General features: G+C 46.6%; 1 protein-coding gene across 2 annotated transcripts; it reads right to left on the reverse strand.

The window, feature by feature from the left end:
* Positions 1-9,442: 9,442 nt before the first annotated feature.
* Positions 9,443-28,928, reverse strand: ELOVL3 (ELOVL fatty acid elongase 3). Of its 2 annotated transcripts, XM_043518947.1 has the most exons (5): positions 28,641-28,904; positions 24,835-24,918; positions 17,993-18,124; positions 14,049-14,200; positions 9,443-13,491 (listed from the first exon to the last, which is right to left on the reverse strand). In XM_043518947.1, exons 1-5 carry the CDS (start codon positions 28,745-28,747, stop codon positions 13,070-13,072), a joined length of 897 nt encoding a protein of 298 aa, XP_043374882.1. In that variant the 5' UTR covers positions 28,748-28,904; the 3' UTR covers positions 9,443-13,069. The 2 variants fall into 2 exon arrangements, with proteins under 2 accessions (XP_043374882.1, XP_038267568.1); XM_038411640.2 differs by lacking the exon at positions 24,835-24,918 and having other exon boundaries at positions 28,641-28,928.
* Positions 28,929-72,089: the final 43,161 nt, after the last annotated feature.

The raw sequence follows: 72,089 nt of genomic DNA on the forward strand, positions 1-72,089 counted from the left end.
CCAGAGATGACATGGGTAAAAAGGCTTAGGAGATCTGGCCCTCGCCAGGCAGTAGGGAATGGCTCAGTTGTAAAACCTAGTGCAATGGTGCCACCTAGTGGTTTCTTCTATTCCGGGTAAGGTCATTACTTCCCCAGCCTTCTAAAGTTCACCAGACTTTGAAAGGTTTTCCCCAAGGACCAGCCTCCACATAAGCCAGAGCTCCAAGGCCACTAATACTCCAGAGGGTTGTCGAAGCAGGCCTTGCTTTCCAGTGTCTTCGCCCATCAGACCCAAGCTCCCTCACCCCTGCGTTCTCTGCCTTGTAGGCTGAGTCAGCACCTTGCAGTGTCCAAAGGGGCCAAATGAGGCAAAGGACATGGAAACCACGGACACAGCATGGACCAACAGTATAAAGCCCCCAAAGCCCCCAGTGACAGGGAGACTCCGCAGTTCAGAGACACACCCTACAGCCTGGGTGGGGGCCTCCCACCTCTCCCAGCCCACCCCACACTAGGCGCCTTCCACCTGCTCCTGTCTTCTTGAAGGGAGACCTCTCCAGTGATGAGGGGGCTCTGTGGCTGGTACTCCCCTCTGGGTAAGCCTTTCTCCCCCACCTCACCATCTTCTATGGTCATCAGCCCCTGCTCCCCACAAAAGTTCACTCCCTGCAACAGCAACCCCCCATTGCGCACCCCTTCCGTCCTCCCCTTGGGGTTTTGCGCCCAGGTGTGTCCTCCACTTCCTCTCCCCACTGCTCTCTTCCCCCCACCCTCTGGCCTCTCCCACATACCCCCTCTCCTCTGAGTCTCTGCCACCACTTCCTCTTGTTCTCTCTCCCAGGGGGTGAGTTGCTGGCTCTCACCTGTGCTCCCCATGGTGGGCACCCTTGAGCAGTGAATGGAAAGGCAGCCTCTGGCTGCACAAGCACCAGCGCCCTCTAGGGGCAAAATATTAGAACTGCAGCCAACTTTTGTTCCTGTCTCTGGCTGTCCAGAGAAAAAAGGCAAAAACCCAGAACTGCCCCCTCCACAATCAGGACTGCTGGCAACTTTTGGATCACCTCTAAAAGAGACCCTTCTCCTCCCCACAGTCACTGGCCTAAGCCTATTTCCAGGAGCCTGCAGGGAAAGGAAGAGGACTGTGGAGTGTGGATTATTTGTTATAGCATAATGCTCAAGAAAGTGAGCAAGGACTTTCTCAGCAGCGTTGCTGGTGTCTCAGTAGGGGCAGCCCTTGGACTGGCACTTCATCAGGCTGCTCCTCTTGCTGAAAAGCAGGAAAAGACCCAGAAGCTGCAGATCAGTGGGAGAAAGCAGGAGAAATCAGACACTTTGAAAGCTGCTGAAAGCTAAAGTCTTGGGCTGAATTATTGTTTAACATTTAGTTAGTTGTTGTAGAAAATTATAGGGCAGGGGAGTGTTTAGTAGAAAGTGAGATTGAAAGTGTGAAATCCAATAAGGTTTTTATTTAGACAAAACAGCCATGCTGTTCCAGAAATAGTTGCAGCAGTAGTCTCTGACCCCAGTTGTTTCTCTCTCTCTCTCTGTCTCACACACACACACGCTCACTCACTCTCTTCCCGCTTCCTGTTAGATTTTCTAAACTCAACCAACACCACATTTCCCTGTCTCAAGAACCCTGATCTTACATCAGTAATCATAATAATGCAGTAACTTGCTACTGTATTAACAAACATCAATTAAAGTAATTAGCAAATAAATAATAACTAAGAAGAAACAGTTATGTAACTATAATTAAATTTCTAGTTATAACTGAGGACTAATCCCCCTTTTGTTAATAATTATATGACATAGTCTCTAGTTCATATCGATGACCATCTGACTCTGATAGTACATCTGTCAGGTCCAATATCCTGTCTGTTCTCCTGCCTTGTCAGTGGCAAAGTAAAATCACTGGGACCAGTTAGATGGTCGGAAACATCTCTGCTTCACTCTTGGTAAGCAGGTGCAAGTTGAGTGGAGTTCCATATTGGACCATCTCACAGCTTGTAAGTGCCAGGTTCTTTTTTTGCAACAATTTTCAGTGGAGATGTGCATCTGGGGTCTCCTTTTCATAAGATGTTGTACTCTTACAAACGAACCACATTTGACTTTGGGTTCCTGGGCCCCATGATGTTTAGTTTGTCTTACATTTGTGCTGTTCCTGTTGAACGGTTTGTCTTATATCCAGCTGCAGGGATATATCAGATGTAGGTCCGTGTAATTGAGCAACATTTTATTTAATATACATCTCTCTAACCATGCAGTAATTCAGCGACTGAGTTTTGGACTGTGGCACCATAGGTTTGAAAGTCATCTGCAGTGAAGGTCATCTATGCTTTTCTTTCCAACGTAGATGTCTGCAGACTGCATTCCAAACTTCTACTGAATCATTCAGTTTCTCCGTTAGCTTGAGGGTAATTCACAGATCTGCTACGTCTAATATTCCTGTCTGCCAGGAAAGTTTCAAATTCCACTGAGGTGAGTTGGTTCTGTTGCTGGTACACAGTTACAGGTAAGCAACCAAGCACAGGAATACGGTTCAGCAAGTAGTGTGCTAGATGTAAGCTTGGTTCAGTAAGTGGCACACGTCCAAAGTATTGCAAGTGAATTGATTCAGGTAGTATAGAAACTTCTGAGCCAGTGTCCAACATTAATTCCACCACCTAGGGCTCCCCTCCTGCTGCAGAACGGTTTGAACAGTAGACGTTATTTTATCCACAATGCATGTGGGGCAGCTTCTGCCCCTATGGGCAGTGGGGGGAACCCCACAGCTCTCAGCCTCCGTGAGTGGCAGCAGTGGTGGGTGCTGGACCCCACTTCCTATTTTGGATGGAGGAGGGGGTGTTGGGGTTTGTCATGGTTATTTTTAGTAAAAGTCACGGACAGGTCACTGGCAATAAACAAAAAATCATGGCCAATGAAGTTTCCTGACCGATCAGGTTTCCTAAGCCTTTTCTCACTCTTGCTGCTCACCTCTGGACTCTCCTCAATTTGTCCACATCTTTCTTGTGTGTGGCACCCAAACCTGGACACACTACTCCACCTGAGGCCTCACCAGTGCCTAGTAGAGTGGGACAATTCACAGATTCCAAAGGCAGAAGAGTCCATTATGACCATCTAGTCCAGTGGTGCCTAAACTTTTTCTCTCGCACCCCCCCTTACTAGTAATGGAATCTGTCTGCCCCCTTCTCCATTACAGCACAGTGGGCTCAGCAAAGGAACTTAGGCTGAAGGCGGAACTGGGGGAAGAACTGGGGATGGGAGAGGAGCTAGGGCTAGAGGCAGAGTTAGCTGAGGGCAGAGTGGAGCTGCAGCTACGTCTGTAGTGGGGCTGGGTGGTGCTCCCTCCTTGCCCCTTGTGGGGGGCTGGTCAGGGCTGCACCATGTGCCCCTTCAAATGTTCCTTCAAGCCCCACATAGGGGGTCACACCCCATAGTTTGGAGACCACTGATCCAGTCTGACTTCCTATATAACACAGGCAATAGAACATCCCCAAATAATTCCTAGAGCAGATCTTTTAGAAAAATATTCAGTCTTGATTTAAAATATTGTCAGTGACGGAGAATCCGCCATGACTCTTGGTAAATTGTTCCAATGGTTAATTACACTCACAACTAAAAATGTATACTTTGTTTCTGTTCTCAATTTGTCTAGATTCAACTACCAGCCTTGGATCATGTTAGACCCCTCTCTGCTAGACTGAATATCTGTTTCCCATGTATACACTTATAGACTGTAATCATGTCATCCCTTAACTTTCCTCTTCATTAAGCTAAATAGACTGAATTCTTTGAGTACCACTATCAGGCATGTTTTCTAATCCTTTAATCATTCTTGTGGCTCTTCTCTGAACCCACTCCAATATATCAACATCCTTCTTGAATTGTGGGCACCAGAACTGGGCACAGGGTTCCAGCAGCAGTTGCACCAGTGCAAAACATAGAAGTAAAACAAACCTCTCTGCTCCTACTCGAGATTCCCCTGTTCACATATCTGAGGATCACATTAGCTCTTTTGGCCCCAGCATCACACGGGGAGCTCATGTTCAGCTACTTCTCCAGCCTGACCCCAATGCCTTTTCAGTCATTACTGCTCAGGGTAGAATCCCCTAACCTGTAAATATGGCCTACATTCTTTGTTCCTAGCTGTGTACATTTACATTTAACTGTATTAAAATACACAAAGCTTGGACTCAATTTACCAAGTGTGATTAAGTGGGGGATTTTCGTAATGGTTTGCACGAGTGCACCGTCTCTCAGTTTTCTCTTTGTACTGCGTGTTTAATAAGGTGGGGGAGAGGGTGTTTTTTGTTGCAGAGGGCCAGATGAGAAGGGCTACTAGGATGATCCGAGGAATGGAAAACTTGTCTTATGAAAGGAGACTTAAGGAGCTTGGCTTGTTTAGCCTAACTAAAAGAAGGTTGAGGGGAGATATGATTGCTCTCTATAAATATATCAGAGGGATAAATATAGGAGAGGGAGAGGAATTATTTAAGCTCAGCACCAATGTGGACACAAGAACAAATGGGTATAAACTGGCCACCAGGAAGTTTAGACTTGAAATCAGACGAAGGTTTTTAACCATCAGAGGAGTGAAGTTTTGGAATAACCTTCCAAGGGAAGCAGTGGGGGCAAAAGATCTATCTGGTTTTAAGATTCTACTCAATAAGTTTATGGAGGAGATGGTATGATGGGATAATGGGATTTTGGTAAGTAATTGATCTTTAAATATTCAGGGTAAATAGGCCAAATCCCCTGAGATGGGATATTAGATGGATGGGATCTGAGTTACTATAGAAAATTCTTTCCTGGGTATCTGGCTGGTGAATCTTGCCCATATGCTCAGGGTTTAGCTGATCGCCATATTTGGGGTCGGGAAGGAATTTTCCTCCAGGGCAGATTGGAGAGGCCCTGGAGGTTTTTCGCCTTCTTCTGTAGCATGGGGCATGGTTGACTTGAGGGAGGCTTCTCTGCTCCTTGAAGTCTTTGAACCATGATTTAAGGACTTCAATAGCTGAGACATGGGTGAGGTTTTTCATAGGAGTGGGTGGGTGAGATTCTGTGGCCTGTGCTGTGCAGGAGGTCGGACTAGATGATCAGAATGGTCCCTTCTGACCTTAGTATCTATGAATCTATGTGACCCCACCTAGCAGTCTGGACAACAGCCTGGAACTGTGTAACTTAGCAACTGGTGGCCCAGAGATCCACCTCATCTTGGGAGCCAGCCAGTTTCAGCCAGGGGGAGAACAATGGGCTGATGAGAGAGGGCCAGGTGCTCTGGAAAGCAGTGGGTTCTGGCCAGTGGGAAGACAAAGGCCTGAGGAGAGAGGGCTCCGATTAGCTGGAAGGCAGCAGGTTCTGGCCTGAGGGAAAACAAAGGGTGTAAGAGAGAGGGTCCAGATGATCTGTTTGCCCAGGAAAGATGACAAACGATGGAGGAGGGGGTGTTGGGAAGGTGATACAGGGTGGGGGGCTGGAAGGAGGTTGCTTTTGAAATGGGGACTGTCAGGGTTCCTTCCCCACTCTGAACGCTAGGGTACAGATGTGGGGACCTGCATGAAAGACCCCCTAAGCTTATTCTACCAGTTTAGGTTAAAACTTTTCCAAGGCACAAAGTCTTTGCCCTTGGATTAGGTTAAACACTGCCACCACCAAGTGATTTAACAAACAATCAGGGAAAGGACCACTTGGAGTTCCTATTTCCCCAAAATATCCCCCCAAGCCCTTACACACCCTTTCCTAGGGAGGCTTGAGAATAAACAAGATGAGCACAGACCAGCCTTGGATTCTTAACACCCAAAAACCCCAATCAGATTCTTAAAAAACAGAACTTTATTAGAAGAACAAAAAAAGATAAGAGAACAACTCTGTAAGATCAGAATGGAAGATAATCTTACAGGCAGTCAGATTCAAAACATAGAGAATCCCTCTAGGCAAAACCTTAAGTTACAAAAAGACACAAAAACAGGAATACACATTTCCTCCAGCACAGCGAATTTCACAAGCCAAAACAAAGAAAACCCAACACATTTTCTAGCTAGAATACTAACTTTACAGGAGTTGGAGGGATGGCATCCTTGATCTGTTCCCGGCAAAGGTATCACACAGACAACAAAAGCCTTTCCGCCCCACTCCAGATTTGAAAGTATCTTGTCCCCTCATTGGTCATTTCAGGTCAGGTGCCAGCCAGGTTACCTGAGCTACTTAACCCTTTACAGGTAGAAGGACTTTGCCTCTGGCCAGGAGGGATTTTATAGCACTGTATACAGAAAGGTGGTTACCCTTCCCTTTATATTTATGACAGGGACAAAGAGCAACCTGATCCCACCTCGATGTTGGACAGGCCCAGATGGACTGTGCTGACTTTCTAGGCCCGAGGACCCTGAGCACTTCCTGTGCTGTGTTCAGATGTTCAATAAACCCTTCTCTAACTCAGAGTCACTGCAGTCTAGAAATCATGGTTGCATTGTTCTCTCTGGCTGTGGAGGCCCCAGAGGGTCCAGAGCAAGTGGACTCCCAGAGGGGGCTCAGAGAGAGACAGGTGTGAAGACTCAGAGGTGCAGTTCCAGAAGGCGGTGAAGTCCAGGGCTTAACCCCAAGAGAGAGTGTGAATCCTGAGGAGAGCTGTCACGCTGAAGGGGGTTCCCTCCCAGGGACAATACGGAGCAGAGGGCACTAGGTCTGCGAGTCTGTGACATCAAACAATCCTGATTGCTCTGAATCAGTGACCTGTCCTCTTCATTATTTATCAGTTCCCCAATTTTTCCATCATCTGCAAACTTTATCAGCGATGATTGTGTGTTTTCTTCCAAGTCACGGATAAAAATGTTAAATAGCACAGGGCTAAGAACTGATCCTGGGGGATCCTGCTGGAAACACACCCACTCAATAATGATTCTGTATTTACAATTACATTTTGAGAGCTATCAGTTAGTATACATTAAAGGGATTAAAAACTGGCTATGTTAAATTTATATTGTTTTAATTTTTAATCAAAATGTCATGCAGTACCCAGTCAAACACCTAAGGGAATGATTTCCATTACATACATTATTCTCCTTTAATTCTTTATTAAATCAAGTTCTATATGAGCTGCTCCATTATGTTGCCCAGGATCGATGTCAGGCAGACAGATCGATAATTAGCTTTTTAAAGTACTGGCATAACGATAGCTTTCTTTCAGTCTTTCGCAACTTCCTCAGTACTCCAAGACTTAGGGCTTGTCTACACTACCAAGTTTTGTTGACAAAACTTATGTTGACACCCAAAAGTTGACAAAACAAAAATCAAAGGGTGTTCACACTTGCTCCCTCTGTCGACATATCATGTCCACCTTGGGGACACCATCATCGTCAGGGTGAGCAATGCACCATGGGCAGGGCCAGCTCCATGCACCAGTGTTCCAAGCAGGTGCCTGGGGTGGCAATCTTAAAGGGGCGGCAGTCAGTGTGCTGTCAGGGCGGCATGGGTTTTTTCGCTGGGGCAGCAGTTCGGCGGCAGCTTGTATCTTCACAGTCCTGCAAGGGCAATTCGGCAGCAGCTCCATTCTTCAGGTGGCAATTTGGCACACTGCTTGGGATGGCAAAAAGCGCAGAGCCGGCCCTGACCATGGGTATGTATCCCACAGTGCAGCGTTGTGGGAAGGAAGAGCTGATCACTGCGCACCTTGGGATTCCTCTCCGAATTCTCCCACAGCCCACTCGGCTGCCGAGGGCAGCATCATGAGTAGCTTTGTGAGCTCTCCATGCTGAGGAATAGCAAAGCAGTGCAACAATCAGTCTGCTGCCCTGTTCCCAGTGCCAGGCAGAATAGGAGATTCCAATGATTTGCTCTTTGTTGGTTCCCCAAATGGAGCAGCACACTCAGCTGTCTGATACTTCCTGGAGCATTGAAAGAGGATGGGCGCATGCCTGCAGGGCAGCAGAGATCAAAACACTGAGCAGAGCAATCAGGGCAGGCATTGTGGGATACTGGCAGAAGCCAGTTCTGTCGAGGAAACAATCAGCAGTGTCGACACTAGCTCTTTGTCGACAATAAAGGGAGGGGAAAAGACAAAAAGTCTCTCATAGGGTGGAATTTTTTTGTCACCAAAACTGGGTGTTTTTCATGACAAAAGTCCCATTGTAGAGCATACGCTCTTGCTGTTTTGTCGCCAAAAGACAGTTTTTGGCAACAAAACTTGGTAACGTACACAAGGCCTTAGAGTAGCTGCTGTTTAACATCCTCCAGAGATAGTAATGGAATGGAAAGTGTTATCACCATATAATGAGATCATATAATCCTCCCCTGCATACTTCTGCCTTTTCTGCATTATTTAAAATTCTACCATTCGCATCTAGTAATGGATCAATACCATTGTCAGGATTCCTTTTGTTCCTAACAGAGTTAAATTCTTTATTGTCCTTAACTTTGCTAGCCCCAGACTTCCCCTTGTGTCTCCTTTGCTTCCCTTACCAATTTTCTACCATTCCTAATTTCTGATTTATCTTCATTACTACCAACTTCCCCCTTCTTCCATTTTTTTTAAAATAAAATCTGCCTTCGCTTCCCTTCTAAACCAGCTCACACATTTATCCAAATACAGATTTTCCCCTCAATTGTGACTTTTGGGGCATCTACTAGTGTTCTTAGAGGATTTCCAATGATCATTCAGTTTTCTGCTTAAATTCATCCTCCCAGTTGATTTGACTCATAATTACCTCTCAGGTCTTGCATACAATACTTTTGTTAAATATACCCCAGAATTATATTAGCCTTTTTCACAACTACATAACATTGATGACTCTCATTTAGTTTTGATCCACTATAACCCCCAGCTCCTTCAGAGCAATACATGAATTATTTCCCATTGTGTAGTTGTGCATTTGATTTTTCCTTCTCCTTAAGTGCAGTACTTTGCACTTGTCTTTATTGAATTCTTGTTGATTTTACGAGCCTTATGCCCTGGCTGGTGGGGAAGGAAGAGATTCAAGAACAGCGCTAGGCAAATAAAAACAGTAGGGCATTAAAAAAAATCAGTTTAATAAGCAGGATGAAGAAGACTCAACTCTTGGGGCAAATGGGTGCATTACAGCTCAGTGATTTGTGGCCTTTCACAAGGTGGGAGTAAGCTCTTAGTTGCTTAACTGAGCTTTGAAATAATTATGGTTTAACTGTCTTTTGTTTATTCCACAGCTACCAAACTGTTTTCTCCTTCTCCTCAAACCTACTTTATGAAGTAAGATGACCCTTAGTTAGATAGCGTGCAAAGTACAAGAGCAGGACCAGATGCTTTACAAGAGTTCAGTGAAAAAGTTGCTGGATAAAAATATAAATAAGCACATGAAGTTGCAGTTGCCTCTGCTCAATAGCTAGCCCACGTCCAGGCGAGTTCTTCCTCATGAGGAGTCAGGGTTGTAAGGGGGAAGTCATTCTTAGCTTTTTTTGCTAAATTCAAAACATAGGCCAGATACAAAGGAGAGTGATAAAAACCACACACTTTATTAACCAAATTCACATGTCACACAGTAACTAGTTCAGATGCAGTTGGAGTGGATTTGTAGATCTGGTTCAGAGACATTTCCATGTCTTTGCTGGTAGCTGCTTTGCAAGTCTTGTAACAATCAGGACAAACACCCAGACAGCTTCTTCCCACCTTTCTACAGCTTGCCCTGGTCTTGGGGGATGGGTATACCTGCAAAACTCACTGAAACTGAGGGGAGTCATAGGTCCTCAGCACTTTTACAAGGCCCTATGCAACACTGCAGTAAGCTAGAGATGGATTCTGCAGAACTCCAGGGGCAGGAAGGCAGAGGCAGCATCTGGTGAATTAACTGAGGTTATTTAATATAAATATGAATACATTCTACACTGCCACCCAGCTTGCCCTGTGCTGCAGAGCTCCGGAATGAAGATGTAGCAATTGTCAAGAGGAAACTGACACTTTAGGAAGCTGGGTAGGATGAAACTGGAGGGAAGGTAGTTTGGGATTGCAGAACAAGCAGTTTAGCTGGAAGTTTTTTCCAGATTACCTTTCACATCACTGACCAATGACATTTAAACTGCTGTCATTAGATTTCAGAGTGTACATCCATCTGAGCTAAATAAGGTGTTAACTCAGAGCTATTGCTTTGGCTGTCTGTAGACTGAGGCAGACAGTACCGCACTACTTTACATTCAATTCAGAGTAATGTTTTCTTCATAACTAACACCCAGAAACTTAAAAATGAAAGCTCTGATTTGGCTGCATAATTCTGCACTTGGAAAGACTGCAGCAAGTTTTGATGCTGTAGAACAGGGGTCGGCAACCTATGGCATGCGTGACAAAAGGTGGCATGTGAGCTGATTTACAGTGGCACTCTGCTGCCGGGCCTGCTTAGCCCGCTGCCGACCTGGATGGACGGAACCCCGGGCTGGCAGCAGGCTGAGCGAGGCCAGCAGCTGGGACCCCACCTGGCAGGGGCCTGTGGACGGAACCCCAGACCGGCAGTGGGCTGAGCCGCTCAGCCCGCTGGTGGTCTGGGGTTCCGTCTGCCGCCCCCACTGCCGGTCTGGGGTTCCATCTGCCGGCCCCTGCCAGCCAGTGTCCCTTTCAGCCCACTGCCAGTCTGTGGTTCCGTCTACCAGCCCCTGTAAATACAAAATGTATTAGTGGCACATAAAACCTTAAATTACAGTGCATAAATGAAGACTTGGCACACCATTTCTGAAAGGCTGCTGACCCCTGCTGTAGAGTAAGCTGGGCCCTGCTAGTTACTTATAATAAATGTATTGCTATTAAAGCTAGCATCACCAAAGCCCTTTTGCAGTGTCAGAATGCAAGTCCCAAGGGGAGGGGTTTCTGGAGTGAGCTTTCCCCAGGCAGAGATCAGTGCAGTGGGAGCCGCTCAGCACCCTCCAGTAAGGGGTGAATTCTCTTCCAGCATTGCCATCCAGACAGGGAATCTGAAAGAGGTCACATGCTGAGGTGCAGTGGACATCAGCAGCAGAACAGCTGAGGAATGAGGAAGCGTAAATTGATTCCATTGAAATAGAAAGAACAGCTTAAATCCTGAAAATCCATACTTCTGATTCAACACGGTACTAGAGTCAGTGCCTTAGCAAGGGAACCTGGACTCCAAAGATTCCTGGCTTCATTAACACTCATTGCTGTTTCTCCAGGGACTCTTACCCTTTATTTTCCCGTTCAAGGAAGAGGACACTGGTTGCCTTCAGTCACAAGTCACAGCATGCACGAAGGGATGGGCTTCACCCATCTTGATTTTAGGAGGAAAAACTCTTGCCTCCAACTGTTTACAACATAAAGCAGCTTTTGTCTTGGTGTCCCCTGGGAGTTAGTGATCAGGGCTTCAGCCTCCTCCAGTGGCACAGCTGCCTGAAACAGACAGGTGCTTTGACTAGAAGAGGCAATTCCTGCGATGGAAGTTGGGGGCTAGGAGGAGGGGCTGCATTACACAGTGACAAGTCTTTGCACAATGTTAGTCTTCAGAACACTTTACAAACAGTAAGCCTCAAACCCCATGGGAGGTAGGTCAGTATCATTCCCCATTTTACAGGTGGGGAAACCGAGGCACAACATGGTGAAATGATTTGCCAAAGGCCACAGAGAGAATCTGTTAGAATTGGGGCTGGTACCCAGGCCTGCACACAGACCTCAATTAATAAAGCATCAGAAGCTTTAAATTGGCCCACTGAGATTAGCAGCTATGCCAGTATTCCAATCGGAGCGGTTCCCTGTACTCACAACGCGGAAAGCAGGTTTTTAAAAGTGCAGCTGTGTACATTAACTCCAAGGTCCAGCTTGGGGACAACCCTTCCAGTCTCATGAGGGGCATTGGTATTTCGGCTCCAAGATCACAAAGCCAGATTTAAACACCATCTTCGCCCATCCGCTATTAAAAGTTGAGGTAATCACAAGTGGCAGGATGTCGGAGGGGGAACATCTCGGCAAGCAGCCCAGACACACATGTTCATACCAAAATGAGCATCATGACGAGTTAATGAGACCATCACTGGGGTGAGATCAATTTCTGAGCTAGTTACTTGGAGCTTGGCCTCTGGCTTTTAGCAGCAGGTCCCAGGGCTTTTCATTTCCTGCAATTAGCACATGGGAGAGTCGGGAGGATCTTCATTCTGTCCTAGCTAGGCAGTCTAGATATGTCCTGGGGACTGTCCCTTTCCCTTCTTGCCCAGTTGGGGTTCACAGTTCTAACCCAGGAAAGAGGAGAATTCTTGTCATCCAAGAGAAAAATGAAATGCCAAGTCAAGCCAGCTAGCTTGGGGGGGCAGGAGAACCCTTAATACAAGGTCAGTACCTGTGAGCTTTCAACCCCTTAGTTCAAGCCCCCTGGACTCTAAGCCAATCAGGACAACCAAGGCTTCCCAGTTGTTACTGGAACCTCTCTCCCATATCCCCTGGCCAGTTCCTTGCAGGAGAAAGATTCAGGTACTTGGGAAAACTAGGGTGTTTTCCCATTCAATGCAGCCACCATTGCCATGTCCTGCCCCAGCAAGTTGTTGAATTCAAGGGTCTCCCTCTAGCTGGCAATAGCACCCGATCTTGGGCTCCCAACCCTTTCCTGCAGAGCTGGTATGGCCAGATATTGTGCAACAGGCATGCAACCACCCCTTGTGTGTGAAGCTCATGCCAGGGAGCAGACACTCCTTACCCTTAAGAAAGTTTGGCCTTGGAGAACAGAAGGGAAGATTAGCTCTGTGCAAGAGACGCACAACACAACCTCGGAGGTGGGGGGGGGGGGGGGGAGGATGGATTGGCAGGACAGAAGAGGGAGAACCTGAAATTCAGTGATGGGTTCTTGACACTCCAACCCTTTCTCTCTGGTATTCACAGCCTCTCCAGTTCTTTTCCCCCATTCCCTCTAAAGTCTGCAGAGCAAAGAGCACTCAGGCTTTGGCTGGAAGGCCCAGGGAGCAGCCCCCTCTGAGGCAGATACCGATGCCTCTTCATAGGTTCAACAGCAGAAGTACTGGTAGCAAGCTATTTCTTCCCCCCCAGCGTCATCACACCAGGCCTGTAATGAGCCCGAGTGCCAACAGCCTAGGGAGTAGGAGTCCCAGAATTCCCAGCTGCACTCCTCCCACTGGTGTTAGTCCCCTTTTGTTTTGCCCCTCCCCTTAAAGTATGCCTTGCAAAAGAAGTGACAGAAGAGCACCAGGTAGCTGAGATACATTATGGACGACCAGAATATTTGTTCCCAGGAGGTTGAGCAGATGCCATCCTGCATCCAGGAGTATGCCATGATGCTCACTGCTGTGCCCATCACCATCTGCAGGATCTGGGTAACGGTGATCACCATGGCAAATGGGCGTGGCACCCTCAAGCCCGCTGCCCGTACTGTGTAGTAGGAGTACATGAAGGCGTGGACACCGTAATTCATGGTCATGAACCAGCCACCACCGGCTACCATGTCCTTATAGGCATACCAGGTGTAGAGCAGCACTGTGACATGGTGGTACCAGTGGAGGAAGATGAGCCGTTGCTTCCGGAGAATGATGAACACCGTGTCACCTTGGGAGACAGACATCACTGGTCAGATAAGGCAAAGCAGCTGATGTGTTTTCAGGGTGCAGCGAAGAAATAAATCCATCACCTCACTCAACACCTCACTCAACCCAACCAGAACTTTTATTCAGCCCAGATTATTTCCATGCTCCAAGAGGACAGACAGCCCCTCCCCCCGCCAAACATGCAATGCTGCACTGAGAGAAGTAACACCATACACCTCATGGTACTGATGTTTACCCATCCCTTCTCCCTCCAGACAAAAAGTTAGTGGCAGGGTCTGGATTTGAATCCTAATTGACAGTCCTGTGTTTTATCCTGAAGTCCTCCTTCCTGTGTAAGTGACCATGCTGGGGGGACTAAGCTAGATTGAGGTTACCTGGGAGGTCACAGGATGGTGCTACACTGTCTGCACTGAACTACAGTGGGTAGAACAAGGGAGACAACTTAGATTGGCTGAATCAGCCCCTCCTGTGAAGGATTGAGCCCTTTAGAGAGTCTGCCAGTAACAAGGGAAGAGTTTATAACCACATCAGATAAAGCAAAGGAGGTTTTACACTCACCCAATTCTGGTACTTTGCTTAGGACAAACATATATGCCCAGAACTTGCTGACGGGGCCATTATAGAAGCCTGGATCACACACAGATCGCTTAAATCCACTGGTGGAGAGGACAAATCCCATGTACCCCCATGTCCTCAGGGTGCCGATGATACTGCAAGAGAGCCATATGAGCATCATGGGACATGATGAAATCACACAAGGAAGGCTGACTTCTCCCCCCCACAGAAACTCTGCCAACTCCATCCCCTCCACAGGAGAAGTAGGAAGCCTAAGTAATCAGCCTCCTGCCCTGCTGGGTGACGGATACTGTATTTACTCCAGTTACTGATCCTCCTCGTCTTGGGAAGCATAGATTTGAATACCCTGTCTCGCTAGCAGAACTACTGGACCCTACTCAGACAGGGGCAACCATCCATCCAGCCACAGGTCCCCAGGCAGCTCTGCCAACCCATTTCACTCCTGAGCCTGCAGCACCCCCTGCCCAAGTCCTACTCCAAGTTCTTCCAGGGCATCTCAACAGTGAACTACCACACGCTCTGATATTCCAGTCTCTTCTCCCAGTTCTACCGATACCTCTGAGCAGGAGTTTCAGCATGTCAGGCCAGGCGTGGGCCTCAAATGAGCAAAAGATACAAAAACCACTACACATCTGAATCATAACTGGAAGTCTGAATTAGGCAAAGAGCCACCAACTCAACTTGCTTATCTCAGCCCCTACAATCAACATGCACAAATGCCATTCTAAAGATTCACTGCCTAACCCAGTTCCTAGTGTCCGTAAGGCACATTGCAGAACTCCATGCACACATGGCACAGAGAGCTACATGATGTGATCTGACTGGAACTCGGTATCACCAGTGCTAGATGGCTGGCTCAGTTTACAGACCAAGAAGTGATCTAAGAGCTTGTACTGCAGGGCAAACCCCAGCTGGGATCTCAAAAATCCATTTCTTAACAGCTGCATGGGCTCTGCACTGCGGGCAGGAATCAACACTTGTTTGGGTCTGGAAAGTGATCAGCACAGACTTCGAGGTCTGCTATATGCTAGAAATACTAACCAGGTAAGACAATAAGGAGCCATGTTTTAACCCTGGTAGATACCTAGACTAAGCCATGGTTCCCCTCTCCTTCTCCACACAGCAAGAAATCGAGAGGTTGACAAACGTATTTCAACAGCAGTTTTTTCCACTTCACACAGAGCTGGTCTAAGCTACAAAAGTTGACAGGGACAGCTAAGCAAGTCTTGAACACAGTTTAGCTGCAAGTGCAGACTAATTGCATTCAGCACCATTTTAGAAACTGAAGCTTAGAGGAGGCCTTTGCTAGAGCTGAGTTAATAATGGATTTTTTCGGTTCAGTGGCAGAGACAAAAAGCAACCCGCCTCCCCCCAAATTGTTTTAGAATGAACCAAAACTGACACTTTTGTTCTTCCTTGCAAAACGAAAATGAAAAAAATCGTTTCCAGTCAAATGAAACATTTTATTTAACCTGGAAATTTTCATTTCTTTATTTAGGGTGTTTTTTTTACTCATCTAAAAAGTTTCGAAACAAATCTAGTGACATTTCAAAATGAAATGAAGTCAAAGCCTTTCATTTCAAAAGTGTTAGAGCAAACCATTTTGACTTAGAAATTTCTTTTTATTCATTCAGTGCTATTTGCTGAATTTGATCCAAATTCACAAATAGTTTCAGTTGCCCCCACACTGCATTTATCAGCGAATAAACTATTCAGCCAAAAAGTACCAGGTAGCTCCTGTCTTGCCAGCATCCACCCCAACTGTGGCTATCCTCCCGAGAGCTGAGCCACTTGTAGTGAGTATTTCAGGAAAAGGCTAATGTACACAAAGCATTGGAGCCATAACCGCATGGCTGAGTAGGAAAGCTTCCGAATATCCCTGGTGTGATGACCAACATCAGACTGAAAGCAGGCTGAGTTGATGTAAGCAGTTGTGGTTTTTCCACCTAGAACTGCCTTGTCAGAATGACGCCACCAATAAAATGTCAAACAAGAGATAAGAAGCTGAGGACTGTATCACAGCAACCTTGTGTATACAAATGCAAGGCTTTCTGCATACCTGATGCCAAGCAATGGCTCCTGGGAAACCAAGACAACAAGTGAAGAATATGTGCTCCCTGCCCCACCTTCGGCTTCAAGTATTTGAAAGAGATGCTCAGGCAGGCCAAAAAGTACCCCTTAATATTGTGGGCTGGCTCCCCAAAGCTGTCAGTCATTAAAGTGGGGATATGGCTTCACAATGATTGTGCATGCACTATCAGTGCCAGAGCTTGCATGTGCCAGGTCACTGCATAGCAAGGTATCATTCTAGCTTCCCACATCTTTCCCTACCTCCTCCACCCTTACGTGGACCACACAGGCCAGTCAGAATCCAGCATCACTCCCAGCCAGCTCCATCCCCCTCATGTTTCAGCATCTTAACCTCATGAGGATGATGGTCTCACTCTGCCAAACCAGCCAGAGCTGCAGTAAACAGGTGCTGAGAGGAGGGTGAGAAAACTGAAGGATCTTGGCTTGGAGACCTAAATTACAGAGCAAAGCTATGGTTGAATCATTCTCAGCAGGCTCCTATCAGAGTTCCCACAGGAAGCAAGAGTTGCCAGCACAGTTTATAGACTACTTAAAGACAAAGAACTGAATCTTTTACACAGAGACCTTAGATGGAAGATCCTTATCTCGCTTTTATGATGCGTGTTGCTGAAACTCCAAAAATAATACCCCGTTCACAAAAGAAATGTGTTTAACAAACCATCTTATCCTTGCTGTTTTGCTATTCAGCTTTTATCCTCACTGCTGCAAAAAAGTATTAAGTTTTCCCACACAGGAAAATTTCCCTGAGCACCTCACAAGTGCAGTAAATATAACACAAAGAATGGTGAAGCCTATATATACACTGACACATTCAGCCAGCTTGTGCCGATGGCTAGAGAAGAGCTGGCAATCCTTTCATGTTCTTCTCTGGATTCAGAGGGTCTCAGCTCAAAGAGCGAGGTAGGGATCATACACTTCTCTATTCACCCCTCAGTTTTCAGGATTATGTACCTCAAGACCAGGCTAGCTGGGCCCTGCACAGCAGGGGCAGATCTTTGCCTCTACTCAGGGTCACGGTCAACCAGCCAACCTGGAGTAGGGATAGGCCTGCTAGTCTGCCCACCCAAGCTCTAAAAGAACTGTTCAGGGAGTGGATTTAGCAGTCAAGTTCAAGGTCTTGGTCCTTATCTTCAAGCAGCTCCAGCACCTGGGCCCAGGGTACCTAGAAGAGCCAATGCTCTCAGATGAAGACAACAGTCAACAGCTCCAAAAGGTTTCAGATTCTGTGGCGATGAGGGGAGTGTAAGAACGCGTACAGAAGAGCACAGAAGCCTTCAGCCCCAGCATGGCTCATCTCATCTTCAGATCCCCATGCTTCCACTCTCTAGTTCAGGCGGAGTTTTGCCGAGTGTCAGTGCCCTCAGTTTTGCCCAAAGGCGGCCACAACGGAGCACAGTGCCTTCTCCCCCCGACACTGCTGCCTGCCTGCCACAGACCAAGGCAGCGATCTCCCATGGGCACGGCCTGCAGCTGTTGGTGGGGAAGGCAGAGAGAAGCCTTGCAGGGATGGGCTCAAGACCAGAGGGCTCAGGGCGGGGGGAGAGGGGGGGAAAGAGAGGGAAAAAAAAAAAAAAGAAGACTTCACAGGACCCTTCCCCCCCATTTTGGGATCACTTCTACAGGGTTAAGAAATGGGGGAGGGGAGAGGAAGATGTTAAAATAAGGACTAAAATTAAAGCCCCATGGCCAGGCTGTGGTTCAGCAGTTTATCAAAAACCTACTGCCCCTTCGGAGTTAGCATCCATGTCTCTCTCCAGGGTCAGCTGGCACGGTGGGACTCTATGGCTGCCCAGTAATCACCAGCAGCAGAATAAAGCGAGAGATACCATTCTTACCTGAACAGGGCCAGGCTGAGTGACCACAGGACCAGTGGCTTGCGCAGGTCGTACCCTCTCCGCTGCTTCATGACATGCTGGCCTCCAAAGATCAGCAGCACGTAAGCCAAGGCGAAGGAGAAAGATTTACGCCTGTGAGCGGAGAAGAAGAGTTCTCAGACGGGCTGGCACGTGGTATAGCACAGACGTGCCCCCTGCTCCTGATGGGGGCTTTGCTAGCCCGGACTAGGAGGAATCTAATGGAGCCCTGCACTCCCATGGGTATCTGCTGTTCCCCTAGCTGTAGTTGCGAGGAGCAGGCCTTGACCATAAGTGGAGCTGGTAGAAATACCCTTGGTGAGGGAAGGAAAAGAAAGGGGATCTCTTACATTACGGAGACTTCCACAATGCTGCCCTGCCCCTTCAGATGCCAAGTGAGGGCTCAGCTGGCAAGGATTTTAAGCTGAGAGAAAAGGGCAGTTTTATTCATTTACAGACTAGTTCCTTCACTGTAATTTCTGAGGAGGCCAGAGTTTCTTGTTTTGTACCAAGAAGCTCTTAGTGCATGGAGGAAAGGGACAGTGTTCTACACAGGCAGCGCTGGGGGCTGAACCTCAGAACAGACGTGGCTGAAAAACATTATTCTGTTGTACTATGATGTGTTCTGGCCTTAGCTTCCCAGATTTGGACCCCCATTTTTGATATTCCATTCATATAATGCAGTCCTATTAAAAAAAAAAAAAAAAAAAAAAAAAAAAAAGCACAGCCTGACAATTCACCAATCTGGACAAAATCCAGTCCCCTATACTGGCCATCAGAATACATTTCTGAAGAGTTAAATTATCTTTAAAAAAAACTAAAGAATTATCTCCGTGGGTAGCTAGAGTTTCACAAGCCTTTCATCTCAGAGTCCTTTACAAAGCCTATACCAGCTCACACAGCCCCACTGAAATGCAGCCCCAGCAGCACACAGTAATGTAACAGGACAGGAAGCTCCTCTTTGGAACCCCCTCTTCAGGTAGTTGAAAGCAGCTATCAAATCCCCCCCTCACTTTTCTCTTCTGCAGACTAAATAAGCCAAGTTCCCTGAGTTTCTCCTCACAAGTCATGTGCTCCAGTCCCCTAATCACTTTTGTTGCCCTCTGCTGGACTCTTTAGAAGAAGGATGTGGAAAAACTGGAGTGTGGGGCCCAAAACTGGACACAGTACTCCAGATGAGGCCTCACCAATGCCGAAAAGAGGGGAATGATCACTTCCCTCAATCTGCTGGCAATGCCCCTACTTATACAGCCCAAAATGCCACTGGCCTTCTTGGCAACAAGGGTACACAGTTGACTCATATCCAGCTTCTCGTCCACTGTAACCCTAGGTCCTTTTCTGCAGAACTGCTGCCTAGCTACTCGGTCCCTAGTCTGTAGCTGTGCATGGGATTCTTCTGTCCTAAGTGCAGGACCCTGTCCTTGTCGAACCTCATCAGATTTCTTTTGGCCCAATCCTCTAATTTGTCTAGGTCCCTTTGTATCCTATCCCTACCCTCCAGGGTATTTACCACTCCTCCAAGTTTAGTGTCATCCGCAAACTTGCTGAGGGTGCAATCCATGCCATCCTTCAGATCGTTAACGATAATCATTTGAGAACCACCACCAGAATGTGCATGCTCTGCACAGACCACAAACTTCAACTCCAGCCATCATAAGTCATATCCCCATCCAGGGTAAGAACCAAAGCAACCAGGTCCCTCTTCAACCATGCAGGAGGAAGGTCTACATTCCTTTCTCTGATCCTAGGCCAATTCAGCCTAGATCTAACGTTCTTTAGATTAGCTAGCTTCCAGGACCCACTGCAATGGGCTTACCAGATACCTGGGCAAAAGTGACATTGCCGTGAGAGAATCCCTGCTCTTTGCCCCAGTATTGTTCGAATTCACACTGCAGTCATAGGGACGCCTGGTCTACGTGGACTGAAAATGCCAGATGTTTTACAGAGATGTTCGATGGATGGAGAGAGGCATTCAGAACAAGTCTCCGGGGATACAGCAGAATTATAGTTTGAAATGTGATCCACAGTATACTATAGAGAAGACTGTACTCCTAGGTCAGGAATCTGTATGAAAGGTACTTATGCCCTAGGAGAATCTGTACTTCAATTGAAATTCAGGCTACCACACAAGACTTGCAACCCTAGAGACTTGAGTCCAAGTTAAATTCTACTTAGTTTAACAGCAAAGAGGTTGCAGGTCTCAAGCTGTGGCCTGGTGGGCAGTATACCCCTGGACTGGAGTAGCCAGGAGACTTAGATGCATGAGCAGAGCTGGCTGGCTGGGAAAAAAGCAGGATATGTTACAGGTCAGGGTTGTGGTATATTGGCAGAGATGTGCTGCCTTCTCCCCAAACAAAACAAGATTAATAGATTAAGGCTAGAAGAGACTGTCATGACCTGACCTCCTGCATACAACAGGCCACAGAACTTCACTGAGAGAGATGTAGCTCAGCAGGTACCGCTAATGAACACCACTTGCCTGCACTAGGCTTTGCTCTAGCCAGCACCTCCCTTTAAGCACTACATGCTGAAGTTAAAACCAAAACAACATGGCAAAAAATGAAGTTCCCAGCCCACACTAGAGCAACTCTGCATCACAAAGTCACCCCTGCCCCCCAACTGTATCCAAATCACTGCAAAGGTAGGCTTCGGGCAGTAGTATCCCCACACCAGGAAGTGCCAAGGCATCCCGAGAAGTAGTAGTGAACCCAGCTCAGCCAGAGTTAAGCTTCCATGATATCCAGTGTTTGCTAAAGAGGCGGCAGCAGGTTGTTTGTACTAATCAAGAACTGGATTAATCCTTCCTTCCCGCTGAGCCTGCACAGGGGTGTGTACCCAGCAAGCACTGGCACTGACAGCTGGTGCCAGAGGCATTGCAAGGGTGGAGTCGACATTTCACTGATCTGCAGTGCTGCCAACGGCTCTGTGATTCACAGCTTGCGAGCGGAAGAGAAGGGGCTGAATGGCTGCATTTGGTCATCACCCCAAGGGTTCTCTGACAAGACCCTCTGCTCTCATGAGCTCTGTATCCAAAATGCCAGAGATCCAGCCTATAATTCAGGAGCACAGGTCTCCACACTCCAGCCATGACTCACCCCTCAGCACTATAAACCACACTGGAATTGGGACCCTGGTTTAACAGAGAAATTCCCCAAATTGTGATACAGGGCCCACTGAGCATTTGCTAGTGAAAAGAGAGCCAGTCACATGGCTCTCACACCTCTCCTACAACTGCTAAGTTTCATTAGAAGGCGTTGAGAAAAATACACTCAATACTTCTATGTGACTTTTCCGCCTAAGCAATCGCAGTTGTCAGAGGCATGCTACATGATGCCAAATGGAAGAGGAAGGTATGCAATATGCTCTGGACCCTGCTACGTGAAAGTATGAAAGACTCCTAATTTAGTGAGTTTCAGAACAAACAAGAAATCTCACTGCTCCACTCTCTCAGGCAAGCTACTCAACTTTTCATCTGTCCTGTAGAGGTGGGAGAAGGTGGGTGACAACTCCAGCCACCTCCGCAGAATTCGGAGGCAAGAAAAATGGCAGGTTGTCCCAGCTCTTCCTCAACAGGCCTATCACCCCAGTAAGAAAGGAACTTAAAAATCGCTCACTAACAGGAAAGTATCAAAGAGTACGGGGACACTGCAAAAATACCCAGCAGCGAGTTTTAGAGCTTGGGTCAGCTGACTCTGGCTCATGCTACAGGGCTAAAAATGTGTAGACATCAGTGTAGACATCCCCCCTGGGCTGGAGCTGTGCTCTGTGATCCACTCACTTGCCAGGATCAAGCCCTATCAGGAGCATCTACACTGCTATGTTTAGCCCTGTAGCATGAGCCCCAGTTCAGTTGACCAGGCTCAGACTTACTGCCAGATTTTTTTCCTTTTGCAGTGCAATTGTACCTAGAGGGCAGCTGACTCAGTGAAGAAAATCCAAGTGGGACTAAGGTCATATCTCAGCCACTTTCTATGGAACAGTCCAGAAAACACCCCTCTCCACAAGACACCCCTAGAGTAAACAGCTACTCCCAGCACTGACTAGTTGTGCATGACGCATGCTGACCTTTGCACCCATCCGTTTCCATTCCCGCCTACTTACTGAACTCCTGCCAAGTGCTGCCAACATGAAGCTGCAGAGCACAGATGGGGTTGAACACCGGACCCATATCAGCCTGAGCAGCCCCAGGGGAACGCTCTGGTGGCGGTTTGTGTGCAGCTTCATCTTCAATATCAAGGAGGACTGCTGTACGCAGCAGGCGATCTGGTAACCTCACAGACATGTATGCTGAGGAGTCAACATAATCCCCTCTCAAGGGGCTGTGCTCATTTGCTAGAAGACTTCACACACTCCTCACCCTACTGGAGGGAGACAGGTCTGAGAAACAGTTCAAGCACTACTGTTGCCCACACCGGCTCTAAGGCCCAAGATTCAGCTGGCAATTCTCCTGCCTCTCACCCCAAACCCAGCCTCCCAGGCTATTCCAGGTGGGCGTTCAGTCCCATGAGAGCAGTGAAATCCATGGGGTCTGGGTTCCACCAAGGATGAACAGGGCCCTATCTGTGGAGGGTAAGAGTGGACAGAAGTTTCCTGTTAAACAGAAAGACCCTTGTGCCACGGCCAAAAGAGAAGGAAGATGCTCCAGTTCCTCAGGAAGCTCAAGTTACATCCACAGAGTCGCAGCTAATATGAAGCTCACACTAACACACGGTAGTAGCCATCACCAAGCAGTATTTTAAGCAGCCTGGTGATACTGAAGCCCCCTGTGGCTGTACATAAATATAATACCAAGTGAGCTCAGGGATGCATTGTACTAGGCTCTCTACATACCAAGGAAATAGCCCTTGTCCTGGTGAGACAAGAGTGACCAAGGGCAGGCTGGAAGTACTACTAGATACATTTAAGAGATGGGAAACTGAGTCAGATTAAGCAATGTACTTGGTCACGCTAAATCTGAGGCAAAGCTGGCTTCCCAATTCCTAATCCAGTGCTTTGACCACAAAACCATCTTTCCTGGCTTGGCAGCATTGCCTGGTACTGAGCAGAACCATCAGCCAATCCCAACACACAGTCAGCCACCAGGAAAGGGGCCTCCTTCACAAGAATACTTATCAGGCACTTTCATTTTATAAATCTGAATTTAGACTCTAATCCAGCTCTCAGTGCTGACAGTATATGGGTGTGAAGCAGATCTCGGACACCAGGGGGTGTACGTGGCACAGCACACTTGGGCCAAACAGCATCTTACCAGTTAAGACAATGCCACATGTTGGAAAGCCATGACCAGGAGAGAGTTAGATTGATTTCTCTCCTACAAGCCACTGCTTCATTTTGAGGAAGTGAGGTCTCAAAAGCAGGATGGTAGATAGCTCAAGAAGAGAGGCGTGTGTTAATTTCACAGGGCAAAGATGCTCTCTCTACTCCAAATGAGCCACTGCCAATGCAAACAACATTGGCCTGACTGGGGTAGTATTGGTGGCTTGGTTAGGACATAGTAGGCCTAGCTGCCATTTGAGCTGTAATTGATAAGTGGATGAAAGCTTACAAAAAAATCACAGTAACATAAAGAAAGGTGATCGAGAAGAGATTGAATATGTATTAACAAAAGAGGGCTGCTGCTCTGACCCAAGGACCCTGCTGAGGTCACAACTTGCAAACAAGAGGAGCCTGAAACCAGAAGTTAAACAAACTTGGTGGATTGGAAGTCAGGCTGAACTGGGACTCTAGAGAATGACAAAGATCATTGGCTCCTGAGGTGTTTGCTTAGGAAATATCAAAAGTCCTCTACTTTGTTCCAGAATCCTCCAGGTTCACAGGGGAAAGATGTCAACATGTCAGTAAGGACATTGGACCATCACTGCCGAATCAGTGAGGACTCCAATTTGATTAACGGAATCTTCCACTATTTCTCACCTGGTGTGGAGATCAGCTGTACTGCATGGCATCAGCACAATGGCATGAAGCAGTCTAGCTTGCCCGAGAGAAACCAAAGAAAGAGGCACCTGCCAAAACCTGCCAGGTGAGGGAAGCATGCTAGGGCTCAGAGGTGTTACACACATTGGCCGCAACAGGTGCATGAGCCATCTGTGACTGACTTGTGAATGTCAACAGACAGCCATTTTTCTCCATCCTGCTCTTTTGGGTCTGTTAAAGGCAAGAGTAACTTTAATAGCAAACAGCGAGTTCAAGGTCCAGCAACAGAATTAACATTTTCCCTACCCCCCACAAGGAGGGCTCTAAGGTCTGGTCTACAGTGGGGGTGGGGAGAATCAATCTAAGTTATGCAACTTCAGCTACTTAAATAATGTAGCTGAAGTTGACGTACTTAGATCTACTCACAGTGTCTTCACGGCGGTAAGTTGACTGCTGACACTCTCCTGTCGACTCCACCTGCGCCTCTCACCCCAGTGGAGTACCGGGGTCAACAGGAGAGAGCTCGGTGGTTGATTTATCACATCTAGACTGGATGTGATAAATTTACCCCCGCTGGATCGATCACTGCCCGTCGATCAAATGGGTAATGTAGACAAGCCTTAAGGCAGTGGTTTTCAAACTTTTTCCTGGTGACCAAGTTGAAGAAAATTGTTGATGCCCATGACCCAGTGGAGCCGGGGATGAGGGGTTTGGGAGGGGCTCAGGGCTGGGGCAGAGGGTTGGAGTGCAGGGTCAGGGCTGTGGTCAGGAATGAGGGGTTCAGGGTGTGGGAGGGGGCTCTGGGGTGGGGCCAGGGATGAGGGCTTTGGGGTGCAGGAGGGGGCTCTGGGTTTGGGGAGGGCTCAGGGCTGGGGTACGTGAATGGGCACAGGGGTGGTGCACAGGCTTACCTGCGGCGGCTCCTGGTCAGCAGCGCAGCAGAGGTGCTAAGGCAGGCTTCCTGCCTGTCTTGGCACTGCAGACTGCACTGCACCCTGCAAGTGGCCAGCAGCAGGTTCAGTTCTTAGGTGGAGGTGCACAAGTGGCTCCACGCAGCTCTTGCCCACAGGCACTGCCCTCCAGCTGTGTGGAGCCTGGGCTCGGGGTGGGGTCAGTGCATGGAGCCCCATGGCTCCCCCACCTAGGAGCCAGACCTGCTGCTGACTGCTTTCGGGGCACAGCGCAGTGTCAGAACAGGTAGGGACAAAGGTGGGGTAGCTGGGCAGCACCACTGATGGTATTTTTAATGGCCTGGTTGGCAGTGCTGACCAGAGCTGCTGTGACCCAGTGCCTTATATTCTGCGACCCAGCACTGGGTCGCAACTGCAGTTTGAAAACCACTGATCTAAGGGACTTTGGTAAGAAACTCTAAGATAAGGGATGAACAGACACTCTCTGAAAGAGGATTTTGGTGAGTTTTGCATAAGATTTGTTTTGTGAATAACTGTTTAATTTTGATTTCAAAATGCTTGGTTTCATTTTGAATTCTTCCATCTATTCCATTAATAAAAACTTAGATTTGGGATGAATCTCTCCTCTCCCATAGCATTTTTGCCACGGGACTAAGCAAGCGAAAGTTTCTCCTCCAAATCTAAACCATACTTTCATAATTTAACATTGTGTTAATGACGCTGTCACTGCATCCATGACAGCCAGCCCATTCATTCCATCAAATGCTTACAACAGTTCACCACAAAGTAATCAAATGCTCTGGCATTTTGAGGAGACACCCCTCTCCAAGGAAGTTTCACTCTGAGCCTCTCCCACTCATGGCTTAAATCCTTCTAAACTGCACTAAACCAAGAACAAACAAGTTAAGTTTGCTCCAGAGATTGTTACCAACCCTGTATTTCTCAGGAGCTGAAGGAGAGCCTGCGTAAGCTAAAAATCTGGTCTCTCTCACCAACAGAAGTTGGTCCAATAAAAGAGACTACTTGACCCCACCTTTGTCTCTCTCTCCCAACCCATATTTCCATGCTAGGAACCAGGAATGCACAATAGATGTCCCAATGGAAACAGGGTGTGGTCTATTCTTTTAGAATTAGCATTCCCAAACAGCAAGCCACTATTTTTACTCCAGGTCAGGGAGAGATTTTGAAAGGGGGAGAGGCGTGTGCTGTGGACATTTGTCATCTAATCTCAGCATGCAGAAGAAATATTTATGAAGTTCAATGCAACTCAGATGTTTTAAAGTTCTGGTGTCTAATTAGCTGGACCTAAACCAAAACCCTGGACGCAAACCACTTCAGGCCTTTGCGGGCTTAGAATCCTGACAAATCTCGTGGCTCCGTGCAAATCTTAGCAGGCCAGGAAAAGCCTATTGGTTGCCAGCCCAGAAATACCAAGTGTGGACAAATCAAACGCAGCTGCAACCTGTCACCCCACATGGGAAGATCCTGGGTACGTCAATTTGCATGTGGCTGAACTGAAGATGCAAATGAAACATGGCCTCCTAGTTCTACTCAAGTTTCCCTGTAAATTCCAACTGCAGAAGTGAATGGATTTCCCTGTTTCACGGTGTAACTCCTCCTCTGGCCGTTTACATTGCTACCGTACCACGTACCACGAGGCTAGCAGCATACAGGCTCTTCCTGTTATGAGGCACGGCATGGGGTGATGCTGCTGTTCAGCAGCATGTGGAGAAAGAGACAGGAGAGCAGTTTTCATTTTCAGCCTCCAGCTGGATGTGCCTGTCAGATGACACATCAGAGTTTTAAGTACAGATTAGACCAGCAATTTTCCCTTAGGAAAGAGACAAAAATGACTTCATGACACACCTTTGCCACAAGAAAAAAAAAAAAATATAGCACCATGTTTTCTTGTCAGACATATAGGTTATCCTATGCCACATTACCTCAGTAGAAGTTTCCTAGCATGCAGGAAACTTTGTAATCTTGGGAAGACGACACTTTCAGGAAGTACAACACTGCTGTGTGGAATCAGCAGCTACTCCAAACAGGCGACATCCCTCTCCCACACGCTACCCTCATCTCCCAGAATAGTCGATTGTACATTGTTCCGGTCCTCTGAAATACCAATATACCATAGCCACCCGATGCAATTGCTTACCTCCAAACCTGCAGGCCACCTAGCTCTGTAAACTAAACATTGGCAATGCCCACTAAACCCTGCCTGTGTCTGAGGCAAAGCCCCCAGATCCAGATTCATTTTATTAGAGAAGATCTGGGGCCATAATTTTTAGAACACCTTAGATAACAGGCAAGACCTCGGTGATTGTTTTACATGTTCTACCTACAGCGTCACCTGAGCAAGGCTATTCAAAAAGCCAGAGAGCAATCACATTATGTTCAACTATGATGCAGGAAGCTTCTCTCCAAATACAGTTCTATCACCCCACCCCTAAATTCTGACCTATAGCAGCCCCTCCTGTTCCAGTCTTGGGGACAAACTGGATCAAGGCCAAGCCCCTACATACAGAACTCAGGACCTCACACATAGAGGGACTGTACCAGAAGGCTCTTTAAAGGTCATTTGTAACTGTTTTGTTTCAAGCTGCTGCTCTTCACCCTAAAATCTTTCTGCACTCAACGAATGCAGATTTGGTTAAGCAATCTCTGTACACTAGGTAAAATGGCTGAGTCATTATCCCTATTATTGCTACTCTAAAGGCGCTACTTAGGGTAGGTACCTCTATAGAGGGATAAAAGACCCACAGCATGGCTGTCACCTGGCCCAGGTCAGCTAACTCAGGACTAAAAATTGCTGTGTAGACGTTCTTTTTACAATGTACTTTTGGGTCAAGGGAAGAAGGAGAGTTCAAACAAGAATTGAGTATAAAGATGCTGCTCTCAAACATCTCCTTTGAGACACAGAAAACAATTGCACATTGAATGATGTTTTATGAAATCTAGCAATTGTTCACTAATCTTGTACAATGGGTTTCACTATTCAAGCCAGCAGCATAAGAAGTTTAATTCTTGGCTCTCAAAAGAACCTCAGTGGACTAGGTTTATGAAGATGTTGAATATGAAACTGTCACCAGCAATTTTAACTCTAAATTCATACTGAAGAAAACAGGGCAGTTAAGCTAGTTTTATTTCAGGGCAGTTGCTCTATTAACTGAGTTGCATCTCCTTCTGGAAGGCTATATGGATTTCGCTTTTGTATCTGCTCAGTTTTTCATTCAGATTACAGTTTTGTTTCCCATTTTATAATCGGGCACCTCTTTCCCAAAAGGTTGACAGAAGCTATAGGTGCACATTCTTCCCAGTTGGATCACAGATTATAAAGCCAGAAAGGCCCACTGGGTTAGTCTGAGCCACTGCATAACCAGCCTCTTACAGGACTTCCCCGATTAATTCCCATTTGAACTAGAGGAGCAGATCTCTTAGAAAAGACCCACTCCAGTGACGGAGAATCCACCAGGAGACCCTTGGTAAATTGGCCCAGTGGTGGTTTACCCTCACTATTAAAAATCCGTGCCTCTGAATGTCACGTCCAGCTACCAGCCTTGCTTACACGAGGCCTCCGCTTCGAGGAGCATCTCCGGGCTGACGTTAGGGTTTGCGCCCCTTTCGCCCAGCGGCAGCTCCGGCCCGGCTGCACGGGGCGCTCCGGCCACTGGCTCGCTTTAGCGCTGCTCGGCTCGGTGTAGCAGACGGGTCCCCGGTGCTGCACCGCAGGCTCCAGTGCAAGGTACTGCCCAGCCCGACCGAGCTCACCCCAGCCCCGGGCCCCCCGCCCCGGCAGCGCTCACCAGTTCTCCCGCATCCACTGGATCGCCTGCAGCTCGTCGAAGCGCCGCTCGAAGTCGTACTCCCGCGGGCGGGGCAGCGCGGACAGGTTGGCGCCCAGCAGCTCCATGCTGGAGGGGCTCGGGGCCGGGTCGCACCGGGCCCTGCAGAGGGAGGGAGGGAGGCGGAGGCGGCAGCCCGGCTGCAGCAACGCGGAGCGAGGGGCCCCCGGCCGCAGCCAGGCTGCAGGTGACGCGCTCCCGCCGTCAGCTCCGCCAATTGCTAGAGCTTAGACCCCGCCCCACCCGCAGCCGCGCGAGCCGCCCCGCCTCTCTACCTCCTGACTGACAGGCGGCTGCAGCCGGGCACCCCCCACCCGCCGCCGCCGCCGCCGCCGCCGCCTGGCTCCGGGCTGCCTCTCCCTTTCCGCCCCGGGGAAAGGCTGCAGCCTGGTCCTTCATCCGCCGCCACCCCAGGCCTGCGCTGCTCTTCTGAGGCGCCCAGCCCGGCTACCCGCAGAGCCGGACCTGGACCCGGACCCCACCCCGGGCACCGGCAGCAGGAAGCTCGCAGCCTACCCTATGGCCTCCCCCGACCTGCTGCGGGCGATCACTGTCTAAATGAGAAAAAAGAAAAGGAGGACTTGTGGCACCTCAGAGACTAACAAATTTATTAGAGCATAAGCTTTCGTGCATAAGTAATGCATCCGATGAAGTGAGCTGTAGCTCACGAAAGCTTATGCTCTAATAAATGTGTTAGTCTCTAAGGTGCCACAAGTCCTCCTTTTCTTTTTGCGAATACAGACTAACACGGCTGCTACTCTGAAACCTGTGATTATGCAAGTGTCTAAATCAGAGGGGCCAGAGTCCTTGGCCCTGTAAAGGTGATTTCCCTTCAGTTACACTAGTACAGCTCCTTTACCCTCAGAAGCCCCAGCCCCTGGAAGGTAGCCATCAGCTCCCCCACCCAGTACCTGATACCCTCTCTGACGCAGGCTGCCCTTTCTCCAGCCACTCCCACTGTCTCAGTAACATGCCCTCCCTTTCAGAGGGCCTGTTAACTCCAGGGGTTGCCTTAGTTGATCCAACAATGTATCATCCAAACAATATACGTAGCACGTGGATGAGGACTAGGAAGAAATTTACTCTATAGGCACTTAGAGACCAGTTGTCTGCTATGGGCTGTTTTGCGCCTTACTCTGAAGCATTTGGTCCTTGCCACGCCCAGAGACCAGACGGACCCCTGGACTGATCAGTATGGCAGTTCCTATATTTGAAAACAATGACCATAAGCAAGATTCTTGGAACACGATGAGCACGCTGCCTCACCAGTCATGTTACCTTTTCTGCATCCTAAACCCCATACGTTGTGCATTTGCTATTTTGAATAAGCTCTCAAGCGTAAGGACCATGTCTTCACACTTGTCAGAAGAGAGGCCTCCCCTTGGTGCAACACGAATAAGGCTCACAGCACTGAACAGGTTTCCACTAAACAGATGGATCATCAAACGCAAGAAGCAGAATGATGTAGAAACAAATATACAAAAGGTCAGTGCAGGGCCATCCCTGGACATTTTGGTGCCCTACACAGCCCCCTCCCCCCATCCCCCAACATGAGCTGGCAGAGCAGAGCGGGCTGGGGCTGGGTGACGGGTTGCTCCACTTCCTGCCGCCCGGCGATTGCAGGGTGGGCACGACCCCGCTCTCATGGGGTGGCGGGAAGTGGAGTGACCTGGCCCTAGCCCACTCAGCTCTGCTCTCCGTGCCCCAGCCTTCGGACTTGGGGGGCAGGCGGGAACCACCCCCCAGCTCTCACTGGCAGTATGGCTAGGAGCCAGGGGAGCGGAGTGGGCTGTGGCCAGGTCGCTTCACTTACCGCCGCTCAGTGAGTGCAGGGCACACCCGACCCCTGCTGCAGTCCCCTGGGATGTAGCTCAGGGGAAGGGGTGGAGTGGGGGCTTTGGGGAAGGGGTGGGGCAGGGGCGGGAAGAGGCAGGGTGGGGTGGAGCAGGGACAGGGGCTTTGGGGAAGTGGCAGAGCAGGGGCGAGGGCAGCTTTCCTGGCTGGCTCAGCCGGCTGGGGGATAGGGCTGGCCCTGGAGCAGCACACAGCTGCATAGGACACCAGGAAATATGGGGCAATTTGGTGCCCCAAATTTCCTGGTGTCCTACGCAGCTACATAGTTTGTGTATGGGTAAGGATGGCCCTGGGTTAGTGAGTTGCAGAGACAGACTGGGGCTAAGCTAGCTCAGCATTCCAGCATCTAGAGCAATGGTTTCAAACTGCAGGTCATGACCCAGAACTGGGTTGCAGAATGCAAGGCACTGGGTCATGGCAGCTCTGGTCAGCACCAATGACCAGGCCATTAAAAGTCCCGTCTGCGGTGCTGCCTGGCTAAAGCAGGCTAGTCCCTACCAGTTCCGACTCTCTGCTGTGCCCCAGAAGCGGCCAGCAGCAGGTCCGGCTCCTAGGCAGGGGGGCCAAGAGGCTCCACACATTGCCCTTGCCCTGAGCACCAGCTCTGCACTCCCATTGGGCGGTTTCTGGCCAATGGGAGCTGGGGGGGGCAATGCCTGCAGGCAAGAGCCATGCGGAGCTGCTTGCATGCCTCCGCCTAGGAGCCGGACCTGCTGCTGGCTACGTCTGTGACGCAGTGTGGTCCACAGTGCTAAGACAGGTGGGAAGCCTGCCTCTGCATCCCGACTGTGCCGCTGACCGGTAGCTGCCAGGGCCAAGCCCACACCCCAGCCCCAGTTCTGAGCCCCCCACTCAAGTCCGGAGCCCCTTCCTGCACCCCAAACCTCTTATCCCTGGCCCCAACCCAGAGCCTGCACCCCAAGCCCAGAGCTCTGACCCCCTCTCACACCCCAACCCTCTGCCTCAGCTCCCCCAAACCTGAAGCCTCCTCCTGTACCCCAAACGCCTCATCCCTGGCCCCACCCCAGAGCCTGCACCCCCAGCCCCCAGCCCTGACCCCCTCCCACACCCCAACCCCCATCCCTGAGTCCCCCAAACCCAGAGCCTCCTCCTGCACCCCAAACCCCTCATCCCAGCTCCACCCCAGATCCCTGACCCCCTCCTGCACCCCAACCCCCTGCCTCAGCCCAGAGCACCCTTCCACAAACTCCTCATTCCCAGCTCCATTGGGTTGTGGGCATCAACAATTTTCTTCAACTGGGTTGCCAGAAAAAAAGTTTGAAAACCACTGATCTAGACTACTTTGGTGGTATGTGCTTTAGAAGTGCTTACAAACATACTACTAGTTGAAATGCAGGGGTTTTCAGACTATATCTCGCTTGGTTTCCAGCTGGGTCAGGAAGACTCTAGGTTAGCTTTTAAAGACCTGTATTTCTCAAATTGTAGCCTGGAACCTTCATTTTTAGAGCTTTCCTTGTCTGTGTCCCTGTGTGCACTGCACTCCTGTCATTTGCCAGGCATGCTTGACAAGGTTGTACTGCGATTGTGAATACAATAGGCAGAGACCAAGATAAGAATATTCTGCACCAAGCCAGCCAGTTAGACTTGTGTAACTTGTGCTACAAGCATCACCTGGCCAACAGCATGACTGAAATTATTTCTGTTTTCGTATAAGAACATTTCCTTCATCAAAACTCTTATTCGTAACATACCACATAGCTCTCATTCCTTAGAGGTCACTACCCTCAGTGACTCCTGTGATTGGCTATTACTAAGTACAGTAAGCCTCTATTTATACCTTACCACAATCAAAAACTAGAAGATTCCTGAAGGGACACACCATTCTGTATTCTGTACCATCACCCCTCTTTACATAACATTAATTGCTTTTTCATATCCTCTACTTTGGCTTCCACCTCTACCTTCCCTCCCTGTGTTGCCTTCCTTTGGATGTTTTCGTTTTCACTTAGAACACAGGTTCTCAACTTGCTTTCTTAATGGTTAGGTGATGCGGTGGGCAGAATTTTTTTATTGCTACAACATGGGGTCTCAGTGTGCAGGAGGCAGAAAACCACTGACTGAACTATCCTCTTCAGGGCAAGGAATCCATCCTTATCTGTATCCTAGAGAACTATGCACATCTATAGTGCTATGCAATTATTTTATACTAGTGAAGTCCTAAGAGTTGAGTGAAGATGGATAATCTTGCCATTGTTCTAGATCGGGGTGGGCAAACTTTTTGGCCCGAGGGCCACATCGGGATTACGGAACTTTATGAAGGGCCGGGTAGCGAAGGCTGTGCCTCTCCAAACAGTCTGGACACCACCCCCTATCCGCCCCCTCCCACTTCCTGCCCCCTGACTGCTCCCCTCAAAACCCCCAACCCATCCAACCCTCCCCCTGCTCCTTGGCTCCTGACCACCCCCTCCCGGTGCCCCTGCCTCTAACTGTCCCCCGTGATCCCATCCCCTATCCAACTCCCTATCCCCTGACTGCCTGACCCCATCCACATCCCCACCCCTAACCGCCCCCCTGGAACCCCACCCCCTATCCAACCTCTCTGCTCCCCGACCCCTGACCGCCCCCTGAACCTCAGCCCTATCCAACTGCCCCCTGCTCCCTGTCCCCTGACTGCCCCCCGCCCCCCTTCCCAACCCCTCCCCACCCCCTTACCATGCCGCTCAGAGCGGCTGGAGCTTGCAGCCACCCTGCCCAGCATGAGCAGCGGGCCAGAGCACCAGCGGCACAGCGTGCTGAGGCTGCGGGGCAAGGGGAACAGCGGGGGATGAGCTGGGGGCTGGCCTCCCTGGCTGGGAGCTCAGGGGCCAGGCAGGACGGTCCCGTGGGCCGTAGTTTGCCCACCTCTGTTCTAGATGCTCAGTAAGGGCATGTTCTGATCACCGCTGATACATCAGCCAGTGGAGTTAGCTTGGTAGAAAAGCTCCAATAAGGAGTGGCTGTAGGATGAATTAAAAGGATAGAGAGAGAGATTATGGAAGATATGGCAGCATTGTACAAATGCATGGTATAGCCTCACCTTAGACATAGTCCAATTTGGTCACCCCATCACATGAGGCTATATCAGAGAGTACAGGTTCAGAGAAGGGCCCCAAAAATGGTTACTTGGGGAGGGCTTTTAAAAACTGCCGACTGCACACCTTTCTTAGCCATGCAGTCTGTTGGAATTCAATGGCCCTGTTGACTGACGGAGGGCAGGATTTGTCCATAGGTCAGTTTACTTTAGCAAGAGTAAAAGCAGATGACAAGTGTATGAAATCACAAAACAGTACATAACAGACATTCTCTGTGCTTCTCTTTACCATGTCCCATTGCACAAGGCCATCATGAAACCAAAAGACAACAATTTTAAAAGGTAATAAAGCAAATTCTTTAATCCAGCCTGTAATTAACCTGGGCAACACACTGCTGAATGATACTGAGGCAAATAGCTCGGCATGACTGAAAATGGTCTAGGTCTTGTTTCAGCATAACCCAGTGAATCTCTCTAGTAATCCAAGTTAATCTCCACAGATCACTGATATTTCCCCCTGCATCACAGGGAGTTTGACCAGGACACTCAACACTCAGAAGCACAGGATGTGGAGGGGTGGATGTGAGGAGAAAGCATTCTTCTAATGTCAGGACAGTGCCAGGCTAAAGCCTCTGTCTCAGGGCATCTGCACCTGTCATCTCTCTCTGTGGTCCAGCAAGGGCACCCAGGCTCTGGCTTCCGGCTCCTGTGGCCGTCCCCTCTCTTGGGTAGAGACGTCTCTCTCTCCACTTCTGACCATGGTCCTTCTGGGTTGAGCAGCTCACTGCCTTCACTGTGTTACTCCTAGCAGAGACAGGCTGCCTGCCTGCTCTCTCGCTCCTCAGATGCAGTACACAGTGTAACTGCCAATAGCTATAGTAACCACACAGCACTTCCTATGCAAGCCTATTTTATTCTTAAGCATGGGCAGTGTGTGAGCCATCCGTTGGGGGAGGTTAGCCCCCGGGCCTTCCCCTTCTACCTGAGGCCCCACCACCCCTCTGCCCCCTCCTCTGCCCCTTCCACTCCCCTCTCCAATGGGAGCCCCTCCCCACTCCTTCCCCCCTGGGGCCACCAGCCCTGCCACCCCAGCTCTGGGCTGCCCCGCCCAAGCACCCTCAGCTCTAGAGCACCGGGCACTGCCCATGGCCTCAGCGCCTCCAGCCCCCCAGCACACCGAGCACCACAGCCCCCCCAAGCAGCAGGCGGCATGGCCCCAGTGCCCTCAGGCCCCCCGAATGGCCCCAAACATTACAAACAATAGAAGAACCTGTATGCATGCTAATAAGCTTACCAGAAATCACACCACTTCTAATACAAGCTCTGGCAGGAGCAGTCTTCAAGACCCGCTCCCCCAGGGGTTTTCTTGTAGTTTCAAGTTAAAGCATCAATCTTATAGTGCCTCAGCAGGCCAAATCCTTCCAGGGAGCCTGCCTGTTTGCCAGCTCAGGAAGGTGGCACTGAGCCTGTTTAAAGCAAATCTATTTAACCACAAATCCTTTGTCAGCTGGTCCCTGGAGAATCCAGTTTGATCTAGTATATGCAAACTTCTCCAGGGATTGGCTTCAAAGAGCTGTTAATTGGAGGAATTACATTAGCATACCCAAAATTACATATCATCTCACAATAACAAAATTACATTTTTGATACCATGGACCCCAAAGGCGTTGAACTCAATTCAATAGGGTTTATCTTAATTCCATAAGGTTTGTCCAGGATATTGTCATAACAGCCTCTTTGAAGGGAATCTATTATGACAGTTGCCTATAAGTACATGCATGTCAGATCTGCAATTCTGTGCAGCTACTGGTAGCAGCTCAGAAGAAAAGCAGACCTGGAACACAGCCTGATGCTCCTGAGACCAGACCTGAAGCCTTTAGCTGTAAGCTTTTTTGCAGGGATCAGTTCCTGGGCGCAGGTTAGCAGAGGAGAGATCCTGTATTCAGGAGCTGATTGGTGTGTTTTGCTTCTCTTGAGAGCCATTGCTTCTGAAATAGAGGCCACTGCTATGAAACAAAGATGAAAGGGAAAAGGGAGAGTGGGGAGAACTCCAGGGCACAGGTAGAGGGAGGAAGGAATGTCATGAGGTCACTATCCCAGATCAACCCTCAGTACCTGTAGGGGCAGAAGAGATTAGCAGGTTTTCCCCAAACAAGACAGCAAGTTGTCTGGGGGAGGGTTGTGGGATCTCTTGAGGGCCCTTCAGTAATATAGACACTGGGTTGTGCTTGTCCTTTTTTCAGCAATAAGAACAGTGTCCTCTCATGGTGGGTGTGATTTGTTTACGTGCAGGTGCATGTCACCGATACAACATTATTGTTGATGATGTTTCAGGAGCAGTGAGTGGGGCCCCTTGCATGGGATTTAGATCATTGGTTTAGGTAGGCCAGCCAGTCTAAAAGCAGCCTGAAAATTACCTTTGTTTTGGAGTGTGTTTGGTAAGATATTCAGATAAAAAAAAATAGCCAAGTACACTCCCCCAGAATGTGATTAGAACCCTCCAGCAGCTGTGGGCCAGTGGCTCTCAGGCCACTGCCTTTTCCTCAGCATCATCCCTCGCAAAGAAATCTCAAGGGCTGGAAGACGTAGATGCAACATAACAAAACAGCATTTCTCTTTTGTCCAACGAGGCTGTACAAGTACTAGATGAGGCGGCCCCTTGTCTTCCCTCAAGCCCATTATTAGGCCAAAGCAAGAGGGAGAGTATGCTGGCAGCTCCATTGCTTTTTCCCTTTCTTCCTCACACCCAGTCAGGGAATCCGATTTATTCTGAGCCACTCTGCTTGTTCTGGAGCTAGAGGTTGGGAGCGCTGTGAAATAAAATGTTTTCAACATCCCCCTAACCAATACATTCTCAACCTTGTGGTGGTGAACTTATGAAGGGGTGGGTGGGGAGGTCAGACACCCTGCCCTCCCTGTATTGCTAAATGGGAGGGTCCTGGTTTGGCAGAATTTGAGTGCTCATGCCCTAGACACCTCAGTCAGTTAGTGCCATCAAAGATCAGCCACAATAATTTGACCCTGCGGCACCACCAAAAGCCTGCCACAAATCCCCTGCCCTTGTGTAGCGGAGACACCGTATATATGTACAGGAGAGTGGGCAGGACTACCAGTGTTTTCCAGATGGGGTGTCAACTTCCCATATCTGAAACTCCATCCAATGTCCTCTGCAGTTAGAAAATCCCGGCTTGAAGAAAGGAACTGGGCAACCCCCTCCGTGGAAGTGAGCTGAAGCATCTAGCTAGGTCATCATAAACTTAAACTCTCTCTTTATTTCACATCTAGGTCCCCAGTTGAAATCTAGCCTAACGGAATAGAATTGCCATTGTTACTATCCAAGAGCAGCAGGGAAGTGCCCTGTGAAGTGTTTCTGGTGGACCTAGCCAAGTGCCCCCTCACAAACACTATCACAACTGGCAACAGCTGTCCCCCTCTTTGTGGGGCCCGCAGCTGACAAGCCAAGGGCAAAGTGAGGCCTGGAGCCTGAACTTTCCTCTTTACCCTCAAGGGGGTCTCTCCAGATCAAGGGTGGGGGTACCTTGCATGGATTCTGCCTGTACATTTCCTGCTGTAAGGCTGCATTGAAGACGTCCATCTCCGACTCCAGAACTCCTGAACTGGCATTTTTCCCCAGCATGAAATCCACTCATAGGTTTATAACAACTTTATTTCAATGAGCTGGCGTTTAACTCCCTGAAGAGTGGAAGATTACAACACTCCCTGGAAATCACCACCATGATAGCAAAGGAATTTCCAGGTACCACTGAAGGACTCTCTTTGAGGCTGTAACTGAAACCATGGCTTCAGACCAAATGGATGTTATCAGTGGGCTGATGGGGGGCCAGGGTGGGGACACCGACAGACAAAATGGCAAATCAAGACCAGATTTTTCCCAAAGACAGAGACCACTCATTTACCCCAGGCTGGGGGGAAGAGGGGAGGGCTAGGAGTGAGAAGCAACAGCTGACTGACATTTTGATTTTGAACAGCCTGAAGGATTACCTCCCATGATCTACGCATAGTGATTCCCCAAAAAGGAAAGTTCTGAAGCTATCACAGCACTACACACTGTATCTGATATCTGTGGATCTCTGCAGTTTCACAATATAACTATTTAAAACTGCCAGAACATGTGCTAGAATCAGCACCTCTGCATATCCTCCCATGTGGAAACTTTCTGCCCCATTTTAAAAACTTTAGAAGGTCTGAGTCTTTATTGGCTATCAGCGGAAGCTGGGTCAAGCCAGGATGGAACTCCCCTCATGACAAAGTCTGCCTGCGGTAGCTGCGAGGCCAGCAATATCACTGGGACATGCAGCAAGGTTGGATGGAGATCAACTTTTCCATTTGTGCAGGATTAATTTTGTAGCGACCAAAGCTGCACATTGGAACCACGCCTCATAGTTACCAGGTATCAGGAATACATCCAAGAATGAAACTTAAGGGGGAGAGCTCCAAGTTATCATCCAATAGCTAATTGGTCCTTTGACCCACCTCATGCAAGAAATGCTTGATACAGAGATACCCCCAAAATTTATAAGCTAATGTAGCACCAAAGGAGTTCCATTTCCAACATTGATCAGCATTTGAGATGCCCATTACCACTAGCCGATGTCAGGACCAGGATATTGGAAAGAGTGTCTTTTGGTGAATAAAGTGTAGTCTCAGATCAATAGTTGCCTTTTAAACTTCAACCCAATAGAATACATTTGTATCGGAAGATAGTTGTGTATCAAAATCTCTATCCCGAGCAACTCTCAGATTATCAATTTTTGGCAGAGTTTTGAGCTAGGAAAAAAAAATCACAAAAGGACACCAATGGCCGAGTAAAGCCAGGAAGTTTCCCTTGAAATAACAAAAGTTCTGGAGCTCCCAATGCATCTGCTCCAAATACAGTCAGAAGTGAATACTTTAACTGGAGATATTTCCATGCCCAAAGCAGGGCAAGCCACATTGTTGCTGAAGATCTACAAATGGTTTAAATTGATCATTGCCAAGCAGCTGCAACCCAGTCCGAGTTCCTCTCTCCATCCAGGCCTTCCACATCAAGGTTTTGACCCTGATTTTAAGGTTAGGATTGCTCCACAGGACTGCATCTACATGGAGGAATAGATGGAAGCTGAACTTTCTAGCCAAGTTTGACCAAACTTACCTCACAGCTGGTACAGAACAGATTTTAATGGCCAAGTCTTGTATGTACTAGGGCTTACACTGTTGCTAGCACAAGTGCAACTGAATTACTGCTGAAAAATGGCTATACAATTTTCTAATGCATATACACCTGTTGTAAGCAGGACTGCATTGCTACAGTTGTGTTTAAATGGTTCTTTCCAGCAGGGTCCTGCCATTCTTTCCTGACCAGTCTATGCTGTGAGAAAAACAGCCCCTGAGAAGAGACCTAGAAACAATACTATAGGGAGGGACATGAAAAATCATCCAGACCACAGTTTCACAGCATGGTTCTCCAGCAAGGAGGTGCCAGTCCACACCCATCAGGAAACCTGGGCTGGAACCCAGCTAGCAACAATTAAGTTATGCCTCTGCTTGAATTAGGCCCTGCCTAGACTGCAGGTTCTACTGTACTTTATCAAATGTGGTAGAGCCGGTGTTATAGCATGGTTTGATCTCATGTACTGAACAGGAGCAAACAGTTATAAGCCTTGTTAAGGAATCATGCTCCAGGACATGTCTCAGTTCCTCATCACGGTTTGATCTCATCAGCACCATGAGCCAGACTTCGGGGGGGGGATGAAGGGGGGAGAGAAACACTGCAAGTTTGTCTCAATACTGCCTCCCGGCCACCCTCAAGCCCTCCACAGGCTCTTTGTGTAGGATGGTTAGTGCAAAACCTGGAGAGGATCTCATAGGAGAGCAGCAGCAATGATGCAAGGAGGGGATACTCCTCCCAGCCTGTCTGCTTATGGGAACACAGACATAGTAAAGCCTCATGGTATTAGTCAGGGCAATACTGTATTTAAGCAGTCTTTACAACATGTGACAAAGTATGTGGTGCAGATGGAACCTTAAAACATCCCCAAGGCTAACTGGAGCCAATGAGTTATTTGTAACAAAGCCAACCGCAGCCTCAGGCTAAAGTGACACTGTAAATAAGAGACTGCATCTTCCTAGACACTGTAAATACTGAACACCACCCACACACTCACGCAAGTATAAGGGTTCAACGCCCAATAACTGTGCATCTAGCAATGTACAAAATGCGTACACTGAATTAATCCATGATCAGCAGTGTTTACATGTACATCTTACTGTACAAGATAATTCCCAAACAAGATACCGTTTAGATAGTTGTATGGTTGAAAAGATGTAGCCCTGGTCTACACTAGGGTGAGGGGGGCTGCGGGAAATCGATCTAAGTTTCGCAACTTCAGCTACATGAATAATGTAGCTGAAGTCGATGTACTTAGATCGACTTACCGTGGCGTCTCCACCACCGTGGTGAGTCGAGTGCTGCTGCTCCTCCATTGACTCTGCCTTTGCCTCTTGCGGCGCTGAGTCGATGGGAGAGTGCTTGGAGGTCGATTTATTGTGTCTAGACTAGACACGATAAATTGATCCCCGCTGGATCAGTCGCTGCCCCCCCATTCGGCAGCTAGTGAAGACATACCTGTAGTCCTTTAACTATGCTGTAATTAGGGGTGTTTTGTTTTAAGAAATCCCCACCCATCTGTAAGCGTGGAAATTAAGAGGTGAGGTTCCATAGCTAACCTCCTCTTCCCCCTCATTTGGGGTAATGCAGAGCTGCATCCCTCTCTTCCCCGCTAAGAAATTCTGGCTTGCAGGGGGAAGTGCATCTGCTGCTACATCCCTATTATGGGATCATGTCTCTCGCTCACTGCTCTCTGTTGTCTTGGGTGTGCTGGATGCCTCAAGGGAAGAAGGAGTCTCTGTGCAGCTTCCATTTTAGGGACTTCAACTGTCTGACCCTTACAGGGCCATGCCAGTCAGAAGAAAGTGAGACCGAAAGCACCCCATTGTTCATACCTACACACTAGTGTAATAATCTTTGTACAAAATATGGCTTGTGAGCGATCATCTGAAAACTAACAGCTCACTGGCCAATAATATCATGGTGAAGTGTAACGTTAGAGGTAGTTATGAAATCCCCCAGCATGCTGTTCTTAACACGTGTTCAAATTCATACAGCCCGGCCCAGGCAGAAGTATCCTGAACGAAGAAATATGTGTTTACCTCAGTTTACATAGGAGTAAATAGGGTCTTCTGGACAGCAGGGAGAGTAGAGGGCAGGAGACAAACCAAATTTGCATTTCAGCAAACATAGGTGAGAAGAACGAACATGGGGAGCCTCCTTCACCATCAGACCCAATGTCGCCTTCTTTACTGCTTGAATAAACTTTGCTTGGAGGCGTAAGCCTCAGAAGAATCCTCTTCAAGGGTTAACTGGCCTCTAAAAGAAAGGGGCAGAAAACCTCAAACGATCCCTCTCACCTAACAAAACAAAGGAACCAGTTCTTTGACTTTGGGGGAGATCCTGACCTGAGAATTTGGTCAGCCACATTGCTGGGAACATGGGGTGAGGATTTAACCTTGAACCAAGTCTAGCGAGTTACGTTTAGCCACTAGAAACCATTTCTGACTTTCATACCTGATAGAATTTTAAGTGAATTCAAGTATCTTCTTTTGTTAATAAAACCTGTTTTATTCTTTTTCAGCAAAACCAAGCCAGTGCTGTGTTTAAACTGCACTGTTTAATAACTCCACTTAAAGTAGCAAATTTGAATATCGACCCTTTATAGCAGGGGCAACAGACCTTTAATAGCTGAACTGTCCAGGAGAGGGCTGGAAGTGTGTTGAATCACCCTGCAGATAGTAACAAAGGCTGCTGGAAGCCAGAGGGTGGCTGGTGTGTCGCTAACAGGTTGTTGAACCAGGGCTGCAGCTGTACGCTGGACACTCCAGGTGTAACCTGCAGGCTTTTTGGGAGCAGTGCAGGTTAGGAGCTACAATAGTGAAGCAGTGTAAGATTGCAGGGCAGGCAGTGATACAGCCCTTTGTTGGTCTGGATTTCACCCTGGAACATGACAAGTTTCCTGCAGCCTCCTCCCCCTCCAACACTGCATACCCATGTCGGGGACAGGCAGCTTGACCGTCAGTTTCCAAACAGTTTTGTAAATTGTAAATTCACATTATAAATTGTAATTTTACATTGTAAATTCCTGTGCAATGTCAGGTCAGTAGGGGCCTGAGTTTTACCTTTAATTCGGAGTTTCCCAATCCGGAGGTGCCAGACAGTTCCTCTCCTCCAAGAGTGGAACGGAGTAGGAGAGATGCAGCAGGGCACAGGAAAACTTTAGATGTTGGACCCACTTCAACCCTGTTTCTGCAGGTAAAGCAGCAGGCAGCTCCTTTAGGCTCACCTTCCCCTCTCTGCTCCGGCAGCAGTTCCCAATATGGTTGTCCAAAGCAGCAGCTCCCACATGCACAGGGCTAGCGGGTCAAGGAGCTGCTCTGGAGCCAAGCTTTGCATGTCTGCTCTTGCAACACTAAGGGCACCTGAAAGGGTATTTGGCTTGGGCCCAGAGAGCCACCAATGGCTACTCCTGGCCCTGAGCAGCTATTAGCCTGGTAGGGATGGAATGGGTGTGCAGGAAAGGAAGGGCGTAAAAAATAGGAGTTCTCAGCCTTAAATGAAACCTACATAACCTCTTCAACAGATCACAGGCGCCAGCTTTCTAATGTGCCAGGGGGTGCTCAAAGCCCGGCTCTGCTCCAGACCCCACCCCCACTCCCCCCCTTCCTCCAAGGCCCTGCCCCACCTCTTCCTGTCCCTGCTTCACCCCCACCCTGTTTCGCCCCCCTCCCCATAGCACACCATGCCCTCGCTCTTCTCCCTCCCTCCCTGTGCCCCCTGCACACTGTGAAACAGCTGATCGCTGTTGGAAGGGAGGGGGAGGTGCTGATCAGCAGGGCCTGCTCGTGGGCAGCAAACACTGTGGGGCAGGGGAGGAGCTGATAGGGGGGCTGCTGGTAGGTGCTCACCACCCACCATCTTTTCCCAGTGGGTGCTCCAGCCCTGGAGCACCCACGGAGTTGGCACCTATGGCTTAAGTTCATAACTTTGCTAGACACTACACATCATGGTCTTAATAGGAACACTAGGTTTACGGCTTATTACAACAACCTGTAACCCACTAACCCTCCTTTTTGTGTGACTGCAGAAGTGTTAACAGGCCATTTCACCTCAAATGGTCTCTTAGAATGTGTGTTAACTACTTCTGCTAAACAAGCTGTTCCCAGACCTGGAGAAGAGCTCAGTGTGGCTTGAAAGCTGGTCTCTCACACCAGCAGAAGTTGGTCCAATAGAAGATATCACCTCCCCCACCTTGTCTTTAAGAGAAAAAGTGAGAGGGAAGAGAGGGGAAGGCCTGGGGAAAAAAAAAAAGACGGCAGCTATGCTGGTGTGTGGCAATGAGGGGCTATAGCAGGGTATGCCTCTCCAGTCAGTCAGTCAGTCACAAAAGGGGCTCCACCTGTATGGATAGGAGACACTGCATTCCTGGATCCATTAGCACAGAGCCAGCGAGTCCAAGCAGTGTTCTCCAGGAAAACATCAAGGACACTTTCACTCCTAATAGTAATGGCCTCAGCATTGCCACAGAGGCTGTGGGTGAATAGTCATTAGATTGAGGAAGTGCCTGCAGCAGTAGGTGCTTTCTAACACAGATGAGGAGGTAGTCTTTGCCCCACAGAGTAGAAACGAAGGCCTCAGCTATAGTACAAATCCTTTGCAGGTATAGCTAGACCAAGAGTCCCCTGGTGTAGGCACAGCATATGTTGACAGGAGGAGTTTTTCTGCCAGGACAGTACCACAGTGATGTTAGTTATACCAACAGACACACCCTGCAGCATAGTTGCCTCTACATTAAGGGTATGTGTCCACTAGAAAGGCTACAATGGAACACCTGCAGCTGTGCTGCTGTAGTGTAGACACTACAGCGATAGAAGGGGTTCAGCCATTGCTGAGTAAATCCACCTCCCCAAGAGATAGTAGTTGTGTAACCAGAACAATTCTTCTGTCAGCGTAGCAGCATCTACACTGGGGCTTGGGTCAGTAACTATACAGCTGACCTAAGTTTAGTGTTGACCATCCCTGAGGGCTTTGCCAGCATAGTGATGTCAGTAGAGTGCGTGGTATTTTCACACACCTGACAGACAGCTATGCTGACAAAACTTACCTGGCCTGAGTTTACTGCCATCCAAAGTGTGTTCTCTCATTTTATCCGTATCAACTGTGTTAATAAGGCACTACAATAATATAATATCATGTGGACATATCCCAGCCACTAGCTGAAGAGAAACAAGAATTGGTCTCTGATCAGGTTGTGGTGCCAGTTGTGCATTTTTGGAATGAGATTGTAATGAAAAATGCTAAAAATAAGACAGAACATGAGGAGGCAAGCAATGTCAGAGTTCAGGAAAGCACAAAATGAATGCAAAGATAGGAGGGACGCGCAAGAGGAGAGGTGGTGGGAGCAAGAAGAGAGGTGGTGGCAGTGTGGTCAGAGGAAGCAGGATGCAATGCTGAGGCTACTGGAGGATCAAACTGATATGCTCAGGCATATGGTTGAGCTGCAGAAAAGGCAGCAGGAGCACAGACCACCACTGCAGCCTCTGTGTAACCAACCGCCCTCCTCCCCAAGTTCCATAGCCTCCTCACCCAGATGCCCAAGAATGTGGGGGGGGCCCCCTCGGGGCACCCAACTGCTCCACCCCAGAGGACTGCCCAAGCAACAGAAGGCTGGCATTCAATAAGTTTTGAAGTGCAGTGGGGCCGTGTCCTTCCCTCCTCCCCAACCCCTCCCGGGCTACCTTGGCAGTTATGCCCCTATTTGTGTGACGAATTAATAAAGAATGCATGAATTTGAAACAATGACTTTATTGTCTCTGCCAGCGGTGATGGAAGGGGGAAAGTCGGTTGGCTTACAGGGAAGTAGAGTGAACCAAAGGGGTGGGTTTTCATCAAGGAGAAACAAACAGAACTGTCACACCATAGCCTGGCCAGTCATGAAACTGGTTTTCAAAGCTTCTCTGATGTGCAGCACACCCTCCTGCGCTCTTCTAACCGCCCTGGTGTCTGGCTGCGCGTAACGAGAAGCCAGGCGATTAGCCTCAACCTCCCACCCCGCCATAAATGTCTCCCTCTTACTCTCACAGATATTGTGGAGCGCACAACAAGCAGTAATAACAGTGGGAATATTGGTTTCGCTGAGGTCTAACCAAGTCAGTAAACTGTTCTAGCGTGCTTTTAAATGTCCAAATACACATTCCACCACCATTCTGCATTTGCTCAGCCTATAGTTGAACAGCTCCTGACTACTCTCCAGGCTGCCTGTGTATGGCTTCATAAGCAATGGCATTAAGGGCTAGGCTGGGTCCCCAAGGATAACTATTGGCATTTCAATATCCCCAACGGTTATTTTCTGGTCTGGAAAGAAAGTCCCTTCCTGCAGCTGTTGAAACAGACCAGAGTTCCTGAAGATGTGAGCATCATGTACCTTTCCTGGCCATCCCACGCTGATGTTGGTGAAACGTCCCTTGTGATCCACCAGTGCTTGCAGCACCATTGAAAAGTACCCCTTGCGGTTCATGTACTGGCTGCCAAGGTGGTCCGGTCCCAAGATAGGGGTATGGGTTCCGTCTATCGCCCCACCACAGTTAAGGAATCCCATTGCAGCAAAGCCATCCACTATGGCCTGCACATTTCCCAGAGTCACTATCCTTGGTAGCAGCAGCTCAGTGATTGCGTTGGCTACTTGGATCACGGCAGCCCCCACAGTAGATTTGCCCACTCCAAATTGAGTACTGACTGACTGGTAGCTGTCTGGCGTTGCAAGCTTCCACAGGGCTATTGCCACTCGCTTGTGAAATGTGAGGGCTGTTCTCATCTTGGTATTCTGGTGCTTCAGGGCAGGGGAAAGCAAGTCAAAGTTCCATGAAAGTGCCCTTACACATGCGAAAGTTTTGCAGCTACTGGGAATTGTTCCAGACCTGCAACACTATGCGGTCCCACCAGTCTGTGCTTGTTTCCCAGAGCCCAGAATCAGTGTTCCATGGCATGTGCCTGCCCCGTTGCCACCAGGGTATCCAAATTGCCGGGGCCTGTGCTTTGAGACAGGTCTGTGTCCATGTCCTCATCACTCTCGTCACTGCGCTGCCGTCGCCTCCTCGCCTGCCTTTGCAGGTTCTGGTTCTGAACATACTGCAGGATAACGCGCAAGGTGTTTACAATGCTCATAACTGCCGCCGTGATCTGAGCGGGCTCCATGCCTGCCGTGGTATGGCGTGAGCAGGAGAGCAGAGTGGCAGTGGAAGGGGTGGCTGACGGATGCCATAGGAATAGGTATTTATAGAGAATGATGAGAGGACCTGCGAGGTGGATTCAGGAGAGAAGAGTTGCAGCGGAAACGGTGGTTGGATGACCAGTTTTGCAGACCTACTGGACTGTCTGCTGCCAGCCGCACCAGGACACAACAGTAGTGGTGGCGGTGAGCTAAGCTGAGTGGGCTGCATGCTTGCCGTGGTATGGCGAGGCAAGAGCAGGAGAGCAGAGTTGCAGCGGTGGATGATGACAGTCATATAGAAGACCTGCGAGGTGGATTCATGGCACCAGGAGAGCAGAGTTGCAGCGGAAGCGGTGGTTCGATGACGACGGTTAGCAGTCCTACTGGTGTCTGCATGGAAAAAAGACACGAAACAATTGTCTGCTGTTGCTTTCACGGAGGGAGGGGCGACTGATGACATGTACCCAAAACCACCTGCGACAATGTTTTTGCCCCATCAGGCATTCGGAGCTTAACCCAGAATTCCAATGGGCGGTGGAGACTGCGGGAACTGTGGGATAGCTACCCACACTGCAACGCTCCGAAAGTTGATGCTAGCCACGGTACTGTGGACGTACTCTGCTGACTTAATGCCCTTAGTGGGGACATAAGCAATCGACTGTATAAAATAGCTTCCTAAAAAATCAACATCTATAAATTCGACCTAATTCCGTAGTGTAGACACACAAAATCAAAGCCCAAATGTAACTAGACAGGATTCCCTGCGCACCCTGAACTTCCAAATTCTACCCTGAACCAAAGAGTAGTGGGTGCCAGCATGTTTGAAAAGGGGCAAGAAGTGACAGATGGCCTCCCCAACAGAAAATCCCCTTGACTGGATGAGTTTAAACAGAATTCAAGAAACAAGTTTCTTTAGAACTTCAGTGCTGGCTGCTATTCCAAGCACCTGTCAGGAAACAACTATCACCCTGAAGAGACAAAGATCAGGAGAGAGTTAACTGTTTCGATCCAATATCACTGACCAGTCTAGAAAACGGAACTTGTCAGGAATCTTAGTAAATCACAGGGTGGATAGAAATCAATGATTTAAAAAATAAAAAAAAAATTGGATTTTTTTATTTAAAATCAGATTTTTTTGATAAAATGCTTTTTGAAGAAAAAAACTATCTAAAGATAGAGCTCTAATGTATCTTAATTAAAACTAAGATATCTCATCATAGAACAGGGATTATAAATTCTAATTCTATAGTATGAGACAATATATTGTGGCAAATTGCCGGTATGATTATGATGGGTCCCGTGCTTCCTCTTCTTGGGGGTGGTGCTGGGGGGTGTTTCAGGGCTCAGTTTCAGGGCTCCTGTCCCAGTAGTAACCCAGAGAAGGGTAGTGGAGAGGGAGGGACCCGGGCCCGCCCTCTACTCCAGGTCCCAGCCCAAGGGCCCTAGGGATAGTGGTAAACCACTTGAACTAGTGCTTCCTTCCCCTGGGCTACTTCCCTCTCCTGGTCTTCAACTTGTGGGGCTTCCTGCCCTTTCTCTCTGCACAAGCCAGGTGTCTCTTTATCTAGGGTCTTGGTCTTCTAGCCAGCTATGGCACTTCTCCAAACAGCTCTCTGCTCCAACTCCTTTTTGTGGCTGATTGAAGCAGGGGGGGTTTATCAGATGACTAGCTTCAGGTGCTCTAGTTGGCTTCAGGTACTTTTATATAATCTATAGAAACCTTTCTTCCCTCTACAGGGAATAAGGCTTCTCCTCATCCTGGGACTTGCATATCTCTCCTATATCACTCTCCTGCTGCCTTCTGGCCATACTGTATCACAATATTCATATTCTGTTTAAGAAAAGTTTTGTAAATGAGTTCCAATAGTTCATGGATTAGGGACCCCAATTTTATGGGGTTTCAGGGGCTTCTGTATAGATTATTTAGATTACTCTTTCTATCTGCCCAATGGGGCTCAGTCTAGACGATACCATCAGAGATGTTTAGTTTTGCAGTTCTCAAACTGTGGATTTGTGTCTCCAGAGATAACATGCTTGTTAACAGCAAAAATGTTTTTAAATAAATAAATTATATATAGAGGTGAGAAACAACAGATCTCAACCCTATTGTCCCTCTGCAAATTTGTGTACACAGAGTCAATCCCTTACCTCTCTCTAAAAGTGCAAAGTTTCAAAAAGTTCAATGAATAGAAGATTGTTGGGGGCGGAATAGATCTGGACAAGGAGAAGAAGTCTGGAGATAAATGTGAGAAGGGAGGGACAGGCAGTAGAAACAAAAGGGAAACTGTTTGAGTAGTATATTCCAGAAACCTTCAGGTCTTTTTGAATGTAACCTTCATTGATTTGATATTTACCAAACCATTCTCTCACTAGAAGGGAAACCTATAACGACAGCAGGCTGTAAAAAGAGATCCCGTTTGGGAATATTGTAGTTTTAAGAATGCTTGGGGCTATGCCTATCTTCATGCCCCCAGCTTCCATCCCGGACACACTACACGATTCATTGTCTACAGCCAAGCACTGAGGAACAAACGCATTTGCTCCAACCCCTCAGACAGAGACCAATACCTACAAGATCTTCACCAAGCATTCTCAAAACTATGATACCCACACAAGGAAATAAAGAAACAGATCAACGGAGCCAGACATGTACCCAGAAGCCTCCTGCTGCAAGACAAGCCCAAGAAAGAAATCAACAGAACTCCACTGGCCATCACATACAGTCCTCAGCTAAAACCTCTCCAATGCATCATCAGTGATCTACAACCCATCCTGGACAACGATCCCTCACTTTCACAGGCCTTGGGAGGCAGGTCAGTCCTCGCCCACAGACAACCTGAAGTGTATTCTCACCAGCAACTACATACCACACCATAGTAAGTAACTCAGGAACCAATCCATGCAACAAACCTTGATGCCAAATCTGCCCACATATCAACATCAGTTACACCATCACAGGACCTAACCAGATCAGCCACACCATCACCGGTTCATTCACCTGCACATCCACCAATGTAATATATGCCATCATGTGCCACCAATGCCCCTCTGCTATGTACATCGGCCAAACTGGACAGTCCCTGTGTAAAAGGATAAATGGACACAAATCAGATATTAGGAATGGCAATATACAAAAACCTGTAGGAGAACACTTCAACCTCGCTGGACACACAATAGCCGATTTAAAGGTAGCCATCCTGCAAGAAAAAAAACTTCAGGACCAGACTTTAAAGAGAAACTACTGAGCTTCAGTTCATTTGCAAATTTGACACCATCCGCTCAGGATTAAACAAAGACTGTGAATGGCTAGCCAACTACAAAAGCAGTTTCTCCTCTCTTGGTGTTCACACCTCAACTGCTAGAAGAGGGCCTCATCCTCCCTGATTGAACTAACCTCGTTATCCCTAGCCTGATTCTTGCTTGCATATTTATACCTGCCTCTGGAAATTTCCACTACATGCATCCGACGAAGTGAGTATTCACCCCCGAAAGCTTATGTTCCAATACGTCTGTTAGTCTATAAGGTGCCACAGAACTTTGCCGCTTTTACAGATCCAGACTAACACGGCTACCCCTCTGATAGAAGAAGGGAATGTCTTTCTTACAGAAACAATTGATACATCAGGAAATGCACACACACAGAATACTTACAAGAAGTAGCAGTAAAAGCTATAACAAAGTGTGAAAAAAAAATCAAATGTCTGGTATGCAGCTTGGTCATAGACAACGCTGCAAATGTATCCAAGATGAGAAGAAATTATTTAGATGAGAGTCCCAAGCTAATACCATACAGTTGCAGTGCTCATTTGATGCACCTTCTAGCCAAAGACTTCAGTGTTCCAGAAATCAAGGCTAATGTTGTTGAAATCGCAAAATACTTCCGTAACAACCACTTTGCAGCAGCTGCTCTGAAAAAAGTGGGAGGAACCAAGCTAACTCTCCCACAAGACGGTGCGATGGAACTCAGTAGTGGACTGTTTTGAGCACTTTATCAAGAACTGGCCTAATCTAATGACAGTTTGTGAACAAAATTGTGAAAAAAAAAATCGATGGTACTGTCAGTCAGAGTTCTCAGCATTGGGCTTAAGAGTAACGTTGAACGCATACTGAGTACCCTGAAGCCTATTTCTGTAGCCCTGAACAAAATGCAGGGAAATAGCAGTTTCATTGCTGACCCTGTCAAAGTTTGGAAGGAACTGAGTGGGATCTTAAAAAGAGAAATATGCAACGACAGAGTTAAATTACAAGCATAAAAAAACATAAATGGGACAAGCACTATCTCCAGCTCATTTTCTTGCAAATATTCTAAATACTCAGTACCAGGGTCAAACCTTAACTGCTGAAGAAGAGGAATTGGCTATGACATGGACATCCAGCAATCATCCCTCCATAATTATAATAAACTTCAGATCTAAGGGTGAACCATTCAAGAACTATGTGTTTGCTCATGATGTTTTAAAGAAAGTCACACCAGTGAACTGGTGGAAGTCACTTAAGCACTTGGATTCAGAGACTGTTGAAGTGATAATCTCACTTTTAACAGCAGTAGCTTCTTTTACCAGTGTATAAAGAATATTGTCTTCCTTTGGACTAATTCATTCCAAATTGAAAAATCGTTTGGGACCTGAAAAAAAGCAGGAAAGCTTGTTTTTCTTTTCCAGATGATGAACAAACCGGAAAATGAAGGTGAAGACGACTTGAGTTAGCTGCAGAAGCCAATATTTTAAGTTTCTCATGTTGACCTGGCTGACATAGTCGATTTAATTTTTGTGTGGGTTTTTTTTTAAATATTTCATTTAACTATTTTAGTCAACAATTTTAACCAAAACAAAACTGATTTTAAAGAACGTGAATGTTTAACTAAATTCGAAAATTCATATGCTTGTTTTGTAAAAATATTATATGTTTGCTGTTGAAGAAAAAAATCTAGAATACATAACGTTTTAGTTAAATAAAACAATTTAAATGTCTGTCTGATGATGTTCTCCTCCTAATACCACATGGCAAGAAAGTCCTCCAAATATTAGTGATTAACCCATTGAATTGGAGATATTTATGAAGTCATTGGGAGGTAAACTATCTGCTTCAATTACCTTTGGTAAATGAAATAACCACACAATCATTCATTTTCTGATATAGCTATAAAACTAATCTGAAAAGTTTTCAAAATAAATCACTTAAAATGTATAGTGTGTACCTTCTAAAAATGAAACCTACATCTATCACGGAGTTGTGAAGAATATGTATTAAGGTTATAAAAGCTAACAAGATTGCGCTTTTATGTAGAAATCCATGATTAAATCGAGTCTTCCTGACTAGTGATTTAAATAATTATTTAAATCAAATCCACCCTGGTAAATCAACTGTCCCAAACACTATGATCACAATGGTCCTTTTTGGCTTTAATATATATGCAAAACACTGCCAAAGGAACTCTCACGGATCAGTCAGAAATTATTTCAGACATGTCCATATAAAGAGATCATTCGATATTATACAAAATGTCAATAAGATCAAAGCAGGGGGGCCTTCTGCTTGCCCTCCATGAGAAGGCAGTTGAGCACGTGCTTTGGGAATGCTTTTCAAACCTTGGAAAAATGCAGTTTTGGTTAGAACTCTAGAACTCTGACAGAACTCTTCCTAAAGTTTCCCACTGCATCATCCCACAAGATCTAATCCAGAGGCATTTCAAATATTATTTTTGTCATAGAATCATAGAAGATTAGGGTTGGAAGAGAACTCAGGAGGTGATCTAGTCCAATCCCCTTCTCAAAGCAGGTCATGAGAGAGGATTGTCCACTCCCATCCTTCCTTTTTGCCAATGCAGGTCAGTCATTAGCAATAGCAACTCAATTCCACCTCAGTTATAAACAGTATCTGCAGACATTCCACTAGAGCTTGACAGTCTAGATATCTCCCTTCAACATGAGTTGAGTAATGCTTGTCTTTTGGAGTTCTAAGAATTACAGATCAACATTGCTTAATGATCAACTCCCTTCCCATTCACTCATGGACTGGTCTCTTCAGGGCTCTAAATATCACAGAGTAGTTTCATCCCCAGTTATTGAGCAATTATTTACAATATTGTCTTTTGCATCAAGCCTTGAGGTCTGATCTCTGGTGATCACCTGACCTTCCCCCATCATGGGCAAATTTAGAGAAGAGTCCAAGGATAATGTACATTTTCCAGCCCAATCAGAGGTAAGTTACAATGGCAGGTTCTTGCTTCCTTAGACTCTCACTCACTGACCAACGTACAGCTCACACTGCTTTACACCTTGTGATATGTGGAGCTTTAAGAACTGTAGTGACTGCACCTTTAAAGCCTGGAAGTGAGGCTGGAGGTAGCTTGTAAACAGGGGACTCTCATGGTGTTCACTAAAATTATTTTGACCTGCATTTTCTAATGTGCCTAAGGGTGTTAGACACCCAACTCAAATTAATTTGCAGTGGGAGTTGGGTGTCTAACATCCAGGGTTTAAATTCTCAAAGAGTATTTCCCAGAGCCCCCTGCAGGAGGTGCTGGGGCTCAGGGCATCAGCCCTGTAGGTTTAAAAATATTTACCAGAGCTCTGCTCCGGACAGCTCCCACTGAATTTAAGCCTTTCTAACATCCCATAGGCATATTAGAAAAATCTCAGGCTTGTTGCTTTTTTCTCTTAATTATTCTGATCTGATTAAAATTACTGTAGTTAAATTAAAAGCATAACTGGATTTTGGGAAACACTCATGACTCAGAATTTGGTCCCTTGCATATAAATTGGTGCAATTAAAATACAGAGGAGCCAGAAGATAGGTGTGTAGCAGGAAAAGCAATTAACACGGGAGGTGTAAGTGAAGTATTCTACCTCCTACTGGCCTCTTTGCACTATCCCCTTCACCACCACTCCTTGGGCTTGTCCACACATGAACTTGCACTGGTTCAGCTAAATCAGCGACACTTATATTGGTTTAACCCTGGTTAGATTGCTAACCTTGCCCCAGTAAACTTACAAGGGCAAGCAAAAGCAATGTAATCCATGTAAACTGGGCTGTCTACAGAAAATTGCAGCAATGTAATAAAAAAATCACACCTTAGTTAATCAATGCAACTGTGTAGACCAGGCTTTAATCTCATTTTCTCTTCTTTTGATTCCCAGTTGTCACCATTTTATCCTCCATTTCACCCTTATTTCTTCCTTTCTCCTGCCCTCTCCCCTCAGGGCAACTTTTCAGGGACAAAAAGCCACTGGGCCACAAATGCTGGCCTTATTCCCCCCTATATTAAGTCTGTAAATATTTTCAACAAGAAAGCATCTTAGGACAATACAATAACCAGATATAATCACTTCTTTCCCTCTCATAACCATGTTTACAGTAGTTAAAGCACCTTCTAAGCGTCCCATAGACAGAAATAAAAAGGGGAGAAAAAACAAAGCCACAAAAAGTATAACACCTAATCAACGACAGGCTAACCTCTCTGGTGGTATCACAACAGTGTTCCTCTGCCGAGCTGTGGGGGAAAGGACATTGCAGACCCGTGGCCAGCTCACTAGAGTAGCCATGTTCAGAGCAGGCTCCAGATTCCGGTAACTGTCTCCCTGGTTTAGTAACTGTCAGCTGGGGGAGGGAGCATGTCATCCCCCGGGCATGTCAGTTGACGGTGGCTTTGAGAAGGAGATGGTGACACCAGAAGAGAGATTTTAGTGGGTTTTTTTTTTGCCACCTTGTGGCCTGTGGTCCTGCTGCTGTTGCTGCCATTTGAGACCTCTCCAGACTGCCTCAGGCTGCTGGTAATTTAGGAGGTGTGGCAGGATGAATCTCTGCCACAGGCTAGAGAGGGCTAAAGGGAAGAATAAAAGTTAGCACCTTTTGTCTCAGATTACTCTCCATGCTGCTCCCTTTCCAGTGCAGGGCAGCAGCTAGGTATCCTATATAGGATGATGCACAGAGCAGAGGCAACACCCAAGAGACTGGCAGTGTTTCCTTCAAACGTCCCAACTTTTTATGGTGTGAAGAAGGAAAGTTAAATTGACTCCCTGAGGAAAGTTATTATCCCACCTTGCCACAAGGGAGCTGGGCATGGCTGCTGAGTGAGGATCTAGTGTGTGGGCTGAGCAGTCCTGAGGAGTAGCCAAGCCTAGAGAGAAGGCTTGAGATGAACCTTATTACTGTGTTGCCAGCTCACATTATTTGGTATCTTCCTCAAAGCCTCAGCTTGTGGAGCCCTATGAAGTAAGAATCTCAGTTTTAAATGCCAGACTAAAATTTCTAACCCTAGCGGTTGTGGAGGAAACCTTGAAAATGTGAACTCTAAAGGCTTGGAAACCAGAAAGCAAAAGAACCCTTAAAAAAAAAATTCACAATTTTTATTATCCCACGTTAGGTGGAAAAGTTGATTTGTCCAAGGTATCACAACATGGCAAAAGCAGAAGTAAAAATAACTGCTAAGGACAATATTTAATCCAGTAGGCTACAGTGTTTGACCAGGCAAATCACACACAAGAGATCTTGCAAAGGGCTGCTCAGAAGAATGGGGAACTTTCAAAGCTGAATAGGGAGGGTGCTTGGATTCGGGAGAACTTTGCTTCCAGTCCTGGGCGCAGAAGGATCTAAGAGCACAGACAGATACAGAGCACTTAGACGATGGGATTTTCACAACTCCACTGCTGTTGTATGGCATGGATTTCTGGAACTGCTCTGCCCCCATTTAAAGATCTCATCTGCACCCCAAATAGAGCATCAATCGTCTGGGGCACTTGTCTGTGTAAGTCACGTGCTAAACACTTTTGGGATTCTACACATTCTGCCAAAGAGGATCATGAAGCAAATAAGAGGCAGTTTCTGCATAGAGGGATCCCAAATGCATAGGTGTTTCCCATAAACCCCCTTTGCATGTCATCAGTACTCATTTTCCCTGTACAGTCGAGACATCTCAACTGCAGTCATTCCAGAGATGCTACTCTTCAAACCCAAGTAAGCACATATCAGTAACCACAGCAGGATTCTTTCTGGGGGCGGGGTAGGTAGAACCCCTGTCGTGGTAGGTAAGGTGAACTTTTGTCTTGTTGTAGATACAGAGTTAGGCAAGGGAACAACAGAAGGCCATCTGACTAGGGCAGAGTCTGGATGCACGAGGGCTGCTCAAGCTGTACCTGTATAGCATGAGTCAGTAGTATTTGTCTCTGTGAAACATTGCCTTAGAGCCATTTAAAAAGAGCTGCCTAATGACATGGCTCAATATAAAGCCACAGCAAGTGTGAGATGAAGGGTCTACCAACCCACGCCACCCTGGGACCCCCACTTCTCAGACCCGTACAGGAAGCAAGTACCAGAAGTACTGACGGATCAGACTCAAGCCTTGTGCTTAGTGAATAGGAACAATCACAAAAACAGTTTTCGTTAGTTTACACATCAAATCCATTCCTGCATCTAGTTTAATGAGAATGATAATGGGGTGGGAGAGTGGCTAGGTGACCAGTAGTTGCTTGTGCTGTGTTCATTGGGTGTATGCAAACAAACACGGAGGCCTTCTACGCTCAGAGATTTCTCTTGGGCTATTCATTGAAGAGGCAGACTTTATCTTTGCTGACTTATAAGTAAGGCTACAATTATGTCATGGAGGTCACAGAATCAGTGACTTCCAGAGACCTATGTGACATTTTCTGTCCTGGGCCTAGAGCTCCCAGCTGCACCCCTACACAGTTCCCAGCCCCCAACCTGATGGGGGAACTCCACATCAGCCACCCAGCCATGGCAGTGGAACCCTACAGCTCCCAGGCTTGGCAGGCAGTGGGCAGACCCTGCAGCAGCCCAGTCCCTGGGGGTGGCAGGGCCCCCACCCCCAGAGCTGCTCAGCCTCTGTGCACGGGACCCTGGAGCTCCAACAACAGTGGGTGCCGAACCCGCCTCCCCATTTTGACAGGAGTATTTTCAGTGAAAGTCAGGGACAGGTTACTGGCTTCCAAAAATAAATACATTGTTGTTTATTGTCCATAACCTGTCCATGACTTTCACTAAAAATATCAGTGACAAAAATCTTAGCCTTACTTATAAGCAACCTAGACTCTTTCAGAGCCCTCCTGCATAGGTAAGCCATTGGCCAGCATGAGAAAACGGCTGATGCGCTAGACTACGCCCATCTCTGTGTAATAGGGCCACCGGTCTGAAAACGAGAAGGCATTGTTCATTCAGGCAGGCCTAGCGTTCAGCAGGCTGGTTGCTGGCCAGGAGATACATGGTAATTAATATTGCTGTGAAATGTAACTCTTTACCTCATGCTTAAAAACCAAACCAAACCTCACAAATCCAGGCCCCTCTTCTCAGCTGCATTGCAGGGCCTTTTTGCTGCTCCTGGGGCATAAAGGGACCAGGCAGCTCTCAGATGCCCCCAAATGGGAATTCCCTCACCAGGGAGGGCCAGAGTGTCTTTCTCAGCTTCTGGAGCAGGGGGATGGCTAGAGTGCTCTGTGCTCCTGGTGTTGTCAAGCAGCTATGGGAAGTTGCCAAAGATTTGAGCAGACCTTGGAGTTGAGCTAATTTATGTCAAGGACCATGTTGGACTCCAGACTAGCCCAACATCTGGGAGGTGTAAAGGTGGCATCAAGCCATCTTTGCCAGCCAGCTCAAAATCTGGAACTCCAACATAGTCTTTGTTTCTGGAAGAAGTCATGTGCCTTTCACTCCCATGTAGCAGCAGAGATATTTACACCAGTCATCCAACCGATGTACAACATCCCTGTTAAGGGGAACTACCACATGTTACTTTCCTAGTTTAAACCATTACTGATCAGCTTAAAAGCATGTTCTAATTGGCTTAAAGCCCCTATAAACAGATGAATGTAGCAGCCACCCTTCATTCAAGTTAAATGTAAGAAACAATAGTGGTTTCCAAGACAGCCGGGGGCAGGGAAGAGGGCACACCTGAGGCCACTCAGAAATTTGAGCTGTGTGGGCAGAGAACTCCCCTGTGTATTGTTTGTCTCTGTGTGTGTATATATGTAGGAGAAGCAGGTGTTGAGACACTGAGATAAATGGGAATACAGCCTGGAAAAAGCCTGAGAGAGCCTTTTGGGAGTGCTGGCTGAGAAAGCTAATGGTGCTGTGAACAAGGACACTGTCTCTTGTTTGATTCCTCTGGAGTTTGGGGAGAAACAGATCTTTGTACCTACTTTGTAAATAAAGAGGGTTGCATCAAAATGTACCAGACTCCATCATCAATTTCTCTTCCCCACTGGGACAACCTCCAAGGCCCCAAATCATCCACACAGGTCCAAAGGGGGAACAAGTGTTTGACTCCCCATCCATGTGCTGAAGTGGGGGGAGAGGGAGGAAGAACACGATGTCTAAACACTGATCTCTGCCCTAGTTTTTAAAAATCGAAACAATTTACACTTTAAACACTGAAAAATAAAAGGTTTAAAACCCAGACTGCTACCTGGTTTATGCTGCCCTGCTGTCTCCCCCGTACCTACCACCACACATCTCCTCCTAGCCTGGATGCACTTTAAAGCTTTCAGTTTTTCAAAGTTACAAACTCCTATTTTGAAACACTCAGAGATCAGATGGGGCAATATATGGATGAAGGCTGGAGTCAAGGATGCAAGGGGACAAAAATGGACTGGGAGAGGCAGGGAAAGGGGCAGCATGAGGAAGGATGAGTCCAGAAGAGGCCTAGAGGAGAACAGGAAGATGGAGCATCTTATCCTCATTCTTTTGTCCCTATGTAAAAATCTTTGAAAGGCGTAAGAGCTTAGTGCAGATAAAAGCCTCTCCCATTCGTTCCATTCCACCATCTATTACTCCCACTGTCTTCATGCCTCACCTAGAGGTAATTACCATATATATATTTCCTACAGTTTTGCTCATTGTGGTGTATGGAAAGCTATATTAAAATGGTCAGCTGTTACTTTAATGCTCAGGTGTTTCCTGGCCCTGCTTGCAGGCTATGGGACTCTGCAGGGAGGTGTGAGATCACACAGTCAATCTGCAGAAAGCCAGCCTAAGGGAAGGTGGAATGAGTTGTCTCCCGCAGCCTTAGGGAGCAGCGTGCTTTGTCTCTCTGTGTTTGGGCTCTTGTGTAGTCTTCTGAAGTCTAAGAAATAAAGTAGCTTTATATTGCAACCTTCCAACTCTTGTATTTTCTGTTTTTAATCATCTTCTTTGTGTGTATCCTATGAACATAACACTCAGGTTTGTGTGCAGGAAGGTTCCCCTCCACCCCACAGTCTTCTAAGGTCTGTTGCAGAGCAGCTCCTATCCTGCAAATTTTCTGTGCCACCTGTGCTTATGTTTCTGGTGCTCATTTAAACTATGTTAAAGTTTTAAAGTGTATTTCAATGGATTTCAGCTTTTTAAAATATTACTTATTAAAACATGTACACTTTAAAAACCATTAAAAGTTAGGAAGTCTGTCAATGAGCAGTCAAGGGAGCCAACATATTTCCCCCACTGCCATAACACGCTTCCTCACAAACACTTTACCCATCAGCACTGTGATGCTGAGGCCAATTGGTACCAATGGGCAAAGGGTTCACTGTTCTTTATAAGCAACTACTGGCTCAGACCTGACAAACTCACTATACCTAATATGCCACTGTCACAGTATTTACCCATAAAGGGTACCATGTGAGGTCTCTAATGAAATCCTGAGAGTTGTCAATACTCACCAGATGTGTGTATGAGTAATACTAATACATAAGAACAGCCATACTGGGCCAGACCAAAGGTCCATCTAGCCCAGTATCTTGCGTTCCGACAGTGGCCAATGCCAGGTTCCCCAGAGGCATTGAAAACTATGCCCTCGTGATCTTGGAGTAAAAATGAGTTGCCAGGGAATCATGTGTCTCAGTGATGGCCCATTCAAGTTGTAGTGCTTCACTGTAGGCACTAACTATGCTGACGGGAGGGGTTCTTCTGTCGGCATAGGTAATCAACCTCAGAATTCTTCCATCAACCTAGCGTTGTTTACATAGGGATTTAGGTTGGCTTAACTACAACACTCAGGGGTGTGGATTTTTCACACCCCAACCAATGTTGCTAAACCAACCTAATTTTCCCAGGTAGACTAGGCCTGATTCAGTATATCACTGAGGAGATATCTGGACGAGTTATCGTGACAGATTGGATCTTGGTTCCTGCAAAGCCAGCCCACTCTTCAGCAGTCTGAACTTGGGGCAGAAGACCTACTTTCTTAGCTAGGAAAGGTCACTGTTAATAAGCATCAGTCCTAGCTTGCATTTGATGGTTTTATTTTGTATTGTAACCATTTGATTCCATCACTCTTGCATTTCTAGTGGAAACTCTATTCCTTGTTAAATAAACCTCTTGTTTTACTGTATGTGCTCACCAGTGCAGTATGTTATACAGAAGTGGTGACTTAAGGAAATGCTGGTAAACTGGGGTACAAGGTTCTTTGGGAGCAGAGGAGCTAGGATTTCTGTGAGTAGCCCATGTCAGGGGTTGGATAGCATAGGGGAATGCTTCAAGGGACTGGGGCTCACCTCTTGCTAGCCTGCAAGGCAGAGACAGGGCTTAACTTTCTGGTATTGTCAAGCAGCTATGGGAAGTTGCCGAAGATTTGAGCAGACCTTGGAGTTGAGCTAACTTATGCCAAGGACCATGTTAGACCTCAGACTAGCCCAACATCTGGGAGGCATAAAGGTGGCATCACTTGTCTTGTTCTTTAGTATCAATATGTTGGAGGCATACTTGTGATCTTATGTGTTTGTTAGGGCTTGTCTACACTACCGCGTGGGGTCGATCTAAGATACGCAACTTCAGCTACATGAATAGCGTAACTGAAGTTGACGTACTTAGATCTACTTATCGCAGTATCTTCACTGCAGTAAGTCAACAGCTGACGCTCTCCTGTCGACTCTGCTTGCACTCCTTGTTCTGGTGGAGTACCGGAGTTGATGGGATAGCGCTCAGCGGTTGATTTATCACATCTACACCAGACGGGATAAATCGACCCCTGCTGGATCAATCGCTACCCACTGATCTGACGGGTACTATAGACAAGGCTTTAGATGCCGAATTGACTGGAAAAATTAAAGGTCTATGAAGGTAAATATGTTCTGTAGTTCATAAAAAAAAAATCTTCTATTCCCACTCTGCTGAGCAGACATGGAATGAGATGTGTGGTATTATGAAATGTACTGATTATGTTCCGGGTCCCAGTGGGCTAGTTTGCCTTTATTATATTCACTGCTACTGTAGCCAGTGGGCTAGCTTGCCTTTATTATATTTACTACTTTGCATTATATTCAGCAATAATGCAAGAAATTTACAGGCCTAGATCCTGTAAGACATTAGCTTCAGCAAGTTAACATAAAGCTTGAGGCCTATGAACTTTGAACAGATAAACAGCCCAATGGAAAACCTCAAGTATTTGGGGAGCTGAAAATAGAGTTTAATGGGAAGTTCTGACCACAAGTACATGAGTCAACCACAGAAGTGTCCTGGCAGGGAAATGACATACATAACAGGTACACGAGATACATCTAAAGCTAGCCTGCTTGCTTGCCTTTATATCTTTTCTTACAAATTTCTTATGAGTTTGATATTTGTTTTCTTATAATATGTTTATATTAGAGTATAGTTTGGCTGTAACACAAGGGACCTGCAGGCCACATCCTGTGTGGTGAGCTAAGGCAAAGTTAGCATAAATATGTTTGAGACCTTTCACCTAGCTAGATAGTGATGACTAAAGCATAAGGTCCATGTATGGCTGCAGCCTTTATCATAGAGGATGTGTTAAAGCAGGTTAGTATAGGGGCTTTCCTAAGTTCAGACCCTTGTAAACTTAATAGCTACACTACAACTTGGAACTTGAAAAGAACTGAAATAACCAGTTAGGACAAATAATAACAAATGTGATACCCAACCACAAAAGGGTCGTGGTAACGAATTGACGTGCATGATAATAAGATCATTGCTGTACTAACCTACAGGAAAAAGACACTCCAATATTAATAAGGTGAGGAAATATAAAGAATGTTGAAAGAGCTCAATAATTTTGAAAATAATGTACTGAGATTAATTTTTGGCCCAGCATGGGAGAATGATGTGTGGAGAAGATGTAATAGGGAACTGCGGGAGGTCTATGGAGAACCAACATTATTAAATGTTGTGAAATCCCAATGATTTCAGTGGGCAGGGCATGTAGTTAGGGTGACAGAAGACAGACCAGCTAAGTGTCTTGTGGAAAGCCATCTGGATGGTGTCCAGCCTCATGGCTGACCAAGAAGATGATAGAGGGATAATATTGAGCAAGACCTAAGAACTCTTAATGTGAAATACCATCAATGGGAAAAACATGCCCTTGACAGAAAGAGGAGAGGGGAAATGGGAGAGTGGCCAAAGACCTCTTGAGGAAGAGGGGTAGTAAGTCTCCATTGTAAATACAATTCTATCACGAGACAAGCACATAACGAGATTGTAGTAAAACATGTTATACAAGATGAGGAAATGGCCTTTCATGGCAGCGTTGGCCAAATAGACACCAGAATCAGTTGCTTTTTGGGGGCCAGATGACAGGAGAAAATTGTATCTCTTAGCCATCCAATCATACCACACTCCTATATTTCTGCTCTAGATCTGAAACCCTCGCTGACATGGGTAACTTATGCAAGTCTGAAAACCTGTTCAGAAGACTATCCCCATTGCCAGAGGCAAAAATAAGACTACTTAGAAGCCCACGTAAAGCCAAGTATTTCTCTTGGGCTTAGAGAAGGCAGTAATGAAGGGATGTATAATTAATGTGTTGCAATAAAAAGAAATATGGCGAACTATCCTGAGCTGGAGGAGGGGAAGGAGAATAGCCTGATTTGAAGCAAAGCACCTGAAACCCTGCCCCAGGAAATACAAACTGGTCACAGAAACCAGAAAAGTCTCTAGACTCCTCATTACAGTCAGATCCCAGATTAGTATCATTCATGAGGCAACAATTCTATGAACACCAGAGCATTGGAAAAATGCTAATTAGTTTTATCTAATGCAGACTAACCTCTTCCCTATACCTACCCTAAAGCAGACAACTGGACACTAGTGCCCAAACAAGAGAAATACATGCAGAATTTGAAAAAAAACAAAAACAAAACGCTTTTCCTCCTCAGTAGACTGGGAAATGCCCATGAAGCCAACATCGTGGATGAAAGATCTTAAACCCCTCAGAAGATATACTGCACTTCTGGAAGAGTCATGACATGTATCTGAACTAGTTATGTCTGTCTTTGGCATGTTATAATATTCAGGTTCCTTTAGGATACTGACTCCCTTGCTTGAGGTTTCCCCTTGCTCATCACAATATCACCCTTCACAATGCAAGACAGCCTTTTTGAAAAAAAAAACTGTCAAAATTAATTACCTTAGTTCCAACCAATGTAAAAGACTGACAGATGACAATGGTTCCCTCCTGCTCTAACAAGAAGAGTTTCTGTACAAACAGCGAGCATGTTGTTATGCTCACATTGTGAGTGCACTACAGCTGTGCTCTTAGGAACACAAGTCTTCCCTTGTCACAAAGTCAAACCCTATCATACAGGAATTTGTGACTGGAAGGGACCTGCTGGGTTACTGAGACACAGACAACCACGACATACTATCCTGTTCATAAATGTATCAAGCTCCATGTTAAAACCAGGTAGGTTTCTTGCACCCACTACTCATATTGGAAGGCTGTTCCAGACTTCATCCCTCTGATGGTTAGAAGCCTTCTTCTCATTTCCCTAAATACATTTATTCATGGCCCATTTGTTCTTGTGCCAACATTGTCCTGGTGTTTATCCCCTGATGTATTTATAGAGAGAAATCATATCCCCTCTTAGCCTTCCTTTTCCTAGTCTAAACAAGTCAAGCTCTTTGAGTCTCCTCTCATAAGATAGGCCCTCAATTCCCCTGAACATCCTAGGAGCCATTCTCTGATTGCACCTGGTCCAGTTTGAATTAATCTCTCTTGAACATGGGCCTGGAACAGCATTCCAGACCTGGGCACAGCATTCCAGATGGGGTCTTGCCAGTGTCCTGTACAATTACATTAATACTTCTGTATCTCTACTGGAATATCCTAGGGTTGCATTTGCTTGCCTCTTTGTTTTGTTTCTTAGTTACAGCTGCATCAGATTGGTGTCTTATAGTTATTGTGTGGTCAACTAATACCTCCCAATACCTTCTCCTTTGTCATTTCCACCCAATGGGGCCCCTTGTTGTTAGTCCACAAGTGCATGACCTTGCACGTTGTACTATTAAATTTCATCCCATTTTTATTACTACTGTCCTCAAGGTCATCCAGTTCCTCCTGTATCATAGTCCATTCCTATTCTTTATTGCTGGTGCCTCTCAGGTTTGTACCATCAGATAATTTTGTTAGCACACTATATAGAGCAATTGGATCTCAAATAAGCTTGTGTTTCCCCATGTCTAATTCCTCACTGTGACAATTTGATTAGTTTTAGCTGTTCAACAATAATTTAAAAAAAAATCAGAGTGAATAGGGTCAAACAAGAGTACTATTACCTGACCAGAGATTTGCTGAATGGTACGAGCCAAGTACTGTCTGTACTCATGAGCTGAGCAATGAATGCCACATTTCACAGCAACTCAGGCTAACAGAACCCTCTTCCCCACTCCTCCTGCCTAGCACTTGGGCTTTCAATGCTTCCCCCACTACCTGAGGGTTAGGATTCCTAGGGGTACCATATATATGTAAATATAAAAGTTCTGATATGAAGATCAGAAATTTGTTAGGATTTTTCAACTAGTGAATTTAGGCCTTCAGCTTCTATTGACTTGGCAAGATTATGCAGTAATTGTAAACAACATCACACCTAGTCTAGGTAAAACAAACATAGCCAGAGGTCAGTGTTTGCTGCAGTTTTGTTTCTCCTAGCCCATGGTTTGGAGGAGTATGCGGAAAAAAACCCCAAAAACAAAAAAAACCCACCACCCAAAACAAACAAACAAAAAAAACCAAACCACACCACACACAGGAACTATGTAAATTTGTTAGTCTCTAAGGTGCCACAAGTACTCCTCTTCTTTTTACATTTAGAGAGGATACAAAAACCTACAGGCAGCTGCATAAGAAGAAAGATGTCCTAAGTGCCAGATTAGACCCTAACTATGGGGCCATGTTATGAGTTCAATTCCCTGCTCTGCTACAGAGTTGCTATGTGCCCTGGGCAAATCTGTGCCTCAGTGCCCCATCTGTAAAATGGGACTAATAGTACTTTTCTACCCCACAGGGGTGTTGTGAGGATCAAATACACTGAAGACTATGAGGCCAGTAACAGGGGCCTGAGACAGAAAAATCAGAGAGGGTAGCAGGGAAAATACAGTTTTAGAGATTATACCAGAGAGTGGAATAAACAAAATGAGATTCAACCAGGAAGGTGTAGCCCACATCCGGGGAGGACGATCCCATCTTCACTATCTAGCGAGAAAGAGATTGTCAGGAAACATCAACACTTAGAGACCCCCTAGAAGCAACAATGGGAAGAAACTACATCTAAAACAGGGATGGCCAACCTGCACCTGAGAATTTACCAATGTGCATTGGACAAGAGCCACAGTAACATGTCAGCAGCCCCTCCCGTCAGCTCCCTGCCCCCAGCACGGCCAATCAGCACCTATCCCTCCATCTCTGCACCTCCCATGATCAGCTGTTTTGTGGTGTGCAGGAGGCTGGGGAGGGAGGTGGGGGAGGAGGAGCAAGGGCACAGCAGACTCAGGGGAAGAGGAGGGGACCTTGGGGGAAGGAGTGGAGTAGGGCCAGGGCCTCGGGCAGAGCCAGGGGGTTGAGCAGTGAACATGGTGTAGCACATTGGAAAGCTGGCGCCTGTCGCTCCAGCCCCAGAGTCGGTGCCTATGCAAGGAGACGCATGTTAACCTCTGAAGAGCTGCATGTGGCTCCGGAGCCACAGGTTGGCCACCCCTGATATAAAGCAATACAGTGGAAAAAGAAGTCAGCGCTAGACTAGTCTGTTGATTGTAGATCATCCTTTGCTAGAATATTGGCTAGACTGCATTTTAAATACTGGCTGTGTGTTTGCACACTAGTTCACTGCAAAAAATCAAGTTGGAGGGGATCCTAAGAAAGGCAATAAAGGTGATCCAGAACATGGAAGCACTGGTCTACTTGGAAAAGCTAAAGCCACCAGGGTGCATAGTTTGGCTAAAAGCTGATTTGATCACCAAAGCCAAATAGTTGAAATGCATTAAGGAGTGGGAGTAATTGTTTAGCTTGGTTAAGGAGGGGGAGGAATAGTTTCATTTGGTTGAAGGATTATAGTAACTAATGACAAAGGTAAGAAATTGAGCAAGGGCAATTGCATACAAGATATCCAAAAACTAAGGCTAAGTTGTGGCCAATTAAACAATGCAATAGAGTCCTAAGGGAAATGACGAAATCCTTCTCACTGGTGTTATTACAGTGGGGAGGTAGCACCACTGTGATGAAGGTAGATACTCCAGTTAATCACACTAGATTAACACCAGAAAGAGTAGGTGTATGACAATTTCCTGTATTAGGTTATCTATGATGTCAGCTGAGAAAGGGTCCATCTACACTACAATTATAAACATTTCATCAGCCTTGATTACAACCCAATTCTATTTGGTAGCGTACATCAGGTGGTATGGTAACTGTGCTCAAGCCTCAGACATGTCCTTATTTTGGAGACATTTATAAAGGTTATGCCCAATCTAAACTGTAACACAGATCAGCAATGCAGATGGGTCTGACAATATTGTTGTATGAAAGAGACTTACTTGTGCTCAGAGCTGCTTAAATAGTGGTTGTCACATAACCAAATTCACTACTGGCCAAAGCAACACTAACCCCCAACATAGTTTGACTCACTTAAGGGATGAATTTAAACCTGTGTCTTTTTAAAATGTTTAATAGGTCACCATAATATCTTCTTACTTCAGTTTTACATCAATCAGAAAAGCCATTCACACTAGAAATTATGCATTTGAGCCTGTTGGAAGGGGCCAGTAACAGCACCAAAATTATGGTTGGGTTTTTGTGCACTTAAAGCAGGGATCCACATTTTATGCACAAAGAATCTTCCCCAAAATTACAGCAGGACAGTACTCAATTAATTTAAATCTGTTGGCTAAAAATCCATTAAAAGTGGGTCCTTTGAGAAATTTAGCCCCCGTCGGACTTTTGTCCCAAATGATCTCAGCTCAGGTATTTTTAGCTATTCAAATTGGCAGAGAAGTGGCTCTTGAATAGCTCTGGTATACTGGAGAATTTATTTTCAGAAACTTCCCAAACTAATGCTCCTTTTCCGTTATTCTTCAGAACATATAGTTTCTCCAGCAGAAGATTGTAGTTTATTGTTTGTTAGCTTTTTTAAGATCAGAAACTCTTGCATTAGATCAATTCAACACGCGAGGTAGAAGAAGGAACCAGCATGGAGGATGCAATGGAATGGGGAGGAGAGGAACATGGGATACATACTCTGCCATTCTGGGGCAACACAAAGCAACCATACAGCAGCCAGAGCATGGCAATGAATCTGGACCTAAAAGTTAAATTAAAAACAGATGTTTTAAGGTTGATGCTAACTATCTTCAAACACTAGAAATGTCACAGGGTAACAGCCTCTTTGTATTTCTATTTCCTGTTTATGTAAGTCTGCAAAACAGGGTTTTAAAATTTAATGTGTGTATACACAATAAAAAAGAAGGAAACCTAAACACTACAGCAGAAGTTACCACATAGAAGATAAAACTATATTAACTTTTACACATAAAAATGAAATACAAGAGACATAAAAGGTAATAAAGAAATAGGAGACAAACAGAGGGAAAGAAACAATAGGAAAAAAGTGATAGGAGAGGATATTGGAAGAAGGAAACATAAGTCAACCCACCAAATTTATTCCACCACTTCTATAAAGTCTTCCCATAGGTCAGTGAACTTATTTTTAGTTTGGAAGGAGATCCTTTCCACCTGTATACCATTCTTCAATTGCTAGACTGGATTTTGATTGCCAATACTGAAGAACAATTCTTTAGTTTTTAAAAAAGAAGTAAATTCACAGGCAACTACATTAAGATGGTAAGAACATTACAGTGATCCTGCAAATATTCACATGAACAAAAACTTTATATGTCCAGAAAAAGCAGAAAAAGTGAAATTTAAAAGAAATCCAAACATGTTAAAGTATGGAAATGAACAAGGCACCCAAACAAATTGAACTCTGCCCTGTAGTAATGCTGAGGAATCTATATGAAAAAAATTCAATGAATTTTTTAAAACCTGTTTCATCTAACTTAAGACCACAAGCACTAATATACATTATTCAAAATTGTATTCTTATTGCATGACTTCCCTACAGGGCAGTGTTACTTAGGCACCCTAAGTTTTAGAGTAGCAGCCGTGTTAGTCTGTATTCGCAAAAAGAAAAGGAGTACTTGTGGCACCTTAGAGACTAACAAATTTATTAGAGCATAAGCTTTCGTGAGCTACAGCTCACTTCATCGGATGCATTTGGTGGAAAAAACAGAGGAGAGATTTATATATACACACACAGAGAACATGAAACAATGGGTTTATCATACACACTGTAAGGAGAGTGATCACTTAAGATAAGCCATCACCAACAGCAGGGGGGGGAAGGAGGAAAACCTTTCATGGTGACAAGCAGGTAGGCTAATTCCAGCAGTTAACAAGAATATCAGAGGAACAGTGGGGGGTGGGGTGGGAGGGAGAAATACCATGGGGAAATAGTTTTACTTTGTGTAATGACTCATCCATTCCCAGTCTCTATTCAAGCCTAAGTTAATTGTATCCAGTTTGCAAATTAATTCCAATTCAGCAGTCTCTCGTTGGAGTCTGTTTTTGAAGCTTTTTTGTTGAAGTATAGCCACTCTTAGGTCTGTGATCGAGTGACCAGAGAGATTGAAGTGTTCTCCAACTGGTTTTTGAATGTTATAATTCTTGACGTCTGATTTGTGTCCATTCATTCTTTTACGTAGAGACTGTCCAGTTTGGCCAATGTACATGGCAGAGGGGCATTGCTGGCACATGATGGCATATATCACATTGGTAGATGCACAGGTGAACGAGCCTCTGATAGTGTGGCTGATGTGATTAGGCCCTATGATGGTATCCCCTGAATAGATATGTGGACAGAGTTGGCAACGGGCTTTGTTGCAAGGATAGGTTCCTGGGTTAGTGGTTCTGTTGTGTGGTGTGTGGTTGCTGGTGAGTATTTGCTTCAGATTGGGGGGCTGTCTGTAAGCAAGGACTGGTCTGTCTCCCAAGATCTGAGAGAGCGATGGCTCGTCCTTCAGGATAGGTTGTAGATCCTTGATGATGCGTTGGAGGGGTTTTAGTTGGGGGCTGAAGGTGATGGCTAGTGGCGTTCTGTTGTTTTCTTTGTTGGGCCTGTCCTGTAGTAGGTGACTTCTGGGTACTCTTCTGGCTCTGTCAATCTGTTTCTTCACTTCAGCAGGTGGGTACTGTAGTTGTAGGAATGCATGATAGAGATCTTGTAGGTGTTTGTCTCTGTCTGAGGGGTTGGAGCAAATGCGGTTATATCGTAGCGCTTGGCTGTAGACAATGGATCGAGTGTTATGATCTGGATGAAAGCTAGAGGCATGTAGGTAGGAATAGCGGTCAGTAGGTTTCCGATATAGGGTGGTGTTTATGTGACCATCGCTTATTAGCACCGTAGTGTCCAGGAAGTGGATCTCTTGTGTGGACTGGTCCAGGCTGAGGTTGATGGTGGGATGGAAATTGTTGAAATCATGGTGGAATTCCTCAAGAGCTTCTTTTCCATGGGTCCAGATGATGAAGATGTCATCAATGTAGCGCAAGTAGAGTAGGGGCATTAGGGAACGAGAGCTGAGGAAGCGTTGTTCTAAGTCAGCCATAAAAATGTTGGCATACTGTGGGGCCATGCGGGTACCCATCGCAGTGCCGCTGATTTGAAGGTATACATTGTCACCAAATGTGAAATAGTTATGGGTCAGGACAAAGTCACAAAGTTCTGCCACCAGGTTAGCCGTGACAGTATCGGGGATACTGTTCCTGACGGCTTGTAGTCCATCTTTGTGTGGAATGTTGGTGTAGAGGGCTTCTACATCCATAGTGGCTAGGATGGTGTTTTTAGGAAGATCACCAATGGACTGTAGTTTCCTCAGGAAATCGGTGGTGTCTCGAAGATAGCTGGGAGTGCTGGTAACGAAGGGCCTGAGGAGGGAATCTACATAGCCAGACAATCCTGCTGTCAGGGTGCCAATGCCTGAGATGATGGGGCGTCCAGGATTTCCAGGTTTATGGATCTTGGGTAGCAGATAGAATACCCCAGGTCCTGGCTCCAGGGGTGTGTCTGTGCGGATTTGTTCTTGTGCTTTTTCAGGGAGTTTCTTGAGCAAATGCTGTAGTTTCTTTTGGTAACTCTCAGTGGGATCAGAGGGTAATGGCTTGTAGAAAGTGGTGTTGGAGAGCTGCCTAGTAGCCTCTTGTTCATACTCCGACCTATTCATGATGACGACAGCACCTCCTTTGTCAGCCTTTTTGATTATGATGTCAGAGTTGTTTCTGAGGCTGTGGATGGCACTGTGTTCTGCATGGCTGAGGTTATGGGGTAAGCGATGCTGCTTTTCCACAATTTCAGCTCGTGCACGTCGGCGGAAGCAGTCTATGTAGAAATCCAGGCTGCTGTTTCGACCTTCAGGAGGAGTCCACCTAGAATCCTTCTTTTTGTAGTGTTGGCAGGAAGGTCTCTGTGGGTTAATATGTTGGTCAGAGGTGTGTTGGAAATATTCCTTGAGTCTGAGACGTCGAAAATAGGATTCTAGGTCAGCACAGAACTGTATCATGTTCGTGGGGGTGGAGGGGCAAAAGGAGAGGCCCCGAGATAGGACAGATTCTTCCGCTGGGCTAAGAGTATAGTTGGATAGATTAACAATATTGCTGGGTGGGTTACGGGAACCATTGTTGTGGCCCCTTGTGGCATATAGTAGTTTAGATAGCTTAGTGTCCTTTTTCTTTTGTAGAGAATCAAAGTGTGTTTTGTAAATGGCTTGTCTAGTTTTTGTAAAGTCCAGCCACGAGGAAGTTTGTGTGGAAGGTTGGTTCTTTATGAGAGTATCCAGTTTTGAGAGCTCATTCTTAATCTTTCCCTGTTTGCTGTAGAGGATGTTGATCAGGTGGTTCCGCAGTTTCCTTGAGAGTGTGTGGCACAAGCTGTCAGCATAGTCTGTGTGGTATGTAGATTGTAATGGATTTTTTACCTTCAGTCCTTTCGGTATGATGTCCATCTGTTTGCATTTGGAGAGGAAGATGATGTCTGTCTGTATCTGTGCGAGTTTTTTCATGAAGTTGACAGATTTCCACTCTATACGGCTAAATTCAGTGCCTTGCATAATCACAGGTTTCAGAGTAGCAGCCGTGTTAGTCTGTATTCGCAAAAAGAAAAGGAGTACTTGTGGCACCTTAGAGACTAACAAATTTATTAGAGCATAAGCTTTCGTGAGCTACAGCTCACTTCATCGGATGCATTTGGTGGAAAAAACAGAGGAGAGATTTATATATACACACACAGAGAACATGAAACAATGGGTTTATCATACACACTGTAAGGAGAGTGATCACTTAAGATAAGCCATCACCAACAGCAGGGGGGGGAAGGAGGAAAACCTTTCATGGTGACAAGCAGGTAGGCTAATTCCAGCAGTTAACAAGAATATCAGAGGAACAGTGGGGGGTGGGGTGGGAGGGAGAAATACCATGGGGAAATAGTTTTACTTTGTGTAATGACTCATCCATTCCCAGTCTCTATTCAAGCCTAAGTTAATTGTATCCAGTTTGCAAATTAATTCCAATTCAGCAGTCTCTCGTTGGAGTCTGTTTTTGAAGCTTTTTTGTTGAAGTATAGCCACTCTTAGGTCTGTGATCGAGTGACCAGAGAGATTGAAGTGTTCTCCAACTGGTTTTTGAATGTTATAATTCTTGACGTCTGATTTGTGTCCATTCATTCTTTTACGTAGAGACTGTCCAGTTTGGCCAATGTACATGGCAGAGGGGCATTGCTGGCACATGATGGCATATATCACATTGGTAGATGCACAGGTGAACGAGCCTCTGATAGTGTGGCTGATGTGATTAGGCCCTATGATGGTATCCCCTGAATAGATATGTGGACAGAGTTGGCAACGGGCTTTGTTGCAAGGATAGGTTCCTGGGTTAGTGGTTCTGTTGTGTGGTGTGTGGTTGCTGGTGAGTATTTGCTTCAGATTGGGGGGCTGTCTGTAAGCAAGGACTGGTCTGTCTCCCAAGATCTGAGAGAGCGATGGCTCGTCCTTCAGGATAGGTTGTAGATCCTTGATGATGCGTTGGAGGGGTTTTAGTTGGGGGCTGAAGGTGATGGCTAGTGGCGTTCTGTTGTTTTCTTTGTTGGGCCTGTCCTGTAGTAGGTGACTTCTGGGTACTCTTCTGGCTCTGTCAATCTGTTTCTTCACTTCAGCAGGTGGGTACTGTAGTTGTAGGAATGCATGATAGAGATCTTGTAGGTGTTTGTCTCTGTCTGAGGGGTTGGAGCAAATGCGGTTATATCCATTTCTGGGCCTTAAGATGTTTGGATTTCTTATATTCAGCCTTAATTTTGACTTTCCTCCATATATAGTGTTTGATTTAGGGATAGTTGTAACATCCCTGTATATTGTTTTTAAACTTAAATTTATGCTTTCTACACCAACTATATATAATTTTGTCATACTAATGGTCTAGCTTTGCTGTACATTGTTTCAGCTGCAGCCTCCAATCTTTTCCTTCTCTTCTATTCCCAGCTCCTCCAGGAAAGATTGCCATTTTTGGGGTCATCATTGAGCTATTTTGCCAAAAAGCTTGGAGGCCAGATTTCCAAAGATGCTGTGTACCGACAGCTCCCAATGAAGTTCACCTGGGTGTCACGAGAAAGCCATTCAGTCACCTGTGGGAGGCAGCTCATGTAGACTCTCCTCATTAAAATGTGTCCAAAGTTTAGAACCCCTGCTTTAATCCATATAGGCAGCAGATAGGAAGATCTGTTCTAATTTAAAAGCCCTATAATAGAGGTTTCTGTCAAAGTAGGACGTTATTTCATATAGCATTGAAGACACAGTAGCAGATGTGTTGAACTTTGTGAAACAGCTTTATAAAATTCTGTGGAATAGCTACCTGGGCCAGCCATCTTGTTTGGACGTTAAGCTGGAGTGCAGCCC

This window comes from Dermochelys coriacea, chromosome 7, assembly GCF_009764565.3.
Source record: "Dermochelys coriacea isolate rDerCor1 chromosome 7, rDerCor1.pri.v4, whole genome shotgun sequence".
Taxonomy (NCBI): Eukaryota; Metazoa; Chordata; order Testudines; family Dermochelyidae; genus Dermochelys; species Dermochelys coriacea.

Bases quoted from the DNA above. Each gene is read 5' to 3' on its own strand.
- ELOVL3 (XM_043518947.1), bottom strand. From the start codon at position 28,747: ATGGAGCTGCTGGGCGCCAACCTGTCCGCGCTGCCCCGCCCGCGGGAG. The intron at 14,201-17,992 runs GTAAGAATGGTA...GCTCTCTTGCAG, and splicing joins CTCAGCCTGGCCCTGTTCAG to TATCATCGGCACCCTGAGGA. The intron at 13,492-14,048 runs GTGAGTGTAAAA...CTGTCTCCCAAG, and splicing joins AAGCAAAGTACCAGAATTGG to GTGACACGGTGTTCATCATT.